Source organism: Magnolia sinica, chromosome 18 (assembly GCF_029962835.1).
Source record: "Magnolia sinica isolate HGM2019 chromosome 18, MsV1, whole genome shotgun sequence".
In the NCBI taxonomy this organism is placed as follows: domain Eukaryota; kingdom Viridiplantae; phylum Streptophyta; class Magnoliopsida; order Magnoliales; family Magnoliaceae; genus Magnolia; species Magnolia sinica.
The window spans coordinates 27387940-27460028 of NC_080590.1; the positions used below are offsets into that span (position 1 = coordinate 27387940).

General features: G+C 40.3%; 3 protein-coding genes across 3 annotated transcripts; 2 read left to right on the top strand and 1 right to left on the bottom strand.

Annotated features, from left to right (window-relative positions):
- The first annotated feature begins 1715 nt into the window (after positions 1 to 1715).
- Positions 1716 to 3447, top strand: LOC131232319 (uncharacterized). The gene is made up of 5 exons (XM_058228555.1): positions 1716 to 1931; positions 2058 to 2188; positions 2305 to 2355; positions 2448 to 2752; positions 3414 to 3447. Exons 1-5 carry the CDS (start codon positions 1778 to 1780, stop codon positions 3445 to 3447), a joined length of 675 nt encoding a protein of 224 aa, XP_058084538.1. The 5' UTR covers positions 1716 to 1777.
- Positions 3448 to 12370: 8923 nt separating this feature from the next.
- On the top strand, positions 12371 to 14880 carry LOC131232871 (non-specific lipid transfer protein GPI-anchored 30-like). Its single transcript, XM_058229377.1, has 2 exons — positions 12371 to 13436; positions 14631 to 14880. The coding sequence occupies exons 1-2, from the start codon at positions 13121 to 13123 to the stop codon at positions 14777 to 14779; spliced, it is 465 nt and encodes a 154-aa protein (XP_058085360.1). The 5' UTR covers positions 12371 to 13120; the 3' UTR covers positions 14780 to 14880.
- Positions 14881 to 15533: 653 nt separating this feature from the next.
- Positions 15534 to 28370, bottom strand: LOC131233475 (protein FATTY ACID EXPORT 4, chloroplastic). The gene is made up of 4 exons (XM_058230186.1): positions 28071 to 28370; positions 27904 to 27968; positions 16302 to 16389; positions 15534 to 15892 (listed from the first exon to the last, which is right to left on the bottom strand). Exons 1-4 carry the CDS (start codon positions 28285 to 28287, stop codon positions 15783 to 15785), a joined length of 480 nt encoding a protein of 159 aa, XP_058086169.1. The 5' UTR covers positions 28288 to 28370; the 3' UTR covers positions 15534 to 15782.
- Positions 28371 to 72089: the final 43719 nt, after the last annotated feature.

Genomic DNA, 72089 nt, shown 5'->3' on the forward strand with positions numbered 1-72089 from the left:
GCGAGAGGGATTTTCATGCGGCGAAATCCGATTTCCCGAGAGCAATTTTCGTTCGGTACGAAATCCGATTTCCTGGCGTGAGAAGGATTTTCACTCGAAGGAAGAAATTAAAAAAACCCTAAAGAGGGGAGATGGTGAGTTACTGGCTTTGTCGATCGAGAAGCTCCTGTTCTAGCTCCGGTTCCGACTTCCGATTAACCAGGTACTCTGAAATTTATTTTCCCCGATATTCCCGATATTTATCAGAGAAAAGAGGGGTAGGTAGCTACAGTTTTCTCGTGGGGTTGGTGGCTACAGTCGAGATTTCGAAAATATCGGACGGACGCCGATAATATCTTCCGATATTTCGTCGATAATGAAGTATGAAATGGCTTTCGCCGATAATATCGCCCATCTAAAAAAAAATCGCCGATTTTTCGCCAACAACTGGGAGGAATATATGGAACAAGATGCATATGAAGATATAAATGTAGTTAATGTAGATGAAGTTAGTCCCACTCCCCCTACTTAGACATGTTGGTCTAGACCACAAGTACAACCATCGAAAAGAGCCCGAGGGCATGGGCCCATAGATAGATGGTGTAGACTACACCCCGAGGATGTGGTCGACTAAAGGGGTAGAGGGAAAGGGCAGGCTCAAACAACTTTAGAGAACCGATATAAATAAAAAGATAGAAAAATCACAATTTAATATATTGCTAAGTGGTTTTACCAAACCAGTGTTGCTTTTAACGTCGTTAAATCGAAAAGCTTCAAAGTAATGATTTTGACTATAGGTCAATTTTGACCTGTGCTTAAACCTTCTTCATATTATGAAATGAGGGATACATGCTTAAAAACTAAAGTTGAATATACACAATCCTTCATAGCTGAATATAAGGAATCATGAAAAATATATGGTTGTTCACTAATGGCCAATGGATGGACCGGTAGATCCGATCGGTCTCTCATTAACTTTTTTGTAAATTGTCCAGCTAAGACAATATTCTTGAAGTCAGGGGATGCGTCAGGCCATTCACACACAGGAGAATATTTGTTTAACTTACTAGATAGTGTAGTTGAAGAAATAGGTGAGGACTACGTTGTACAAGTAATTACAGATAACGCAGCCTCGTATGTAATGGCCGGTCATCTTCTTATGGAGAAGAGACGACATTTATTTTAGACCCCTTGTGCGGCCCATTATATTGATCTTATATTAAAATATATAGGTAAATTATTTATAAATGTGATTGCAAGTGCTAGAAGAATCATGGTCTTTATGTACAAACACGCCCTTCTTCTCAGTCGAATGAGAAAATACATTGGGGATAACTTGTTACATCCAACAGTCACCCGTTTCGCTATAGCTTTTTTAACACTACAAAGGCTACATGCAAAGAAATCGGAACTTAAAAGCTTTGTAGTGTTGGCTGATTTTACAAGTGGGCCTTGGTCAAAGAAGGCTGAAGGGAAACGGGTTCAATAAATAATTCTTTCTCAAAGTTTTTGGACTCAAGTAGTAAAGGTGCTAAAATCATTGGAGCCCTTAGTCACTATGTTGCGATTGGTGGATGGGGATGAGAAGCCCTCAATGGACTACATATATGATGCAATGAAGAGGGCGAAAAATAATATCATGGACCATTTTAATTATAAAGACCGTGATTACAGGGTAATTTTAGATATTATAGATAGAAGATAGGGTAGCCAAATGTCATCCCCATTATATTCGGCTGCTTACATCCTTAACCTAGCCTGTTTATTCACTTCTGCTGATCCAACAGAAGCACTAACTATGCATATGGTTGGATTTATTGATGTCTTGGAAATAATGATTCCAGATAGAAGAGAACAGGACAAGATCTCAACTTTGATGGACTTCTACATAAAAAGTGAAGGGATATTCTCAAGGGATATCGTAATAAAACATCGAACAATGAAATTACCCAGTAAGTACTTCTAAGAATGAATGTTAGTGTACTGTCAACTGTGTACTAAAATCTTATAAAAAGTTTTTGTACAAAGTGTCTCTAAGAAACTAAGACTATAACATATACTTAAACTATTTTTCTCAGCTGACTGGTGGGCTGCCTATGGAGTGGACCCAAACAGGAAAGATCCAGCTCTAAAGAAGCTGGCTATGAAGATTCTTGGACTCACGTGTTTTGCTAGTGGTTGCGAGTGCAATTGGAGCACGTTCGAGGCGGTAAGTTTAGACTATTTAGTAATTATTTTATTTTTTTGTAAACTTCAATTTTTTAGTAGCCTAAGCTAAATTAATTACCCAAATAGTTAATGTCAAATACGCTTTCTTTCTTACAGATTCATACCAAGAAAAAGAATCGCCTTGAGCCAAAAAAGCACAACAACTTAGTTTTTATTCAATACAATTAAAAATTGCGAGAACGATTCCAAAGTAAGAAAAAAAAAAGCCCGGTTTCTTTAACCCTATTTGCTTAAATGAGTTGGATGCAGATAACGAGTGGCTCGTAGAGACGGAGGACCTGGTATTTGCTAGGGAGGAGCTGACATGGGCACAAGTTGAAGATACCGCATATGGATCGACACCTGGTGAAGGTAGAAGTATCACTCGAAAGCGAAGGACGGGAGGGAGCCGAGGGGCGAGTAGTAACCGTCAACCCGTTGATGAAATTGAGGAGATTGAAGAAGGAGAATGTGATAATGATGATCAAGCTGAAAATCATCCACTATTGGATGTTAATGAAGCATTAGTACATTCAGATGATGAAGAAATGGAAGAAGAAGAAGTGTATGTGGAAGAAGGAGATGACTTAAATGATGATGATGGTGGTGGTGGTGGTGGTGGACCTGGTGGTGATGTGCCACAATGGATGTTAGATCAATGTATATGATTAATGATTAATGATTAGATAAATAAAATAATAAATACGTAACTTCTTAATTTTATTTAATGCTTGTCTCATAAGTCTAAGTGTGTTGATGTTGATGTTGTTGATTGTTGATACTTAATAACTTGATATTGATAACTTGATATATTATGTATTGTATCATATACATGTAGTGTTGAATGCTGAATATGGATATTTGATATTTGATATTTGATATTTTTTTATTGTTAAATGTAAAATGTTAATTGTTAAGATTTAAGAAGTTAACTATATTGTAATTTGTAAATGTATCATTATCATATGTATGTAATTGGTTGGTTTTATTTTTTTACTTAAATTAAATGTATTTCATGTCCCAATGACATATAATAATTTATTTTGATTTTTATATTTTTTTTAAATTTTTTCTGATTTTTTTTTATTTTTTGAAAAAAATGAAAAAAAAATAAATGCGACCGCATATGCGATTATGCGATTGCATATGCGCACACGCATATGAAATCGCATAGGATCGCATATGCTATTTGACAACATTGTTCTTCGATCTATTTTGCGTCATAGATCGGAAGCTGGCAGTGGGGCGGTCACAGAATGAGCGGGCGTAGGCTCGGCCGGACCCTAGTGCTGACTCGGCTAAGGGACAGATCGAGGAGCGGTACGCTGAGGGTCGGCGAATTGTTGCGGAGCATTCGCCCGATCACCATCATATTGGGGCGGAACTTGCTGGCAATGCATTTGCTTCAGCATCTGCTTCATATAGTTCAAATCGATCCTGAGCTCTTGGACTTCCTTATCTAACCGACCATTTCCTCGGTTCCGTTGGTTTTGTCTGGTCGAAACAGAGGATGTTGGATGGGGGCAGGGCCTTGTCGGTTGTCGGGTTAGTTCTGAGCCCCTTGGGCCTAGTTCGTACCCGACGGTCCTTTAAGTGCCGGTGGTCCAGTAACGACCTTAGCGGGCTCGTTTTGAACAGCTCTTCTAGTTCTCGCCATTGGAACTTGCTTGAAGCTACTGATAGAGCTTGAAAAATGACTTTTCGTATTGTTTCCCATTAACGGTGCCAATCTATTGATGCGAAAAATGGGTTCACCCTCTGCTGTCCCACCACTTGCAATTTGATGAAGAGTTAGTCTCGGCCAGCTCTAAGGATAAAGTTGCTTGCCATCTGTCGGATAAGGTGGAATTGATCCGCAATCGATATCCTTTCTTAATCCGGTAGCCGACTATGTAACTGACCTAATTTGAGTTGGTTTTATAGTCGGTCGAGTGGCACACTCCAACTGTGGCAAGGCTATGGTTGCGTCTTGGCGTTACCTGCACACATCAATCGTACATAAGCTTATAGAAAGCTTAGAGGGTGGTGTAAGTGTGTGCATAATATGAGCGTGCTCAGAATACAATGCCAGAGTAATGCGGAATTATGCTGATAGGTACATGAATGCAATCAGCCGTACCAAGGCTATGCAGTGCAAGATATGAATGTTATTGGCCATATCGAGACCATGCGATGCGAGATATAACTCAAGCATGTCAATCCTTATCCAAATTCACATATCAACATAGCTACAGTTCTCATTCTGGATAATCACCGGAGTCTAATACACTCTACGCCAGCTTGCCACCCCTATTCGAATACACAACTGGGAGAGTGGAAGAGACCTCACTATCCGCCTGCCAATATTAGGCCCAGCTCGTCGATAGCGGACTATTCCTCAAGCTAGTCAAACTTAACTTAGAAATTGCCCCCTCACTCGGGTGAGTAAGGTCACACCCTTTTCCAACCGACCACGACACAGTGGGAGATGCGGCTTACTGGTATTCAGCCCTCGCGCGCTCATGTATCCACTTAGTCTCAATATTGGAGTCATCCTCTAGTACCATCAGGTTTAGGGATTATCACCCAGGGACATCTATAGCGCCCCGATGCTAGTAACAGTATTTTCGGTATCCAATCCAGACACCCACGATGTGTCTGTGGAGGCTATGGCCCTGATGTCGCTAGGGCATACAATAATTACAATCACACACAAATGCAAGTGCATAAATCACACCACCAGTCATGTAACAATTCTGCACGTACCACACGCTCATGTAGGGCAACTCCGCCTATCAGGGAGCCTATAAACAATCTGACCGAGGGCATATGCTATGATCAGTCACTCCTTATATCAAGCATACATATGTTGTGCATGAGTATGAATCATGGAGCTATACTAAACATGTTATATGGTGATGGACTCTGTTCATAATGAAGATGGGCCTAGACGACCTACACACTACAAGTATAGGCCTATCAATGGGCCCTAGGGAAAGTGATAATGCAGACATTTAACCAACATCATCCTTATAATGTGGACATCAAACCATCATTGCTCCCAAGGCACCGCCTGCCATGAACATCATTACATAAACCATGGTGGAATCACACATTGCAATGGGCCTTATATACATCACGTTGGGCCTCAACCCAAGGGCTCCAAATACATCAAATGGGCCGCGTCACATGGGCCTCATATATATCCATGTGGGCCTCAACATCGGGCCTCATATATCACATCAGGCCTAGTCAAATGGGCCGAAACAGTGGGCCGAATCAACTGAGCCAAGTCGAATGGGCTAAGTTGAATGGGCCAAGTTGAAGTAGGCCAAACCCAACTCATTTATTCTTAAAAATCAATATATATAAAATGAATCATATCAAAAAATCAACTGGATCATATAATAACTAGCAGTGGATATAATGATTTTCCACGGTTAAATTCCAGTGGGCTCCATCATAGGGTTTATTTTCCCCATCCAACCTATTCATAAGGTCACAAAAGACCTGGATTTAGAGGGAAAACAAATATCATATAGGTCCAAACGTTGAAGCCCAAGGGCTTTGATGGTGGACATTCAAACCCATTGTTTTCTGAAATGTGGTCTACCTGATCCTAGATCTATCTTATTTTTAGTCTCAAGCCTTAAAATTATCCTACAAAATGGTTGGACGGTTTGGATGCAACGCATACATCAGCAGCCCCATATAGATGGACAACATAGATAAAGCGCGTACCTCAAGGTGATGGCCACACTGATGGCATGTGTGGTATATATACATCAGAGGGTTCCCACGTGGGGCCCACCATAAGGTTTATTTTTCACCCAGTCTGTTGATAAGGTCACACAGACCCTGATGAAGAGGAAAAACAAATTTCATAATGATGTGAAATCCAAATGGATTTCAATGGCAGACGTTCAATCCCACTGTTTCCTACCGTGTGAGCCACCTGAGTTCCACATGCGGCTGATGTCATGCCTCGAACTAGGAAACCGGGCTCATGAAAATCCCGATCACCAAATCCGGCACCGACAACCTCCGTAGTACCCCATTCTCGGCTCCCGGCACTCATACGCCAGGTTCCGATCTTGGGATGCTACAAGGAGGGTTTCTAATCATCAATTTGATTTGTAATGAGCATAACCAAAAGCATAACCCATGAACAATAACTACAAGAACACCATCATAAAATCTATTATGATAAAATACTTTTGAGTATAATGTGTATGAAAAGGAAATACAAGATGATGATAATAACAGAAACTCTAAAAGCTCGACTGCACGCTCCAACTCTGACGAGGCTACGGCTGCATCTTACCGTCACCTGCACGCATCGATCGTGCATAAGCTTATAGAAAGCTTAGAGGGTGGTATAAGTGTGTGCTCAATATAAGCGTGCTCAGAATGCAAGGTCAGAGTAATGCAGAATCATGGTGATGAGTACATGAATGCAATCAACCGTACCAAGGCTATGCGGTGCAAGATATGAATGCTATTGGACATACTACGACCATGCGATGCGAGATACAACTCAAGCATGCCAATCCTCATCATATATTAGTACAATTCTCATTCTGGATAATCATTAGGGTTTAGTACACTCCAAATGGCACTGCCACTCTCTTAGCCGCACAGTCCAAGTGAGCGTAAGAAACCTCACTATCCGCCTGGCCAATAGTCTGCCAATACCTATCCGGCACGTCGATAGTGGACTCATTCATGAGCTGGTTAAACTCAGCCTAGTATTGTCCCTTACTCCCGAGCGAGTAAGGCCACACCCCTTTCCAACCGACCACGACACAGTGGGAGACGCGGCCTCCTGGTATTCGACCCTCGTGAGCTCATATATCCACTCGGTCTCGACGTTGAAGTCATCCTCTGGTACCATCGGGTTTAGAAATTTTCACCCAGGGACATCTATGGCGTCCCGATGCTTAGTAACAATATTTTCAATATCCAATCCAGCCACTCACGATGTGTCTGTGGAGGTTATAACCCTAATGTCACTAGGGCATACAATAATCACAATCACACAAATGCAAGTGCATGAATCATACTATCAGACATGCAACAATCCTGCATGTACCGAGCGCTCATGTAGGGCAACTCCACCTATCAGGGAGCTCATAAATAATCTGCCCGGAGGCATATGCTATAATCAATCACTCCTCATATCAGGCATACATATGATACGTATGATCATGAATCATGGATCTATACTAAACAAGTTATGTGGTGATGGGCTCTGTTTATAACGGAGATGAGCCTAGACGGCCTACACATTACAAGTATAGGCTTATCAATGGGCTCTAGGGAGAGTGATAATGTGGACATTTAACTAACATTATCTATACAATGTGGACGTCAAACCATCAATGTTCCCAAGGCATAGCCCGCTATAAATGTCAACACATATACCATGGTGGAATCACACTACAATGGGCCTTATGTTCATCCTATTGGGCCTCGACCCATGGGCCTCCAATACATCAAATGGGCCTCATACCATGGGTCTCATATATATCAAAGTGGGCCTCAGTGGGTAGGCCACAAATACATCAAGTCAGGCCTAATCACATGGGCCTTGCATACGCCACAATGGGCCTTATAACATGGGCCTCATATTTATTAAGGTGGCCTTAACAACGGGCCTCATACAAATCAAGGTGGGCCTCAACAATGGGCCATAAATATGGTAAGTGGGCCACACTACATGGGCCACATGTATATCAAATGGGCCACACTCAAATATAAGTGGTGATAAGGATTTCCACCATTAAAATTCCCAAGGGTTTAATGGTGGACGTTCAAACCCACTGTTTTTTATAATGTGGTCCACCTGATCTTAAATCTGTCTTTTATATATATATATATATAATTTATATATATATATATATATATATATATATATATATATATATATATATATATATATATATATATATATATATAAAATTTTATTCCATCATAGGCCTTAAAATAATCTCCAAAATGATTGGACGGTTTGGATGAAACACATGCATCATGGTGGATCCCATAGGGATGGAAAGGATGGATGGCATAGATGAGGTACATACCTCATGGTGGGGCCCACACTAATGGAAGGTGTGGATCACAATACATACATTAGTGGGTCCCGTGTGGGGCCCACCATAATGTTTACTTTCCATCTGACCCATGGATAAGGTCACTCAGACCTGGGGCCCACCGTATTGTTTATATGACATCCAAACTATTGATAAGGTCAGTCAGACCTGGGGCCCACCGTGCTGTTTATATGACATCCAAACTGTTCATAAGGTCACGAGGACCTGGGGCCCACAGTAATGTTTATTTTCCACCCAACCGGTTGATGAGGTCATGAGACCTGGGTTGAGGAGGAAAAACAAATTTCATATTGATCCAAAAATCCTGGCCCCAAAAAGGGTTTCAATGGCAGACGTTCAATCTTCACTGTTCTCTGTGATGTGGGCCACCTAAGCATCACATGTGGCTGATTTTTGGGAGGGGGCCACTGTTAGAAGGGACCCAACAAATGTACGGTGTTGATCATCAACACACATCAGGGTGGGGCCTATGGCTGGGGCTGTGGGTCCCTGCCTCCACCGTCATACGCAGCGTCTGCTGCTGCAACAGTAGTAGCAGCAGCGTCAGCTGCTTTTTTTTGTTTTAACATATTTTTGGGGTTTTTCCTAGTTGGGGCCCACATCAGGGAAATCCGCCCTGCCCATTGGTCTTTTTGGGCTCATTACAAACCCGTCAAGTCCAATATTGGATGGGTTTTGATGTACAGTAACATCAGAGTGTATTTCAACGGTAGAAAACTTTGTTTGCTATGCTATGGCCCACCAGAAACTCGGATTGAGTTCATTTTTCGGCTCAACGCCTAAAATGATCTGAGGAGAAGAATGGATGGCTTGGATTAAGTACATACATCAAGGTGGGGCTTGTAGGAGTGGCCCACTAAAAAAAAAAACTATATATGTATATTTGTTAGCCGTTAGTACACACTCATGTCAGTCACGCACTCCATGCTTGCCACTACCTACGTCCAGCGTCCAGGGACGCTGGACGACGTGGGTAGTCACAGACATCATGGTGGGTCCCACATGGACGTGGCCCACCTATTGGATCTACATGATATTTGTAATTTCTCATCATCCAGGCCCACTGGATGGCATGGATAAGGCAGATGGACGGCGTCGATAAAATACATCCATCATGGTGGGCCCACGATCGGTGTGGATCTAGTGGACCACACCCATAGCAAAGGAGAAAGAGAGAGAGAGACGGTGATGGTGGGACCCCGCCACTATGGGCCCCACATGATACAACTCATATATCAAAAATGGGTCCCACCAACAAGTGGTCCCTAAAAAAAAATAATTTAACGATGGATCACCCACCTCTAGGCCTCCTCCTTGCTCCCTTAGGCTCCAATACTCCTTAGCTTACCTTTTGATGGAGGTTGATGGGGTTTTGATGGTGGTAGATGATAATTGGAAGGTTGAGATGGAAGATGAGAAGGTGGGAAGAGTGGGCCACACTTGGAGTTGGGAGTGAGGAGCTTGGACGTATGGAGTTTGGGTTGCTTGGGAGATTTGAGAAATGAGAGAGAGAGAGAGTGAGGTGATGGGAATGATAAGAGGTGATGGAGTGATGGGTTTGTTTAAAAATTTTGTAAAAGAGGTATGGTTGTGTTTGAATTTTGGAAAAAGATAAATGGGTGGGGAGAGAGAGGGTTAACTTGTGGAAAAAGAGGGATGGGTTGTTGTACTTGAGGTATGGTTGTACTTGACATTGATTGATTAATTGATTGATGGGACATGACATAGAGATTCCCTCGAAATTCGCAACACGCGGCGTTTCTCTGGAACGAACGTTGACCCATATCTCCTGGCCTGGGCATTGGTTCGGTGCGCGAGTCACGGCGTTGGAACTGCGGCGACGGCACGGTCGCTATGATACTAGTTCTGGTTCGAGCCGACTTCGGTATGCAGGACCCGGCTTAGGATCGTGCGCAAACGTCGGATACGGGTCGAGAATTGCCGAAATTCGACCGGAAGGACTGCAAAAGCCCATGGAACGGTACGAACTAGGATACAGGTCTTATAACTAATGTTTGGGGCAGTCCACAACTAGAAGGGGGCCCATCAATGCAAGGTGTTGATGTTCAAAACACATCATAGTGGGGCCCACAGTTGGGACCCACAGTCCCTGGCCACCATCCACAGCGCAGAGGACGCTGCTGCGCCATCCTCTGGATGGCAACAGCAGCGTCTGCTGCTTGGTGTGTGTGTGTATTAAAATTCATGTTTTTCTGTGGTTTTCCTTAGGTGGGGTCTGCATTAATAAAATCCAACCCAACCATTGGTTTCTATGGCCCAAGACAGACCCATCAAGCCCAATATTCAATATGTTTTGGTATACAGAAACATTAGGGTGAATTTCAAAGGTAAAAACACTGTTTTTTGTGCTATGGCCCACCAGATAGTCGTATTGGCTTCATTTTCAGCTGAACGCCTAAACTAATCTAGGGAACGAGATGGATGGCGTGGATCAGACTCATATGTCAAGGTGGGGCCTGCATGAGCGGCTCACCCAAACCTTAATATTATATATATATTGGATGGTCCAACATCCAGCGTCTAAACCTGGACGGACGGCTGGACACAGGACTCCAGCGTCAGGCGTGGGTCCCACGTGGGGCCCACATACATAATATATACTATATATTATATTATATTTATATTATAGTATATTATCTAAATATTATATATAATATATGGTATATAATATAATATTATATATATATATATATACACACACACACACAATCGTTCAATCAGCTGTCTAGACGGACGGCTGATGAAACACCAACATTTGGTGGGTCCCCTGCTGATGTGGCCCACCTAGAGTTTAGGTCCGGCTGATATTTGTATTTTCCCTTCAACTGGCACTGTCCAGACGGGTAGGCTAGCGGACTTGTCACTGGACGGTCCAGTCAAGTGGGCCCGTCATAAGGATGGCATGGATATAGCTTATACTTCATGGTGGGACACACACACACTAGATGGGCCACACACCCCTTCCTCATCATCATCACACCAAGGAAAAGAGAGAGGGAGAGAGAGAGAAAGAGAGAGAGACGGTGATAGAGGGACCCTGCCACTATGGGCCCCTCATGGTTACATCACATACATCAAAATGGGTCCAACTAACAAGTGAGCCCTAAAATAAGAATCAACGGTGGATCACCCACCTATTACACTCCTCCTTAATCCCTTAGCCTCCTTAGCTCCTTGCCTTCAATGTTGATGGAGGTAGATGATGAATAAATGGTTGAGATGTGAGATGAGAGGGTGGGCCACACTTAGTTTTTGGGAGAGAGCTTGGTTGTTGGATATTTCTCATGGGATTTAGAAAGTTGCTAGAGAATGAGAGAGAGAGAGAGAGAGAGAGAGAGAGAGAGAGAGAGATATAGAAATAATGGATGAAGGGATGGATGGAGTGGTGGTTCTAAGGAAAGGAGATGGAGAAGTAAGGTTTTTGTTTGAAATTTGTAAAAGAGGGATGGGTAGGAGGGAGAGAGAGTTGACTTGTGAAAAAAGGAGGGATGTGTGTTGGTACTTAAAGTAATGAGTGTACTTGATTGATTGATTGATGAGACATGTTGTAGAGATTCCCTCGAAATTCGCAACGTACGGCGTTTTTCTCGAAATGAACGCGGGCCCACATCTTCTAGCACAAGTATTGGATCGGTGCGTGAATCACGGTATTACAATCACGGTGACGGCGTGGTCGCTAGGGTACAAGTTTCGGGTTGAGCCGACTTTAGTATGCAGGACTCGGCTTAAGATCGCGCGCAAACGTCGGATACGGGTCGAGGATTGCCGGAATTCAACCGGAAGGACCACGGAAACCTACGGAACGGTACAGACTAGGATACGGATCTGACACTTTATTAGTCTCGGTCGGGATTTATTCCTCGTAATCCGAGTTAAGTCTCTCCTTCAAGCCTTTTGCTTCTCCGCCTCAGTCAGGCTTATTACCTCGGATTCCCGGGCGGTGTCAGTAGAGTTGGTCCATTCCATAACCGAGTCTCCGGATTTGTCATATTTTTCCCCCAACAGGATGCATTACTTTCATACACATGTCAGCAATCAACATCCCCCATCCAGTGGACCCATTTGGATGGATGACAGTCCAAATACACAACCGTTGGATAATCCTAGATATTGATGGACTTGTGTAAATGTATACCATTTTCCCTTTTTAACTGTTGGTTCACAGCTCTCCCTTTGGATGGTTAGAATAATCCAATCAGGATGCGTTTTGAACCATTTATCCATCCTCGCTAAGCCCTAATAGATGGACGAATCATATCATCTGACACCACGTTGCAAAATGTATAGTGGCAACAAGGATCAGTATGGGACCCATCTCAGTTCCCAACTCATGGTACCCGATTCGACCTAAACAATCACATAAATTAATCAAACCACAAACAATGCCCCATCCAACGCATGCAGAATAGAAGAAAAGAGGTAGTGGAAGAGTTTTTAAACTCAAGGTATTCATTTCGTACCAGTGGGCCCGTTGTTCATTGAACTACTTTTGAATGGCTCCAACTACGTGGCCCATCTAGCCGACCATGAGACTACAAGACAGCTCTTGTACAAAACCCATAAAAGAAGGTGAGAGCCAAAGTCAAGTCAATAACACACCAGTTAGATCACCAACCATAGCTTCCCAATCTCAACAATAACATGGAAAAACACACAAACATCAAATAAACAAGCAATCCCATTCTCAAAAGGAATCTATAAATACTGACAATTTGCATTCACCCCAAACAAGAAAAAGAAAAAACAGCACTAGCTCAAACACAAGCTATAGAAGCAAGTGCTGTATTTGAATCTATACTTTCCAAAGTTCATTTGCTGGAATGAAGATGGGCAAGGCCTGGGCCTGGTTTTCATTGTTAGCCATGGTCATCATGGTTTGTGGGTCTCAGGCTCAAGACACATCCTGCCTGACACAGCTTGTTCCTTGCTTGGGCTATCTCAATTCAACGTCAACCACCCCATCGAGCAGCTGTTGCGACCCGCTGAAATCAGTGATCAAATCCAACCCACAATGCCTTTGCAGCATGATTACCAGCAACGCGGGGGGCATGCAGGGCGGTGCCATCAATATGACCCAGGCTCTACTCCTGCCAGCTCGGTGCGGAGAGAATGTAAATGCTGCGTCTTGTAACACAGGTAAGCATATCTTGATTTCTATTTTCTTAGTCGCTGCCTAAGCATGGTTCAAAACCCAGAAACTCAAGTAGAAAGTCCATCTGGTTGAGTTGAGCTGAAGAGAACTCACCTTGATTCCAAAGTAAATACTCAATAATTGCTAATATTTCTGAACAAAAAGTCTAGTTTGGCAGCCTGGAAAATTACACTGATGGAAATGTTAAAAAGTGTAGTTTGGCAACCACATCATGCGGGTAAACAATCGTAAAAGCACAATAATTATGAGAGGTGAAATTCATAAACCAATTTCTAAGCCAAAACTCTGTGGGCCCCTCCATTATATATTTGTTATATCTAAACTGTCCATTCATTTTTTTCCAATCATTTTACGGCATGAACCCAAAAATTAGGCAGATCCAGAGCTCAACTGGACCACACCATAGAAACCGTTTCTATGGTGTGGTCCAGTTGAGCACTGGATCTGCCTAATTTTTGGGCTCATGCCTAAAATGATCTGGCGAGTTGAATGGATGGCCTGGATAAACACAGATCATGGTGGAGCCCACACATTTTTGCCACATAAACATGGTACTGGCATCCCGCCACCATCCCCGTCGACGTCATATCATAGGAAAATAACAAAGTAATAATTATTACTTATCTACCCCAAATTCCTTGTAATTACTACAAATCAAACAGGCCCTTAAGTGGGGGAAATTCCTATGTTTGGGACTGGAAAAGGGGAGAAACATATGCTAGTATTTTTATTTTTTATTTTTTCTCTGAGAATAAAGAAACATATGCCAGTTGGGATCCACTTCTAGCTAAAAGCCTATTTTTGGATTCCTGGCCAGAGGCTGGCTTGCAAAGTCGAAGGAAATGAATTTCCTCCCAATGGTTTTATTTATTTGTTTATTATTATTATTATTATTATTATTTTACAAATAAATAGACCTGCGCACAGTTTCTCAATTCCATAGAATTACATTCCTAGTACCAAAACATGACTCTGGTTGAATTTGTTTCAGGAAGCAAATTCTTAAGTAACTTGTAAATTCCAGGTTGCCAAACGACCCCTATTAGAAAACCTAGATAACTCAGAAAAACTCAACTCAACTCAAATGGGGCAAGCTTGTCTCAGAAAATTGGGGCTAATGCACAGCTTTTCCAAAATTGGTAAATAAATAAATGATGTGATGTGTATGTCTCCTGCAGGTTCTCCAACTTCCGGTTCTCCCGGATCTCCCACTAACGGTTCTCCCACTACCAGGACTGCTGTGCCAAGTTCCGCAAGCAGGTTTTCGTTTGTGAACATGCTGCTCGCTGCTGGCTTACCATTGATCATACAAATCACATGGGCATGAAACACATTTCTTGTGTTAATTGCCTGATTGTTTTGTGATCCCTATTAGGGACTTGGATTTATTTTATTATTATTTTTAAATGTTTCTTCTTTTCTTTGTTGGATTTGAGCTCTACTATTACTGAATAAAGGTTGATCGTAGGTTTGAATCTTAAGAGAGACTTGCTAGTTGTTTTTTTTTTTTTTTTAATGCCATGGTAGAAGAGAAGGTTCTGAATTTGTTCATCTGATTGAGTAAACTAAGTCATGGCCTAGTATGATGCAGGCACTAGGCCACAAGCTGTCCATGTGTGTTCCATGTCACGGAGGGTCAAAAGAATCTGTATGGTAGACCCCATGGTTGATGGTTGATTGGGTAGTGAGAGAAGGTGGTTCCCACCTGTATCATCGATGGGTTGAACAAAAAAAATGATTTCTCTTATGAAAGCCGCACATACGGATCAGGGCACGAGAGAGTTAATAAAAGCCTGCTTGAGTTCTCAATGCGAGGCCTAGAGGGCAGCCTTACCAACCTTCCACAAGGAGAATTCCCTCATCCCCAGGGGGAAACCCCGAACCTTGCCTCTGGAGGACACCAACCAATTACTTAAATGCGGTTGGGGTAACCAGATGGTCCCCTGCAGGCGTGTATTGACAACACATTCTGGGAGCGAGGGAACCTCTTTCAAAATTAAACGAGTAAGAGATACTCATTGAACATTTCTAAAAGCATTATTCAATACCTCCTCTATCATAACATCTCCTGAAACGACATAAAAAGCAGTAAACACCGCACATAAGACAAAAATCAGAAAGTACTAGTAAATCCACAAACACGAAGGGCATATACAATGCAAAGGTTAAAAATAAAATTTAAAAAAAAAAAAAAAAAAATACACTCAGCTTACAGAACAACAGAAGTTACAGAGGTGCACACAGACACTCTTACATCTCTTTATACCGTTAACATTTATGTGCAAAACGTTGCCGATGTCCTAGCGAGAGACCTCAAAACGTGACCAGGATTAGATCCTGTCTTGCAGATAGGCTGAGATAAACACAGCCAATGCACAAACAGAAAGACCCAGTAAAGGCCCTGCAGGAATTAATTTACGAGTCGCTGCCAAGCGTATACCTGAAAGAGGCAACAAATGAGCAAAAGGTGGGATGTGGATTTTATTAGATCCTTAGAATAGCTAAGGGTGAGTTTGGATGCACCCTCAATTGCAGGTGGGTTCGATATTTTGGTGGAACAGATAAACGTATGTATCACTTAATGTTTGCGACAGCTGGTAAAACCAGAGCCATAGCATGTGGGATGGAGTTTCTTCAACTTCCCTGCCTCAAATGAATACCAGTTGCATTTCAGGCCCAACCTGAGATACAAGGGCTACAAATTTGGGCAGAAAAGCATCACATACACTGCGTTTCTAGAATCGCCAAATGCACTTCCAAGATATCTAATGTGGAATCAACTTGCATTCTCATGAATATGTTTATGGCATTAGAAATGGTGAGTGTCCAGATGAACAATAAAAGCATACCAAATACAGAAGAAAAGATGAAGGCGGATCCAAATCCAAGGGCATCACCAAGATCTTTTGTCTCAGGCACTTGCATAAGAAAATAAGCCTACACAAGCACACAAAATTTCCATTAAAACAGTGAATTTATAGCCAAGCAACCTTTGGCCAAAAGGGAGGTAGAAAATACTTCCTATCTTACGAAAGAACCAGCCGGGAGTTAGCACAAATACTACTTCCGAGCAAGAGAAAGGGAGACACATTTCAACTTCAATGCTTTCCGACAACCAAATATCACAACATAAACAGGTTGCAAAATCCAAACATTTGTAGAACAAATTGGAATGAATATCGTTGGATGTAAATATTGATTTAAAAGTTTTCATTTAGGTTTGAGTTTCTCAATCATGGTTTTGGTTCCTTAACCAGAACTTGCTCATCAAAGGATGTAAAAATAAATACTGAGTGCCTTTTTGGAATATCCACGAAATACGGATGAAAGCATGTGTACCCCGTGCAAAGTTGGATGGGTTCAGGGTATAATGGTGGCCGTAACGGTCACCACCGTTACCGTTACAATACAGGCCGTAACGGCTGTTATGGTCTCTCTTTTTCATTAAATAAATAAATAAAAACGAAAAACATGTATTGGCCCCATAATGGACCGTTACAGGGCCGTTAAGGGCTTTATAGGGGGTGTAACGGGCCATTATGGGGGGTGTAATGATGGTTATGGCCATTATGAACCCATAACGTGTAAAGGCCACCGCCGATACCTTTACATAACAGCCTTTATGGCACACCATGGATGGGATGCTTATAGGTCCAATCAGCTATCGATCCATTCTCATTGTGAGGCACATTTAGAAGCTATTGGCTCTTCTGCTTGTGCAGATACTGGGATTTGACTGCCCGAGAGCTCTTGGGACTTAGAGAGCATGTTGTATTTTTTTTCCTTGTTGCCTGTTAGAAATCTTGTAATCAAAAGGGATACCCAGCAGGTTTTCTAGTGAGCGTAATGCAAACCCTGAAAGGGGAAGCAAATAGATCAAAGAAAAGAAGAAAGAGATTATGGAAAAAGACTAAACAATTCCCTAGCCGAATGTTAAAGACCATGACTGCAAGACTATGAGCAAGCTCGATAGTCCTATAGTCTTGAACCAGATATCACTTCCTCCCTTCAACAGCTACCCTAGAGAAAATATGCGAATTTCATTTAAAAAAAAAGAAGAATGACATCCCACTTGTCTTATTCCATAGGCCATAGGCCTTATTTATAATTAGTCCTTACAATCTGCAATAAAAACTATGGAATCTAAAGTATTTGTAATTAGTCCTTACAATATGCAATAAAATCTATGGAATCTAAAGTATTTATAATCAGTCCTTACAATCTGCAATAAAAGCTATGGAATCTAAAGTATTTATAATCAGTCCTTACAATCTGCAATAAAAGCTAAGGAATCTAAAGATCTTCCTAACTTGAAATATTGAGAAAATAGGAAACCACCTAAATAAGAAAGCTTTATAATTAAGAAAGTGCCTAAATAAGAAAATTCTAAAATTATTACTAGCCTAATATAAAGATTTAAAAGAAAAAGAAAAATTCCTAATATAGAGATATGAAAGAAAAATAAAGTAGTGATAGGCCAAAAAGGGAAATTGGGCATTTTCTTGTGCACACGGGTGGAGCGTGCACGCATGAGATGTGGGCCTTTTCTTCAAATCTTGATCAATCAACTTGTGTGGCCATTTGATTGCATTGAATCCACCCGGCTTCGGAAAAAAACTTGTCCTCGAGTTTAAATAGGTTGTCATAATTTCCTATGAAAATCCTTGTTTGTAGCGTATCTTCTTTGGCTTATGGTGGAGACCTACATGTCTAACAAGAAAATCCTCGTTTATAGCGTGTCTTCTTTGGCTTCGTTGGCAGTTGATTGTGGAGACCTACACATCTGACAGGTAATTTCCTATGAAAATCCTTGTTTTTAGCATGTCTTCTTTGAATTATGGTGGAGACCTACGTCTAACAAGAAAATCCTTGTTTATAGCGTGTCTTCTTTGGCTTCATTGGCAGTTGATTATGGAGACCTACACATCTAACAGGTAGCCTGTGCATAATATGGTGTTGAAACACACACCATCTTTTCTTTTGCTTCCTGTTGGTCCTCCATGTTTTAAACATCAATTGTGGCCCCTTCTTCACAGTTAGCTTTCAATCTGTGAGCCTCGATTGAAATTGAGATGGCAATATGGTGATCGTGAAAGTATCCATCTCTTCGACCATCAGATCGTGCATATTTGTTAAACCCATAGTCTGTTCAATTGGATCATCCATCGGCTGATCTTTTGGTTTTACTTGAATTCCCTTTGATCTTACTATTGATCCATCAACCAATCCAAAGGATGACTCCTTCTAGGTTGCCACACTATCTATAACCACGTCATTCCTTGGAATGCTAGATAAAACATATTGAAGCCCATAAAGCTTTACCTGTACAATCAAGGGCTCAAAGCAAGTTCTCACAAACTCATTGACTTCCTTCTATTCATTTGCAATATCTTCCTTGAATGTCCTAATCTCCTTCTTGACTTCTTGCAAATTCTCTTCCCATGTCTCCTGAACATTTTTGGCTATCATCGATATTTATGTGCAATATTATGCTTTTGAGTAGCTAACATGTGGTTGTCGTTGCTCCTAACATCTGAAGGGCCACTAAAAGGAATCTCTAGAAAACTCATATGAAGATGGGTGAGACTCGAGACGATAGAGATGATGATTGGGATAGTCAGAATGAGCCAGATAAGAATAACATGATAGATATGAATGGTAGGAAAGTCTAGATGGGGATAATTGTATAAGGCATATGAACATGATGAGGACATCGTGCACACGCACGCCCGCACACCACCACCCTACGCATGTACGTACGCAGAAGGAGGACCCCACCATCGATTTGGCTCGATGACGATGTCCAGGGAGGGCCTCCTATCTAGAAGATAAGTTTTGATTCAGAAAAGTGGCCCGATAGTCAAGAAAAGCCCACCATGGGATCTCATGATCGTGGCCCACTTGTCGGATTGGTTTTATATTTTAGGTTTTGCTTATTGTTATTATTTAGAACATCATGAACGCTTTAGATTTCCTTGTTTAGTTTTTATTTTAGTTTACTTCATCGCCAAATAATAGGTGTCGCACATGGTGCGAGTTTTTGGGTATAGGGTTCTCCCTATAAATAGACACCCCTTGTAGTTCTTTTCATTCATTGAAGTTAATAAAAAAATTCCTGCTTTATTTTTTTGCTCTCTTCGTAAGTTGTGAAAGAATTCAAAAGTGGGTGCGAAGCCCTCCCTTTTCGAAGGGCTAACTACCGTGGTGCGAAGCCACATCGATCCCAATTCACCCCCATCTTCCATCATCTTTTTTTTCCATCTTCCCCCACCATCCGTACTTCGAATTTGTCCTTTTGTTGCATCAGATTTCTTCATTGAAGCATGTTTCCAGATTTCGGCCCGCAGGCGAGTTGAAACTTCGGCGGAGCACCACGCACAAACCGTACATCAGATCGAGCTGAGATTTGGAGGTTTTGGAGTCCATCCCTGGCCAATCAAGGCCAAGGTGGCCTTTTTCTGAATAGTGGGCCCCACACACGTGCGGTCGGGATCACACGCATGTCCGTCTGGGCCATTGTTGCTGTCCACACGCAGGATCATCTTTTGGCTCAGATTTTTATCCTCTTTTATCCTCTCATAGCCGTTTTTTTCATGAATCCTAACCCTATATTACATGATCCCTAATTGATTTGCCCCTTTTTATCACCTTAGGGTTCCTTGAATTGAAATTAGGGAATCCCTTGGATTAGGGACTGATTTTTATGCATGAGTAGTTGATTTTACTTCCCTTTGACATTGTTTGGCTTATAATTTTATTGGTCCAGTCCTAACCTATGTCGGCTTGGACCCACATAGATTCCCCTTTAATTGAATGTTTGGATTTTCATGTGGGATGTGGAATTTATGTGATTGTTTCTGAATTGGTGTGATCTAAGCCTGCAATCTTGCAAATCATATTTAAATTCACGTCCTGCATCAAATTTGGTATCAGAGTCAAGTTTCTTATAGGGGAATTCACCACATATTTAGGGTTTAGTTTGTTTGAGTCCTTCATGCATTCAGTTCATCATATATAGCTGAATTTTAGTAATAGTGTGTAGTCTCCTTCATATAGAGTCTCGTAGGGTCATTTAGTTTTTAGACGCATATAGTTGTCATAGCAGGTCCTTAGGTTGAGTAAGTCAGTGTATGCCCACACGTACGGGTCGCGGTTTCGATTTGCACCCCACACTAAACATAGAGCAACTATAAGAAACAGTGGCCAAGTTAGCCCAGCAAGTTGAGTCCTTGAATAAGCATTTGGAACAACACATAAATAAACGCCTCGAAGAAATAGAGGCCTCCTTCAGGGCAAACCCCACCACTGGGGAGGATGCCCAATCTCAGGCAGCTGGTCAGGAGGTTAGACCAAGGAATGGAGGCGGCCAAGGAGCTGGTCATGGGCGCGTACGTGTGCACCCACCCCGTGAGGGATATCATGATCAATATGATCCAGATGCACAACTCCTCAAGGGAATTAGGGTAGATGCCCCTACTTTTGATGGCCACTTGGACCCTAAAGCTTTTTTAGATTGGTTGGCGAATATGGACCATTATTTTGAGTGGTATGATATGTCGGATGCTCGATGAGTCCGATTCGCCAAGATGAAGCTTGTGGGTCAAGCAAAGAGGTTTTGGGAGACGGTTGAGCGAAAAAAGAAAGAGCGAGGAAACTTCCAATAGTCCATTGGGGAGAAATGAAAGAAACGTTGAAAGAGAAATACCTCTCTTTTTCTTATCGCATGCAGTTGATTGAGGAGTGGCAGTCTCTTCGAGAGGGTTCCATGAGTATTGCTGACTATATTGAGAAATTCGAAGAGTACTCGACCCGGTGTGAGGTTGATAAGGACCCCGTACTCACCCTTGCTCGTTTTAAAATGGGCCTCCGTCCTGACATTAGGAGAGAATTGCTCGCCAAAGACATAGACACTATCGAACAGTTGTACCAAGTAGTGTTAGATGTCGAGCAATACCTTAAAGCATCTGTGGGAAAGCGGTTTGACTTTCACGAATCTGATACTAAGGTTAACCCCTCTGAGGCTAGACCTAACACGGGATTCTAAAACAAACCTTCCCCTAATGTTCAGCCCAGACCTAAGGATGATAAGGGTAAAGAGATTGTCGGGTCTAGTTCACGTGGAAGTGGGGCCACTAGGTGTTTTAGGTGTCAGGGGTTTAGTCACTTTGCTCACCAGTGCGGCACGAGAGAGGGCACCAAAGTACTCCTTATTGATGGGCAAGTAGAAGTAGTGCCCCCAGAGAGTGATAGTGAAGAGGAGGAATATAAGCCAGTCGGAACCCCTAGTGATGAGGAAGAGGGAGCACAAGACTCTTTGACCCTCGCAATTGTGCGTTACGCCCTGGCTCAAGCTAAGAACACTGATGACTAGCGCCGCAACACGATCTTCTACACTTATGCAAAATGTGGGAAAAAGAGCTGTAAGATAATCGTGAATAGTAGTAGTTGGGCCAACGTGGCATCGACTAGCACTGTGAGTCGTTTGGGCTTGAAGCTGGAAGCCCATCCTCAGCCCTATAGAGTCTCCTGGGTTAATGAAACATCCATTCCAGTCTCGCACCGTTGTCTTGTCCCTATTCAGTTCGGATCTTATAAAGACACAATTTGGTGTGATGTTGTTCCTATGGATGTGGGTCATGTCATTCTGGGTAGGCCGTGGCTCTATGACAGGGATGTTACCATATTTGATCGTTCAAATGTGTGTACATTCTGGTTTGAAGGCAAGAAGGTCAAGCTAAATCTTCTACCACCCAAGAATACAACTGGAAAAGAGTTCACCACACAGAGTAGTGTGAGCGGGCCAAAAGAAGTGAAGGAGTCAAAGTCCAAGTCCAAACCGCTCCATATTTTGAATGCCAAAGACTTTGAGCGAGAGACGGAGGCGGACTCGATGTTATAAGCCCTTGTGGCTAGGGAGAGTATACCAGATACTAGCGTAGAGTTACCCACTGAGGCCATTCAGGTAGTATATGAGTTTCGTGATGTTTTTCCTGATGATTTACCGAATGAGCTTCCCACTATGAGGGATATACAGCATGCCATTAATTTAATCCCTAGGGCAACTCTACCAAACCTCCCACATTACAGAATGAACCCGAAGGAGTACGCTGAGTTGAAGAGGCAGATTGATGAACTCCTAGAGAAAGGTTTTATTCGAGAGAGTATGAGTCCGTGTGCCGTGCCCGCCCTTCTTACACCTAAGAAGGATGGCACATGGAGGATGTGTGTTGATAGTAGAGCCATCAACAAAATCACAATCAAGTATCGATTTCCCATACCGTGTCTTGGTGACATGCTAGATATGATGGCTAACGCTACTATCTTCTCAAAAATCGACCTCAAAAGTGGGTATCACCAAATCCGTATAGGCCCTGGTGATGAGTGGAAGACGGCCTTCAGGACGAAAGATGGGCTATATGAGTGGCTAGTTATGCCTTTTGGGTTAACTAATGCCCCAAGTACTTTCATGCGTGTGATGACCCAAGTGTTGAGACCCTTCATGGGGAAGTTCCTGATCGTATACTTTGATGATATCTTGATTTATAGCATGACTAAGGAGCAACACCTCAACCATTTGAGGCAGGTTTGTGAGATCCTTAGGGCCTAGAAGTTGTACGCCAACCTAAAGAAGTGCGCGTTCTTGTCTAGTAGTGTGATCTTCTTAAGTTTTATTGTGTCAGCTGAGAGCGTATTGGCGGATCCCGAGAAGGTCAAAGCCATCGTTAATTGGCCTGAACCCCGCAATATTCATGAGGTGCGTAGCTTTCATGGCTTAGCTACTTTTTATAGGCAGTTCATTCGAGGCTTCCGTTCCATTGTGGCTCCCATCACGGACTGCATAAAAAAGGGAGAGTTTCAATGGACAAAGGTCGCCTCGAAGACCTTCAAGGAGATAAAGGTCAAGATAACCGAAGCTCCAGTTACGCGACTTCCAGATTTTTCAAAAGCTTTTAAAGTCGCATGTGACGCGTCAGGAGTCGGCATAGGGGGAGTACTTAGCCAGGAAGGGCACCCTGTCGCCTTTTTTAATGAGAAACTGAATGAGGCAAAGCAAAGATATTCCACCTATGACAAGGAATTCTACACGGTAGTACAATCACTACGCCATTGGCGACATTACCTGTTACCGCAAGAATTCGTCCTGTTCTCAGATCATGAGGCCTTAAGATACTTGAACTCTCAAAAGAAATTAAGCCCCAGGCACGCTAAGTGGGTTCAATTCCTTCAAGAGTACACTTTTGTGCTTAAGCACAAGGCCGGTGTAGAGAATAAGCCTGCCGACGCGTTGAGTCGTCGAGTCGCATTACTCAACTCCATGAACGTTGAAGTTATGGGCCTTGAGCGCATCAAAGAAGAGTATTCTGAGTGTCCAGATTTTGGAGTTGTATATATGTCTTTATTAGAGAGTCCGTCAGGAGCTAACAGTGAGTATTTGATTTTGGACGGATATTTGTTTAGGAGTGACCGCTTGTGCATACCACGCACCTCCCTTCACGATTTTCTTGTCTGGGAGTTACATTCAGGAAGGGTTGCAGGTCATTTCGATCGTGACAAGACCATTGCCCTAGTGGAGGATAGATTTCATTGGCCAAGCCTCAAGCGGGACGTGGCCAAAATTATAGGGCAATGCCGTACTTGTCAACTGGCAAAGCAAAGGAAACAGAATACATGATTATATACACCTTTGCCAGTCCCATTCATCCCTTGGCAGGACATCAGTATGGACTTCATGCTTGAACTTCCCAAGACTATTTGAAAGCATGACTCCATATTCGTTTTCGTGGACCATTTCTTTAAAATGACCCACTTCATTCCTTGTTCTAAGACTTCCGACGCCTCTCATGTTGCCAAGCTATTCTTTAGTGAGGTTGTCAAACTGCATGGGTTACCAAAAACCATAGTGTCTGACCGTGACGTGAGATTCATGAGTTACTTTTGAAAGACACTATGGCACATGATGAATACTAAGCTCCAGTTTTCTTCTGCCTACCACCCTCAGACCGATGGCCAGACTGAGGTGGTAAATAGGAGCTTAGGGAGTTTACTTCGATGTTTAGTGGGGGAGCATACCAGGACATGGGACGCCGTAGTACCCATAACCGAGTTTGCATAAATAGTTCTGTCAATAGGTCCACAGGTCTAAGTCCTTTTGAAGTCGTTACTGGTTATAAGCCTATGAAACCTATTGATCTTATCCACATGCCATTGTCCCATAGGCCATCAGAGTCTGCAGAGTCTTTTGCGCATCACATACATTCATTACATCAAGAAATCAAGCGAAAGATCACTACTAGTAATGAGCATTACAAATTTTCTGCAGACCTACATAGACGTTTCAAAGAGTTCAATATTGGGGACTCTGTGATGGTCCGTATCAGGCCCGAGCGGAACCCTCCAGGGGCCGTTCGTAAGTTACACGCGCGTAGCGCTGGGCCCTTCAAAATTATAAAGCGAAACGGTCTCAATGCGTATGAGGTAGATCTTCCACCTTCCATGGGAATTAGTTCCACATTCAACGTGGAGAATCTAGTTGCTTTTCAGGGACCCACTGATACTTTGTCCAGCCCTTCGCCCACCCATCCTGATGTCCCAACCTTACCCTTTGATCCATGGCCTCTTCCCGACCTTTCATCCCAGCCTCTGCCTCCCATACCTAGCCTTCACACACCCAGAGAGGAAATAGAGGATATCTTGGACTATGAGATAATTTCCACGTCGGATGGTGGGTTTCAGAAATACCTAGTTAAATGGAAGTCACGCCCAACTTCGAACAGCGCATGGCTCACTGAGGAGGAGCTTCAGAGACTTGATCCAGATATCCTAGAGCGGTTCAGGAGTTTTATTTCGCCAATGGCGAAATCTTCACAGCCGGGGAGAGTTGATGAGGACATCGTGCACACGCACGCCCGCACACCACCACCCCTACACACGTACGTACGCAGAAGAAGGACCCCACCATCGATCTGGCTCGATGACGACGTCCAGGGAGGGCCTCCTAGTTAGAAGACAAGTTTTGGTTCAGAAAAGTGGTCCGATAGTCAAGAAAAGCCCACCATGGGATCTCATGATCGTGGCCCACTTGTCGGATTGGTTTTATATTTTAGGTTTTGCTTATTATTATTATTTAGAACATCATGAATGCTTTAGATTTCCTTATTTGGTTTTTATTTTAGTTTACTTCATCGCCAAGTAATAGATGTCGCACATGGTGCGAGTTTTTGGGTATAGGGTTCTCCCTATAAATAGACACCCCTTGTAGTTCTTTTCATTTATTGAAGTTAATAAAAAAATTCCTGCTTTATTTTTTTGCTCTCTTCGTGAGTTGTGAAAGAATTCAAAAGTGGGTGCGAAGCCCTCCCTTTTCGAAGGGCTAACTACCGTGGTGCGAAGCCACATCGATCCCAATTCACCCCCATCTTCCATCATCTTTTTTTTCATCTTCCCCCACCATCCGTACTTCGAATTTGTCCTTTTGTTGCATCAGATTTCTTCATTGAAGCAGGTTTCCAGATTTCGGCCCGCAGGCGAGCTGAAACTTCGGCGGAGCACCACGCACAAACCGTACATCGGATCGAGCTGAGATTTGGAGGTTTTGGAGTCCATCCCTGGCCAACCAGGGCTAAGGTGGCCTTTTTCTGAACAGTGGGGCCCCACACACGTGCGGTCGGGATCACACGCATATCCGTCTGGGCCATTGTTGCTGTCCACACGCGGGATCATCTTTTGGCTTAGGTTTTTATCCTCTTTTATCCTCTCATAGCCGTTTTTTTCATGAATCCTAACCTTACATGATCCCTAATTGATTTGCCCCTTTTTATCACCTTAGGGTTCCTTGAATTGAAATTAGGAAATCCCTTGGATTAGGGACTGATTTTTATGCATGAGTAGTTGATTTTTCTTCCTTTTGACATTGTTTGGCTTATAATTTTATTGGTCCAGTCCTAGCCTGTGTCGGCTTGGACCCACATAGATTCCCCTTTAATTGAATGTTTGGATTTTCATGTGGGATGTGGAATTTGTGTGATTGTTTCTGAATTGGTGTGATCTAAGCCTGCAATCTTGCATATCATATTTAAATTCACGTCCTGCGTCAGAACATCTTTCTATCCATGACATCTCAAACAAAAGCATGGGCTAAACTATAGGCTTGGATTTCAGATCTAAGGTTACGAGGGCTATGGGGCTTGGATTTCAGATCTAAGGTTACGAGGGCTATGGGGCTTCTTCTTCTTCTTCTTCTTCTTCTTCTTCTTCTTCTTCTTCGAAGGGTTTAAGAGAAAAAGAAGGAAAAGGTATGGTTTAGGGTTTTGTGATTTTGGGATGGGAAATGGTAAAGAAAAGAAAATGGAAGATGAAGGTTGAGGAAGGGGAAAGATGAAAGGGTAGGATTGAGATCAAAAAAATACATTCTTTAAGTTTCCCAAGAGCAGAACTTATTCTGATACCAATTAATGCAAACCTTGGAAGGGGAAGCAAATTGATCAAAGAAAAGAAGAAAGAGATTGTAGGAAAAGATCCAACAATCCTCTAGTAAATGCTAGAGACCGTGAATGCAAGACCATGAGCAAGCTCAATAGTCCTCTAGTCTTGAACTAGAGATCACTTCCCCCCTCCAACAACTATCGTAGAGAAAATATGAGAATTTCATAAAAAGATAATGTCATCCAACTTGTCTTATTCCATAGGCCATAGGCCATAGGCCTCATGTATAATCAGTCCTTACAATCTACAATAAAAGCTATGGAATCTAAAGACAAAATTCCTAACTCGTCAATATATGATAAAATAGGAAACTACCTAAATAAGAAAGCTTTGTAATTTTTTATTTTTTATTTTTTATTTTTTTTAAATATGAAAGGAAAAAGAAAATTTCCTAATCTGGAGATTTGAAAGAAAAAGAAAGTAGTGATGGGCTAAAAAGGAAAAGTGGGCTTTTTCTAGTGCACACGTGTGGAGCATGCATGCATGATATGTGGACCTTTTCTTCAAATCTTGATCAATCAGCTTGTGTGCCCATTTGGTTGCATTAGGGTGTCAGGTGATAAGCTAGGCCCATGGAAGTTTAACTCATGTGTCCTTGGAGCTAAATGCTCTTCGGTCCTCAAAGGGTCCAATGAGGTAGTTGGCGAATTAGCTAGATATGAAGTGATAAGAAGGTCAATCGCTGTTGCTCCCTCTTTGGGTCTTTTGTAATGTTTTATTGCTGGCTTTATAGCAATTGCGATTTCTTTCATGAAATCCTAACACCTTTAAACTACATTTCGCATTTCCGTTCTACATCTTTCTTTTACAAAGTTCATAATTCAAAAATAAAAAATTAAAAAAAAAGGATGAACTGGAAATTCCAATCAAGAAGCAACTACATAGAGCAAGAATTACTGTTTGCAGAAATCAAATAAACAATCCGAAACATGAAATGAAGCTAATTAGGAAGCAGGTTTCTCTACTCACCGTTGCCATCAGAATAGCTCCCGACACACCTCCAAGAAGCGAACCCTTGCTTTTCGATCTTGTATCTGCAGACATTTAGAGAAAGGAAAAAAAAAAAAAAAGATAGTTGAAAAAAGCGATGAGATTGAAATCTCTACTCTTAGGGTTTAGAGAGAGAGAGAGAGTACATGCGAAGAGACCGCCTCCCAAGAGGAGAGTTCCGTAGACTGCGGAGGCAGCAGGAGCGAGGTCTGCGATCTGAGCGGTGAAGCGAGGGATGTGGGGTTTCACAACTCTTATTTTCTTCGTTGTGGTTGCTGTTGTGGAGACGGTGTGGGTGCGAATACCCAAGGTTTTGTTATGGTAGATAAGAAGAGCTGATGGTGTGGATAGAAACAAAGACATCGTCCGTTGCAGAGAGAGGGAGAAAGGCAGAACAGCTATCTGCTTCACTCCTGTACTCTAGAGTGTGAGAAACCAGAAGATCTTTCTAGTAGAAAATGGGTAGTGCGGACCCGACGAGTCCTTGGAACCGACCCCATTATAAATCAGCCTGACGTCGGGTCCGAATCTGGACCATCCAGGGCTAGTCATTCAACTTAACCTAACCTGGACCCGTTATAGTAGGCAACCCGGTCTAACTATAGGCCGGGCTGGCCTGTAAGGCTTTCGAGCTTGGCCCATTTCGGTCGATCCAGACCCTTCAGTAGGTTAAGCATCCACTTTAAGGTATAGGATTTGAAAATAACAATGATTGATTAAACGGGTCTGTTCATAATTAGGGCTTCTTTGTTCTAGATATCCCTTTTCCAGCCATGGATGAGATGGGTAAGATTCTCTGATAAAAAGTGAATATTTGGAACCATAATAATCCCTAAATACTCCCAACAAATAGACGGATCAAAAGTGCTGTTTAGGCCTTTTATTATATAGATTATCTTGATTATCCATTTTTTAGCCCATTGATGGGTTAGGTTACAATAGTACCATTTGTTTGATTTTTACAGTGCAGACCATGAAATGCGTTCTGATCATAGTGGACGGCCTAGATTGATCTTTTAGACTGCCCAAGTGTCCTAGTGCAGCTACGAGTGCTGTAACTTAGTACTGTCAGAGTGGTGGGCCATTTCTCTAACCTAGGAAACTTAAAATTAAAATTTAAAATTAAAGAGAGAGAGAGAGAGAGAGAGAGAGAGTGTGTGTGTGTAAGGGGGCTGTTTGTATTTTTATTTTCCAATAGGTGTAAATAAGTAATTATGATTAACTTTACCTGTTTGAAATCAGCGAGGAATTACATCTCGAAAATGAGTCCAAAAAACCTTATTAATTACTCCCATCGTGATGTATGTAACTTATCCACACCATCTAACCATTTTAACAGTAAATTTTAGACTATGAATCGAAAAATGAGACAAATCCCAAGGTCAAATGGACCACACCTTAAGAAACAACGATAGTAACGACTTCAACAATTGAAAGCTATTTTCTCCCTGGGGATATGTCATCCAACCTGTTCATAAGGTCGCAGAGCCATGTACAAAGGGAAAACAAAAACATATCAGCTCAAGCCTAGAGCATTGTTAATGGGCCAAGAATTCCAGCCTAAGTCTGACCTATGACCCACTATCCCAATCGGACCCAACACATTTAATTGTAATCGGGTAGGGCCCAACCTATCCAACCTGACCCAGCACAGCCACACTCGGTTTTAGGAATGGAATAGAGGGCTAAAGGGCTTATGCGGAGTTGACCCGACTCATACTCGCCTTTCTAATAATGGTTTGAGCTGTCATTGAAACCCAGTTCCGATGGTTTAAGCGGGTCCAGTTTGCAATTTGCCTCTGTCCCCTTCTATTCCACAACGTTATGATCCAAGCCGCTAATCTTGAAAGCCCCATGGTATATGGCCCACATGAAAAAGATCTCATTGATGAAATTTGTCATTTTCCCTAACAAAGGGCAGTTAGAAACTGCAGTTGTGGACTTTTTAACTTTTACATTGTCAGGATGATGAGATGATATCTTTTCCATACAGTCCATTGCCTTGTAGATGAATATTCTAGATCATCACGTGGCCTGTTAGCTCCCAAATCCCAACGCGGACGGACCATACCTCGATGAGACAATCCTGACCTTCCAATTTGTGGCCCATAAAAAAAAAAAGATTAAAAATTCAATGCTAGCATCTTCCAATTCTGAGATTTTTTGGTACATGGCTCATTCCTGGTGGGGAACTTCAGACCAATGGTACAGATCTCCAGCCACAGACCCCACTTGTCAGAGTTAAAAATGCACGTACTGTACAGAGCCTCAGGGCTCCTGATTTCCAATCTCGTGATTGTTCAAGGTGGAACCAAACGCATGACGTTCTCTGCAAACGGGCAACATATCGGCTTATCATCAAACGGCCCTCACAGTGTAGGAGCCTCATCTCAAGGCGCATGCTGTCGATAATCAGGTGGGCCACACGTGTTCAAATCAAATGGTCAATTGAGAGAATTGATCAAAGGTCTAAATTCAACATATTGTATGGCTCATTTATTCATCAGATAGGCTTGATTTTTAAAACTTGAATTTACCAAGTTTGAAACAAAAATGTCTAATGTTTTAGTAGATCTATCAATGAGCCGCTTGGATAGGTTAGAATACCAATTTATTAGAATACTTAATAATCAGGTTGGATTCGTGGTGTATGATGTGTCATAGATGTATTCTTAGTATGACTAGATCAAAAGATGCCCAAACGAAAATGGAAGTAGCCCGTTATAATTAGACCCACTCCTACAAAGGGCATGATGGAATTGGGTACAGGTGTGTCTCGCTCAAATCAAGTTGTTCAAAGTGTTGACGGTAAATTAGCCATAATTTTTCATTCGAGAATCTTCATGAAACGAGCAACATATCCATCTTTATGTAATGATGCTTTTGAGGCTAACCAGCCTGCTATGCTAGCAAAATTCATCCGTTTTATCAGAAAACGCAACCCTCTAATTCAATACAAATTTAAGAGGAAAAAAAAAAAACCACTGTTTTTTTAAAAAAAAATTATTTTTATCCCATCTCATTATTTTTGTAATTTTAAGATTTTAACTTTTTTTAGAAATTGCTTAAAATAATTTTAGAAATGCTCCACTAAGGTTTATATCTGAAAATTTCTATTTTGACGAAGTAAGATTTAGAAGAGTTTTGCTATTTTGGATAACTTTTAAACAAATTAAGGTTTAGATTCTTTCTTTCTTTTTCTATATAAGTGATATAATTGGAAAATATTAAGATCATCTCTCAATACAATTTTATTTATTTTGTCTTGTAGACTCAATAATAGTAGATTCAAGGTTTCGATTGATTAGAAAAGATGGGTGATCTTCTTCTCCTTTATTACATGCTCTTCCCTACGTCAATAATTTATGTCCTATCACTCCACAAGTCCCTAAACTAACATGATTGATGTTATTTAAATGTATACCTGAACTGACCCAACCCGAGTTTGAGTTGGGCTGGGTCGTCAAGGTCCTCCGCCCAGGTTGGGGTTGAAAACTATAAACCGATATGAATCTGGTTCGAGTTCGATTAAGGAAATTTGGGTCAGTTTAGGTCAAGTTGGGAATAATCTCACATATTTGGGCCAGGTTTTGTCGGGTTGGCAGCAGGTTTACCCTCTACCAGACCCAACCTGCCCAAGTTATCAAGAATGATGCGGAAAGACGAACGATCAAATGCAATGACTGTGTGAGAAAGTTCAGGTACAACCTTTTATTTTCCACGACAAAGTGTCACGTTTGGAGAATATCAGATCTGTCCTAAATGCAGGCTGCACAACTCGTCCATGAGGAAAAAAAAAAAAGACACTACATGTGGCTCTCTAGATGAGTGAATCTTCATGGTTTTCGGGCTAAGGCATGTTCTGGGCCTGCGTGTGGCTGTGTGGGCTAAGGCATGTTCTGGGCCCGCGTGTGGCTGTGTGTGGCCCCATGCCCGTGTGCCCCTCATATGGCCTGGTGTGGCCGCATGTGGCCTCATGTGGTCACGCATGGCCACACATGACCTCGTGTGGCCACGCATGGCCGCGTGTGCCCTTGTTTGCCCCTCCCATGCCTTGATTTAAGCCCAAGCCTGACTCAACCACAATCCAATCCGCCTCTAGGCTCCATCATTTAGTGCCCGACCCTTACATGCAGTTTTTACAATGTTAAGTTATTAACAATACGTACATGAGTGTGGGCTTAGCAAGCCACTTGTGTGTGCGCATGAATGTGCAAGTAACCTGCATTATAAGTTTCTCGATCCATTCGGCCTTCACCCAAGTTGGAACCATTGCTAAGCAAGCCTCTAGTTTGAGGCTTGAAGCAACCCAATGGGCTTAAAAGTCTAGGCTTGAATAAGGCCCATTGTTAGCAAAATGGTACATGTTATAAAATGCTACCAAAAATGTCCATGTTTAATTCGTTCTTGGTTATTAAGAAGAAATTCAAATTTCAATCCAGAAAATAAAAATGCTAAAATATTCAATGATTGAAAATTTTGGGTTTAATTCTCGTATATTAATTACATAGATAAGTATATGTATTGCTTTCAATTTAGCTAGTTAAGGCCACTTGTGTGATAAGGGGTCTGAATCAGAATTGTGTGTGCATGTATGATTGCGCGGGCATGCTTGAGTCTTCTCGACTCAAAGATATTAACTGAATTGGCCGGTACCCATGTATCGAGATAGACATATTAGAGAATGAATCTGGACGTAGAGTCCTCTTAACGACCGATTGATTGATTTAATGCATGATGTACTATGGTGATTTGAGCAAGTGAATGATTCAACCCTCACAAATAAGTTCTTTTTGCCTTGTACTAGTGATTACGGAATCGGGCAGTTTAAGGACTTTCTACTTCACCGGTGCTTTAGCGTGGTAGCTCAATCAGAGTAGAAGATTTGCACATAATAGAATAAAGGCTAGCATAAATATGATCAATGTTTATTAATATATCGGCTCTATTATAACCGTTGTGCTTTACACTCTTATTAAAAGCAGGAAGTAAGATAAATACCTAATGTGCCTATCAAAACAGATGATTAAGGAAGATGGTCAACAAGGTATGACTGGGCTATGAAGAATTCAATCAGAACTCAGATAGATATGAGGATCTGACAACTTAAAGTTGCAAATATTGAATCTACTCCTAAGACAAATGTACTACAGCGAGGGCCATTAAGGTGATAGTGAACTAGGTTAGAAAAGGTAAAATAGACATGAATATAAAGTATACATGTAAATAGATAGGTTTGGCATGGGGGCTTGAGCTCTTATTTGGGTGCTCCTTTTATAGTTTTTTCGAAGCAGTGAGAGTCTCTCGTTGGGCTCTTAGGTCCTTTAAGATTATTTATGTGGTCTTTTCAAATACGCAACATTTTTCTTAACAAATTGGGACTTGCTTTGGAAAAAAAGTGTTCCAAACTCGTTGGCTTTTCGGATCTTCTTTCCATAGTTGATCCTTCACAGAGATGTTCGTGGCCCACTAAAGAACTGCCCTGGTGCCCCAAAGTTCCTTTGATGAAGACAATTAGACAAGGTCCAGCAAACTCAAGGGTTGATCTTTATCGAACGTGGTCATTCAACGTCTCCTAATGACCCACCTTGTCAACTTCAAGGTGTTGGTCAATCCGGATGAAATCACCTCCTTCATTTAATCATCTTGAATGGTGATGGCTTGGAGTATTAGAGAGATTTAATCTCCGATACTGATATATCATTTGGATATATAAGATCTCTCATTCTCTTTATTATAATCATCATGTAGAGTGAGACCTGACGTAGGTTCAGTTGTTCCTATGTGTTTTGGGTTTAGGACCATATTCATGTTGGTTTGCATGCTGATTTTACCTTTCAGTCTTCGAGATCTTCGAGATCGTTGTTATTGGTTCTCTGAACATCTCTGGAAAAATCTCTCAATTTTTAAGGACTGCAAGAGACAGCCTCTCAAATGAGAATACATCTACATGTGAGATAAGATATAATCATCCAGCGGGTCCTTTATAGTTGTGCCAGGCAAGTCCCACATTTAATGGGCATACTAATCATGACCATACAAAGTTTCATTCCCTTAAAAGGCCTAATAAGGGTTCGTACCGTCGCAATAATGACAAAATGTGTGACACCCAAGGAATATCAAACGTAAATCTTCTTTGGGTACGATTACGATTCTCGCCGTGCCAAATACATAGTTTCTCCACGTCACATCTTTCTATTGATCCACGTTAGGGTGCTGAAAACGGATGTAAACAGTGTATTATTATAAATAAGGTTAAATTGGACAACTTTAATCAAAACCCAACGTACAAAAGTGAAAATGGTTAAGATAACCTGCACCGAAAGCACCTTGAAAGACGATATTCAATTAGTCTAATTTTTCTTAGTCCAGCAAACTTGATCATATTTCATTGATTTGGTCATAACTTAAATAAGTTTAATAAGTAATTAACTTAATTAATATATTTGATAGCAAAAAATATATCACACATGTCAAGGCAAGCATCACACCACACACCTGCTACTGTGCAAAGTGCACAAGTGAAAAGTTGCATCCATGGTTCTAACGAAAAGTTTATTTCTGCAAACTTTTAAGGAGGGGCTTAAGGTCAACTGGAAGAACTAGAAAGAAGAAAGAGAATATTGAATAAGAAGAAAAAAATTCATACCACAAAAAATACCAACAAGTTGAAGAGAATTTTTAAAAAGAAACTTTTTTTAGAACTTTTTCTTTTCATTTTATATAATAATAATATTATTATTATTAGGGATGTGTATCATAGAATCAAAAGAAAATTACAATCTAATGAGAACCTTTAACAAATTAAAAGTAATTCTAATTTAACTTAGATAAAATAAACTCACGCAAAGTCCTATTCTAACTACGAAAATTAGCTTAAACAAAAGAGTTCTAATTCTAGTTAAATCAATCCAAGTAAAGTCCTATTCTAATTAAAACAATTAACTTAAACAAAGGAATCCTAATTTTAATTGGAAACAACCACCAACCCTACCCCTCTGGTGATGTGGTAGAGTCAATGATGACTCTAACAAGAACAACAACCTATATATACTTATAAAGTAAGTAGAAACTCATCACTATCCAATGTGAAACAAAGAGAAAGCTCCTAAAGAGCAAATTAAAACAACCGCACTATTTTAAAAGGCTAAAGTCAATAAAGAATGAAAATTTGAAATAACTCAACCATATTAAATAAGAACTAAAAAAAAAAAAAAAAAAACCCAATTCGACTCAACTGAGCCAATGTTCAAGTTGAAATAAGCTTTTGAGTTTTAGAAATCTCATCTCAACTAATCAAGGGTCTTATGAATTACTGGTGAAATGGAATTTGTAAAGCCAACTTCAAGTAGTTTGAAGCCAATTTATGACATTTGTAATCCATTTTACAGTTTTATACTTTGGTAGACATTAGTAAAAATGACGGTTCCTTTTATATCTTTAATGAAAGACCAGTTTAGGGTTTGAGAGGGTCAATCCTCTTCAATTTGTAAAAATATCACTTTCATACAACTCTGGTTGTGAGGATCACATGATTTCTGTAAATCCAATTCTAGTAGAAAGGTCTCCTGACTAGGAAGATGGGGCACCCAGAAAAAAGAACGATCCAACACATGTACAACACATGAATTTGAAACATACATAATGATTGTATATATTTGATTATTGGGGCATACCATTATCTAAGCTGGAAGTTACTTGATGCGCGATCAAGTTATATTTGGATGTTCACTTCCTCAGGTTCAGCTCTCCTTATGCATGGGTTGCATGGAAAATAAACATCATGGTTGGCCCTAGGAATGTTTCAAGTGTGGGCATCATTTTCCCCAGTGTTTCCTGTAGTGTGGTCCACTTTAGATTTTCATGTGCCTCATATTTGAGCTCATGCTTTATGATCTGGTAAAACATATGGAAGGTATGGTTATAACACATACATTACAGTGGGCCTTACAGGGCTTAGGGTTGCACCTTCGTCCGAAAAAAGCTTCTGGGGAGATGAATAAGGGTGGAAAACGATTTTCGTACAAACGGTTGTAGAGGATGCGGCCACTCCGTTTAGTCCCAATTTGGTCCACTCTCAGATATGGATCGCCTACTGAGGCTGCTAGTAGCCACCCGCTGCTGTACTGTGTTCTGTGAGTCCTACCATAGTGTATTTGTTTTTTCCATGCTGTCGATTCATCTTGTCAGCTTATTTTAGGGCATGAGACAAAAAATGAGCCAAATTAAAATCTCAAGTAGACCACACCATAGGAAGTAGTTAGTGATTGAATTCCCACCATTAAAATTTATTGGGGACCCAAAAGTTTTAGATTAAGCTAATATTTGTGTTTTTCCTTCTTCCAGGTCTTTGTGACCTAATCAACTAGTTGGGTGGGAAATAAACATTATAGTAGACCTTGGAAAGTTTTCAATGGTGAGTGTTCAATAACCACTGTATTCCTCTGGTGGGGTCCACCTGAGATTTGGATTAACCTCATTTTTTGGGCTCATGCCCTAAAATAATGATCTGAAAAGAATGGACCCCAAGGATAAAACACACACATCATTGTGGGGCCCACTAACCAGCATTTAGTATGACCTGGCTAGTGGCAACTTGAGCACGCCATCCAAGTAGGCCCGTAAATGGTTGAGTTTAGGCACGTTTAGCCAAGTCTGGGTACCCCATTGGTCCGCTAACCCATTTACAACCCTTCATCAAAGTGGGAGGGGATTAGGTGAGACCCCAGCCTCACCCAAGACAATGCAACCCTCACCGTTGGTTGCCATGGGGCCCACCTTGATGTATGTATTCTATATCCACACCATCCATCCATTTTACTAGATCATTTTATGTCGTGATCAAATGAAGAGGATCTAAATCTCTCTATTTTTCTTCTTCCTAAACATGAAGAAGATCCAAATCTCAGGCGGACCATACTCTAAGAAACACTAGTGATTGTACACTACCATTAAAAACTTCTTAGGACACACCTTAATGTTTCTATAGTGTTTATTTACCATCTAATTTGTTACTAAGGTCACATAAGCCTAAATGAAGGGAAAAAACAAATATCAATTTGATCCAAAATTTTATGGCCCATTAATAGTCAATCACCACTGTTTTCCATGGTATGGTCCACCTGAGATTTGAATCTTCTTCATTTTTAGGATCATTGCATAAAATGATTCGAGAAAACGGATGAACAGTGTGGATACAGAATATATACATCAAGGTGGGCCCCACGGTAACCCACGCTGAGGGCCTCGCTTCTTGGGTGAGGCCGGGGTCTTACCTAATCCGTTCCCATCCGAAGTGCTTCCTTCGCACCCCAAGCCAAAACTATTTATTTTTTTGTAGGAATCTGGTTTGCTGGATATTCCCTTCCTGTCGATTGAGGACATTGATTTTGGAGAGCGGTTTGGGTGGATCCAGCTCGGTGGATCCCTAACTGTGGGGCCCACCGAGATGTATGTTCCTTAAATCCACACCGTCCACCCATTTTAATAACTCATTCTATGATATGATGCCAAAAATGAAGCAGATCCAAATCTTAGGTGGACATAACACAGGAAACAATTGTGATTGAATCCCTACCGTGAAAAGCTTCGTGGGGCCACCGCAATGTTTATTTGCCATCCAACCGGTTGATAAGGTAACAAAGACATAGATGAAGAGACCATACAAATATCATCTTGATCCAAAACTTTTGTGGCCCGCAAGAAGTTTTTTAATGATCGATTACCACTGTTTCATGTATTATGGTCCATCTGAGATTTGAATCTACTTCACTTTTGGGATCATGGCCTAAAAAGAGTTTTCAAAACGGATGGACGGTATGGATATAAGACACATATATCACGGTGGGACCCACGGTCAAGGATCCCACCCACCTCGGTGTATCCGGGGATCCACTGAAGCCGCGCCCTTGATTTGACCGTTGATTTGTACGTGGGGTCCACCTTCGCCATGCCTAACGTCTCTTTCGTCCTTATCCTCGCTCCAATGTTTTCATTTTCTAACGAATCTATTTTATTAACCAAAATTATATACGGTGCCTAGGACGTATTCCTTTTCGTTAACATGAGGTGCTTGGACGCAATACTAACCGTTCATCCTCCAGATTGGTTATTGAATGAGCCATGGACAAGGAAAAAAGACAAAGGTTACTGATCTCTCAATTTCAATTAGAAATATCACACCATAGAAAAGACAAAGATAGTGATATATCAATTTCAATTTGAAAAGTTCTTTGATTAGACATACCTAATAATAAAAGTATATCTTTGATAGTGGGCAATTTATGGTGGGCCCCACGAGACAAAGATTCGCAATCTGTCCATCAATGAGATCATCTATTTATTGGGTGGGGTCGAGGGCAGGTGGGCCAGCCCAAGGTTCAGATCCAGTGCATTCTGGGCTATCCTACCAGCCCATACTCAGCCCACCAGTGTTTAATAAGACAATGTTAGACCAGATCCAATCCAGCCCATTTGCAGGATAATGCATTGGAGTGGACCACAGCATTGATTAGCCACAACCACAGCCGTCGGTGGCCTACTTAGCCAAAAAAGGAAAACAGGGGGAAAGAAGAAAAAGAAAAACGCTAGGTACCTACATGGTTACTTTTATAAATGTGGGAGAAAGAGTTAAACTTGTATGCAATCCACACCATTCATCACGTACCAAATCCCTTGTTGGGCCTTGATCCAAAAATAAGGAAAATTTATCACTTCAGTGGGCCCTAAAATCTGTAAAGTTACTTGGTATGGCCCACCTAAGTTTTAAAACACAGATTTTTTGTTAATTCTTTATCATGATGAGGCACATCAGATGAATGGGTTGTATGACACCACTTTAGGTCACACACAAAACTAATGGAAGAATCATCCTCATTATTTCCTGTGTTGTGGCTTATCATCAAAAAAAAATTTATATTTAATGGTTAAAATGGGACAGCGTACTTGTGGATGTAATGAAAGTTCTACCCAAATGGTTTTCTATTTGCAAACGTAACCCTAGGTACCAATGATAGATTACTCTAGGGCAGATGAAAACAAAATCATGATAGACAGGCAAAGTCACGTTCAACGGAAGATGACATAATAGATTTTAAGGTATAGTATAGTAATACCATTTAAAGAGGGCAAGATCGTCTAATATCACTTTTCCAAAAGAAAGAATATCTATTTTTTGCACCATGGGCCTCACTTCATTAATGACAGGACCCACTAATTAAATTATTGGAATACTGCACATGCAGCCAGGTGGAGGATGTCGATCGTTGCATATGCAGCCAGGTGGAAAGCTCACCTGTACGTCAGTTCTAACCGTAGCATAGTCAGTGAAAACTTTTTCGGAACTTATCGCACGGGATGTGGCCCAAAATCTAAACAACCCATGTGATGAAGCATCCCATGAAATATTCTCTGCCCTACTTCTAGTCTTATCCAAAACTTTAGTGGGCCATGGCAAAAGAGAGACAAATCAAGGGAGGAAATTGTTTCCTTTTTCCATGACCCACCAAAGTTTTGGATCAAGTTAAAAGATTGGCCTTGGAGTTTTTGTGGGGCGCTGCATCATATGGACCATTCAGATTTTGGGCCTACATCACATGTGATAAGTTTAGAAAAAGTTCGGGTGATAACTGGTGGGCAGGTGATCATTCCCCCGCATAGACAGTAAGATATAGACAGTAAGCCATTTGCAATGGACACTATTGCATGGGCAGTGGATTAAGTGCAACCATTAGCTTTGCACACCTTGATGTATGCATTCTATATCCACACCCTCCATCCATCTTGTCGGATCATTTTAGGGCATGAGCCCAAAAATGAACCATATCCAAATCTCAAGTGGACCATGGTGTAGGAAACAGTGTTGATTGAACATCTCACCATTAAAAACTTCCTAAGGCCCACCGTAATATTTATTTGGCATTCAATTGATAAGGTCACGTGAGCCTAAATGAAAGGGGAAAAAACAAATATCAGCTTAATCAAAAACTTTTGTAGCTCATTATAAGTTGTTAATGGTCAATCACCACTATTTTCTAGGTATAGTCCAAGATAAATTTAAATTTGCTTCATTTTTAGCTCATGACCTAAGGCAAAATGATTGGATGGTATACATATAGAATACATACATCAAGGTGGACCCAACATAAAAGGCCACACCATCTTGGATGAGTCTGGGCCACACCTCATACACCCGCGCTCGCAATTGTATGTAACTTTCCTGCATAGCTAAGCTCCACATAGCTTACAATGATGTATTTGTTATATCCATTCTATCCATTTGTTTCACCATCTCATTTGAGAGCACAATCCTACACATGAAGCACATGCAAAGTTCAAGAGTACCACACATGGGAAATAGTGGAAAACTAAATATCCACCATTAAAACTTTCTTTGAAGTTACGGAAGTTTTGGATTAGTATATATTTGTGTTTACTCTCTAACTATGGCAATTCACCTCTTTGAAACTCATGGTTACTTGGGATTAGGTGGTATGGAAATTGCATTTGGTCCGGAGCAAATTTCATCCAATGTTTAAGAAGGAAGTGAAGGATAATCCAAATATCATATCATCTGGCTGCAGATACACTAGGATTTCTAATGGATTTAGAAATCCACTATATCATAGGCCCCACATTGATGCATTTGTGTTTTCCATGCAGTTCCACCCATATATACCCTTTATGCATGGTAATCAAGTTGCATATGTATAAATGATAAACATCAATTGTGAAATATGGTCAATTGATTACAATTTCATGGTTTACCAAATGCAAGTTTCAATTAGTATAATATTATCTTTTTCGAATGAAGAATTTGATCTTAAATTTGGATTAGTAGGTCAAAATATTATGATCAAACATATAATTATTGTGTAATAATGATGTTAATTCCAACATTATGATGATTTAGGAATATTTGACAATCGGTGTCTTTGTTGCCACTGCTCCTTATGGTGTGGTTAGCTCAAACCTTAGATTTGTTGCCATTGCTCCCAATGGTGTATGTAAGGGGTAACATGAAAGCAAATTTGAATTCCAAATAATAAAATGAAATCAAACGTAAAATAGAGAACACACAAGTTTTATTTGAAAAAACTCTCACACAAAAAAAAAAAAAAAAACATAGCACAAAGCGATAAAAAATTCACTATGAAAATAATGTTATGAGATGTTAATGGACTCACTGGTCCAAACAATCCCAAAAACTTCCTTGAAAACCTAACAATGTCCTTAACTTTTTTATAGTTGTAAGTAGAAAAAGTATCTTAATTGGTGGTATCCAAGTGGGCCCGTAGTAAATTCAGACTGGGATTATTCAATGAACCATCCTTAAACGTCTATCAATTCAACATATAGATAATCAAATCTGTAAAATGTTTTAGTTTAGGGTCCATTGAATCATGGATAATAATTTGAAGGTTTAATTTAAATTACTTGCATGCCATGTGTACAAAATTTCTATGCCTGTGTATCAACCATCGGTCTCTGTCATAGTGTAAAAGTTTCCTGTCCATACGTTTTGTCAGTAGTAATCAGGATCATCGATCTGTCCTGCTAGGCCATGTATAGGATATCGACCTAATGTCAGGGAAATTGGACAATCATGGCCGTTGTATCAATATCTTTTTAGAGGAAAAGACATACCGCGGGCTATGTTTTATACCAATTCCAAAAAAGGGCTGTCTTTAAACTCTTTTACAAAATACGATCATTTTTTTAAAATGTAGTTTAAAAAATGCTATGCTTGACCTTGACTAATTGGAGCAGTTATCTCATAAAATGATAATCTAACCATTGTTTTTAAATTAACTTAATCAAAATATCTAGACAGGTGAATAGGAACTCCACTAGTACAGTGGATTATGCTGTGGGCCACACGATGATGTATGTATTGATCCACCTCGTTCGTCTTTGGTGAACCATTATTTCAGGGCATGAACACAAAAATGAGGAAGATCTAAATCTCAGGTGGACCCACATAAGAAAAAACAGTGGCACTAGAATGCCTACCCTTGAATTTTACATGGTTACACGATGATTATAGAAAATCTAATCCAATCATGAGGTGGCCTACTAACATTTATACATAGATTTAAAAAATCAGGCCCATCAGTGATTCAGGTGGGTCACACGAATGGAATCCATTTGAAGGGTCAGTCTTGTCATTTATACTTTTCAACCATCTGTTTCACTGGAATTACGTGGAGTTCATATGGGTATGAAGATGGCTCATTTCATTTTTTAATGGCCTGAGATTACCGTTGCTATTATTGCATGGCCATTCAAAAAAATTGAAGAAAGTGGAGCGTCTTGATCCCTATGTGAAATCTATTTGGACCACCACATGTGTCACTCCATATTAGGCCAGAGGCCCAAATTTCTATCCCAACTGTGATTTAGTGGACCAGATGATTGAAAAGTATACAGGACATTGCTTACTGACAAAATGGTTTATTTCCATTCGTGTGGCCCACCTGAATCACGGTTGGACCTGAATTTTTAATGACGGTCATAAATTTTAGTAGGCTACCACATGGTTGGATTAGATTTTGTATGATAATTTCAGTGAGCCATGTAAAATTCAAGGGTGGACATCCCAATCCAACTGTTTTCTAATTTGTATGACTTCGCTGAATCAAGGACCACCATAATATCTCTGCCGTACAGATAATTTGGGACAGTAGTGGTTGGGATGATTTTCACATAGACATTGAGGTATGGCCCACTCTAGATCAACTTAATTCTTTCCATTCCACTTTAAAAGATATTTAAATGTTACTTCAGTTGTAAATAGGAGGAGCGGATTAGGTGCGCCCAACCTCACCCAACACTGCACGGCCCTGACTGTGGGGCCCATCTTGATGTATGTAATGTATATCCATATCATCCATTTATTTTTTCAGATCATTTTAAGGTATGAGTCCAAAATTGAAGCAGATCCAAATGTCAGATGGACCACACCACAAGAAACAGTGTCAATTAACCGTTAAAAACTTCTCTTACGCCACAAGTTTTTGTTGAAGATGATATTTGTTTTTATTCCCCTGTCAACAGGTTGGATGGCAAATAAAAATTACAGTGGGAATTAAGGTGGCCCTAGGAAGTTTTTAACGGTGTCTGTTCAATCACCATTGTTTCCTATGGTGTGGTCCACCCAAGATTTGTATCTGCTTTATATTTGGACCCGGACGTCGTCCAAATACAATACATATATCGAGGTGGGCCCCACAATTCAATATGGGCTACTCACAGGTTGGGTACTACCCCTTCCGTCCCTGGCTAGGAACGGACAGGGCCCTTGTGGGGCCACCATGATGTATGGATGTCATCCATACTGTGAAAACACGCACACCGTCGATACATTCTTACGGCCCATACCACACCACAGGAAGCAGCGGTGATGATGATACTCACCATTTAAACTTTCCTAGGGCCCACCGTGATGTTTATTTGCCATCCAACCCGTTCATAAGGTCACATAGACCTGGATCAACGGAAAACGTAAATATCAGCTTGATCCAAAACTTCTGCGCCTCCAAAATGTTTTCAACGGTGAGTATTTAATCCCTGGCTACCAAAAGGTTTTTAACGGTAAGTATTTAATCCCGCTGTGTGATTCACTTTGATAAGCTTGTACTCTAAAATGATATGAAAAAATGGATGGACGGTGTTGATAAAACCCATACATCACGGTGGCTCCTCAGAGCCCCTGTCCGTTCCTAGCTGGGACGGCCAGCAGTACCCAATCCAGGTTCAGGTTACACCTGTTGGAGTTGCCTGGACTGTGAGACAGAAGCCCAGAACATACGCTGCCGTACATCTGTTCTTCTGGAATAATATTAGCAATGGTCTACCATATCGCTTTTCTTTTTGGTTGTGACCATCCATGTGGCGATCCGCTCAATCAACGTTCCTGATCTTGAACAATTATATATTGATATGACGGGCCATGACTCATCTACGCAGTAGCACTAGATCAACTGTCATATCTACCTAGATGGTGCGTAAAAAATGAGATATCACAATCACTGGGTGCTGAGTTCATCCAAGTGGGGCCCATGGTTATACTGTCGATTCCAAGCACCTGATCTGATGAGTTCAAAAAAAAAAAAATTTCCAAGATTAAACGATCCTAGCCATCCAGTATTTGCATCTTTTGTTGAATGTTGGCATTATCAGTCCTCTGATTGAAAGGCTGTGATCAACCCATCAGAGAATTTCTAGGCCCAGCCAGATGTGGCTTACTGGATTTGGATAACCGAACCATGGGCCCCACTTATATAAAACATGAGGACACGGCATGTGAACGGTGCCCCCTCCCAAAAAAAAATAAAATAATAAAGGCTGGCCTACTTGATGAGTGGATGCCCTTAACTTCCAACCAATTGACTTTATGAAATGTTGAGGGCCCGAATAGTAGGTGATCCATTGAGCATGTAATTAAGCTTATTAGAGAACCATGAAGAGATTTTTATTTTTATTTATTAATTTATCTTGTTATTTAAAACAAAATAATTAGGGCCAAGAGGTAGTTCAGTGCAATTAGGGTTTTCATTATATGCCAGTGGGCCTCATCGATCAATGATCCAAACCGTATATATAATAGCTTGGTGGTGGATAAATCATTGACTTTTTTCTGAGTCGAAAGTGAACTGATGTTTTCTAGGATTCTTTTGTACTGGTGATCACTTATTGAAGGGCTTGGATTCTTTCAATACAAGGATTTCTCAACAGGATCACTCAGTCCTGGCAGGAGCTGTGGGACCCACCGTAATGTTTGTGTTTTATCTACACTGTTCATTCGTTTTTTTTTTTTTTCTCGATCATTTTAGTGATGAGTTCAAAAAAGAGTATGATCCAAAGGTCATGTGGATGCCTACGGGTTGATGACAGATAAACATCACGTTGAGCCCTAGGAAGGTTTCAACGGTGTCATTGTTACCACTGCTTCCTGTGGTGTGGCTCATTTGAGACTTGAATCTGCATCAAAATGATCTGCTAGGATGAATGAACGGTGTAGATAAAACACATACATACATCACAGTGTCCCCACAGAGCCCCTGCCGAGACTGAATCAGACCTGGCAAGGAAGGCCGGTCTCCCCACTCTTCTCAGCAGACGGTCCATCTGTCTCGGGTCCACAATATCAACCATTTAAATCACTGAACTATGGACCCCACCTAACCCATTTATATAAAATGGAAGCCTCAACCGTATTGAAACTTTTGGCCCCTATCCAGCCAACATGCCACTTGTGCAAGACATCCCTACCATCAAAATGGTGGGCCCCACCAAAATTAGGGGATAAAAATTAGGCCAGTCGGCCTAGTCACCTCATCAGATGGGCCATGTGGTTGGAATCGGTGTATAAGAAGGTTTGACTCAACATAGAGATGGGGTCCACCTAGTGAATGGCTCAGCTCAACCTTTATGGATAAGTGATGTTCACCTGATATTAGAGAAAAATAATGTCGTTTTATTGTACGAAACTACACGCTTTGCACCAGTTGGCATGTTAGGGACCTGAATAGTCCACAACACCTGGAGCTAGACAGAATCCGACCCAATTCGACGGATCCGACCCGATCCAATCCGAATCGAAGGCCGGGATCGGGTCGGATCGACTAGGCCCACTCAAATCCCATCGTACAATGAGTCAAGTTCGGATCAGTGGCCAATCCGGACCAATTCAATCCGAGATCCAATCTGATTCGATCCGATCCGCACAATGTTCATTCAACATTGTTTTCTGTAATGTTGTCTAATTGAGATTGGGATATACCTCATTTTTGGTTTAATACCATAAAATGATCTAGAAAAATAGATGGACGACATGGATGAAATAAATACATCATGGTGGGGTCCACAGAGCACCGACCACCAGCCATTGGCTGGTGACAGGGGGAGTAGCCAATCCATCCTCTCAAGCCTCAGCTCATAGCTCGAAGTGCATCAAGTACAAAGCTCCGCTAGACTACCCAAGAAAAGAAAGAAAATGGAAATGGTTCTATGCCATCGAGCTCATGGGAACTTCCCATGAGGTCGAGTTGTGTAGGCCCCACTGTGATGCGTGTCTAACATTAACACTGTGCATTTGATGGGTCCCCTTTAAATTATGGGATATCCTAAAAATCAGCCGTATACAGAACTCCCATACCATCTAAAATCAGGTGACGACATTCCTAAAATATATAAAAGCACTTAGTGGGGCCCACCTAAAAATTGGATGCATTTGAAACTTGGTATGACCCATCATCCAAGTGGGATACACATAATGGATGGTCTAGATTTGTGAACCACACCTCGATGCCCAAAAAATGATTATGAATGTTTTAATGAGAGGGTAACCCGTAACCCCTCTCAAATTTTGTATATGAAGCGACTGGCAGGTGTACCACGTTGGTGTATTGACATCAGCAAGTTTTGTGGGTCCCATCATGAGGTATGTGTTATATTTAAACCGACCATCCATTTGGCGGGTTTGTCTTAAGGCTTTAGCCTAAAAATAAGATAGATCTAAAAATCAAGTGGACTACACTACAAAAAATAAATAAATAAATAAATAGATGATGATAATAATAATAATAATAAATAAAATAAAATAGAAGATTTGATCTGAACCATACCCAACTCGATTGTAGCGCCCCGAGTTTTTAGGACCCGAGTACGAGACCCGTTTTCTAAAAACCCGAGTGTTAACCTCAAAGGATGGTCAAATTCAAGTATATATATATTTTTCAATCATCAGAGTAGCGAATGAGCGTAGAATGGCCAAATTATACGAAATGAAAAATTTCATTTACAATTGGAATATACAAGAAACTGCCCATAATGACTTATACAAACCAATGTCATCATTCTTATAATTACAAAATGAAATAATATTACATGTGAAATAAATTAAATTACAATAATCTTGGGATGTGAAATCCTGTAGCAACCCTGCGAACAGCATCGTCTTGCTCTACACCTGCATCAACTGTTACGGTTTGATAGCGTCAATGGATATCGCAGTGAGGAATACCCTTTAAGATTACACACTCATCATTTATAATCCAATATAGCTCGCAAGTCATGAAAATGGATATATTGAACAAGACAATTCGTAATCATGATCATACACTCAAAAATCAAGTCAGTCAACAGAATCTCATCATAAGCAAACATAATCGCAATCACAATATAAGGATATATGTTCATGTAATCAAATAATCAACCATACGACTTTCTATTACACCCGAAAATCACATTGTACGTGAACACCGCAAGATGGCTAAGAAATCGCTAAGCGAACACCCGCTCCACCCGGAAATCATGGTACAAGTGAAATCCATAAGGTGAATAGAAAATCAACCTTTAAACCTCTACTTCACTCGAGAATCATATCGTACGTGAACACCGTAAGATGGCTAGGAAATCGCTAAGCGAACACTCGCTTCACCTGAAAATCATGGTACAACTGAACACCGCAAGATGAAGAAAGAACAACATACCGATGTCTACTTCACCCGAAAATCATATCGTACGTGAACACCGCAAAATGGATAGGAAATCGCTAAGTGAACACCCGCTCCACCCGAAAATCATTGTACGATTGAACACCGCAAGATGAAGAGACAAACAACACACAAACTCTAGACCACCCGAAGATCATATCGTACGTGAACACCGCAAGATGGCTAGAAAATCGCTAAGCGAACACCTGCTCCACCCGAAAATTATGGTACGATTGAACACCGCAAGATGACTACAAAACCAACATATAAACTCTAGACTACCCGAAAATCGTATCGTATGTGAACAATGCAAGATGGTTAGGAAATCGCCAAGCGAACACCTGCTTCACCCGGAAATCACAATACGACCGAACACCGTAAAATGGCTAGGAAACAATAAGATATGTGAATATAACCATCAAGCCACAAAAGGGCACCAACGACCCATCAAAGCCACAAAGGGCAAAATAGACGATCCAAGCCAAATAGGGCAAACATGAACCGCAAGATGGAGTCCACACAAGTCTCATTCTATCCATTAAATGATCACAAGTAGCAACGTCTAATCAACTAGCAGGTTATACAAATGGAAATAACATGTGAGCATCAAATCATTTATACTTACTAAATTTAAAGAGACATGTCCATTATATGAATTAATTCCACAACAGATTAACATATTCATGTAATAAGGTAAGTAATGCAATAAGAGAAATCAAGGTACCATCCATATCTAGATTGATGAATTTAAGTGGGAAGCTCAAAGGGTGAGTCATCACCTTACGTGTCGAGTCGCTCATTAATGTCGCTAGGAAACACAGGTGTTATTAGAACCAAATCCTACCATACATTGTAAAATCGTATGGTTAGATACAAGTTTTATACATTATTTAGGGTTAAGGTCTTAACTTAAGATTGAGATTACCTAGGTTTTAGGGTTTCATTCTTAAATTTAGTTATAGGATAAATTTTAAGATTTAATCTCTAATGAATGTAATCACAATATTAATAACGTACTAATAGTAATCAAATAATGGCTAGTGATGTATAGTTGATCGTAACGCTAATAACACAAAAAATTTTAAAACGATTATTAATATTAATAGTATACTTAATATTAGTTAATGAGGCACTAATAGCTATTGAAATGAAATAATAGTATGCTCTAATCTCCGATCATAATACTTATGGTTGACAAAATAAGTTCTAGTATTCAATAATGATAATTTGCATGTAATAATTAGCATTAATGTTGGTAATCTACTAATGGCTATTCGCATATGGAATTTACAATCCTAATGATGATGGTGATGGTAACAGTGGTATTTATGATCGAATAATTTAAATATGGAAGGGGAAGGTGGACTCACCTAGGTAAAATTGGTTCGAGTCGAGTTGACTCGACTCAACACAACTAGCAACCACTCTCCTTCTCTTTTCCTCCTTTCTTTCTTTCTTCTTTCCCTTTTCTTCTTCTTTTCTCCTCACCCAAAAGCCCATATCCAGCAGAGTTGATAGACTCGGCCAGCCAATCGATCAACGATCTAACTCGGTCCCCAACTGAGTTGATTCAACTAGTCAAGGCCCATAGCCCCTCTCCTTGCCTTCTCCCTTCTTCCCTGTTGGGATGTCCAACAATGAGTCTGGACAGACCCATCCCAACTCGACTAGGCTGGACTCGGTTCCAGCTGAGTCAACTCAGCAACCAACCAGCCCGATTCAAACTTCCTTCTTCCTCTTTTCCTTCTCCCTTTCTTTTCATGTCCTCTCACTCAGAAAGGCCCAGCCACATCTGGCTTCGACTTAAGCATGGCCCAAACTCAGCGGAGTTGGCCTGACTCGGCCCAAACTCGACTCGAACTGCACCTTAACTCAATCGAGTCAACTGGTGCAATGGCCTGGTGCGACAGCCCTCACACTCAATGTGAGTGTAGCTCGCCCGCCACATCTCTTTTTATCTCTCCATCTTCTTGAAGCTTGTGGAGCCCTGGGCTCAGTCCAGACTTTGCAATCACGCTGAGTCGCGCTCCCAACTTGACGTGCTAGTTCAACAGCGGGTCCGAGCGAAGCAGCACCCACCATGAGCAGCGGCACCTGCTCCCGAGCTCTCCCTCATTCTTCTTCCTCTTCTCTCTTTGTTGCTGCTGGAAGCATCCAGCAACACTCGAAACAGTCTCAAACATGCCCCATTTCTGGCATGAATCGGACCCAACTCGGTTCGGCTTCAACGAGGGAGATGATCCGCTGTTAATGGCGAATGACAAACGGGGGTTTCTCCCTCCAATCCGCCGACGTGGGACGTTTCATACGGACCCTAGGAAGCCTATGGATAAGCTTCTTCGAAGCTTTAGGAGAGATTGGACGGTGGGTTCGCATGGAGAAGAAAACGGCCCGGTTTTGCTTGGGGCTGCAGAAATGGAGGGAGACCTGATGCCGACTGATGATCTGATTTAAATGGATCCCTAAGCTCACTCAGAGACGTCGGATGGGATTGGAAGGCTAGGATTGAATCCTACCGTTCTGTTTTCTCAAAACTATGGGAAGGAACCGAAACCAAATTTGGTTTTATTTGGGAAAGCCCTAAGCAAATGGGACGGCCGAGATCTCTCTAAGATGGAGGGTTGAGATGGTGCAGGAGCATCTCACGCGGATCGTTGAGTTGGCTGGGAGAGCAGTTTCCTATTTTGGAAATGGTATGTTTGTAGGACTGGATTGCAGCTAGGATCGTGTGTCTGCACGTGCATGAAATTAGTTTTGACAATTGGTTTTTGGTCAGGGCTGAAGGACGCATGCGATGGACGGTTCAGATCGCCCTTGGCGATGATCATGGTGGCCCATCGAACGTCCCAAATGGACGGCGTCCGTCTGTTGTGAAAAACAAAGGGAGAGGGAGAAATCGCTCTCTTTTAAGGAATGGCGGGTCAACAGCGTTTGACCGAGCCCCTTGGCTCGATGCACGGTGGGTGTACACCCTCTGGTGCGCATGCAACATATGTGTGGGATCCATCATGATGCTTGGATGAAATCCACACTGTCCATTAGGTTCTAGAGGTCCACTTATGGCCTTAGACCAAAGATGGGGCAGACCCAAGATCCAGGTGGGCCATACTCTCAAATTTCACGCCCTAATGGTGGATTCCCGTCGATCTGTTGGTCAGATCAGTCTGAAATTGGGCATCGATGGTAGAAAGGTCCTAATGGGCCATTCAGAAGGCTTTCATCATACTTTACTAACCAATACTAATATTAACATAGATTCCTTTACTTTTGTATATTATTTATAATTAAAATATTTAAAATCTCATACATGTATATAAATATAATCTTAATATTAACATACTACTAATTACATATTGTTGTTCACACATTCATTAATATACATAATTCATAATATACAATATCGTATTATACGTATAAATGAATTGAAGATTGTACAATATCTTATTTAATAAAAATTAAATTTGTATTTGATAATATTGTTAAATAATATACAATTCCATTAAAGTATCTAATGATTTTTGTATACATACTTATAAAAGATATTCAATGCTACATTATTATTTATAATTTGATTTTATGTTGTGAAATTATTATTCCTTATGTTTATTTAATATAATATTATTTTCATAATATTTATATACATTAAATACGTACATATCATTTTAGCATGAAATTTTAAATCTTTACAAAGTACATACACTTCATAGCGTATATATTTAGGTTGCATTATTTATATATTTGTATTAAATTAATCTACATGGTAACACTCGATTAATGTAAAGTATGGGGTGTTACACTGATCCAACTTGGTTTCCCTGACCGAGTCAGACTTGGTTCGGGTCAGTCCAGCAGTGTAACAAATCGGATCGAGTCAAAGGACCCAGACATGGTCCCGAATCAGATTGAGTTCGGGTCAGTGCATTAAAAGTTTCGAAATGAGTCAAGTTGGATCCAATCCAGTCCGACTCGACTCGATACTCACCTCTAACAACACTTGCTTTATCCAGCATGGAAAACACACAATTTTGTGGGCCCATCATTTGTATATGTAAAATCCACTCCGTCCATTAGGTCCTTTCGTGGGTTCTATGACTAGAAGAGAAAATCAGCAAGAGCCACATCTCAAGTGAGCTATACCATTAGTAACAATGGAGATGTCATAGTTTGTACAAAAGTGTATATAAAATAACCAAAAGGTATCATGATCCATGGATCTAACCATTCATATATGAATTAAATAAGCTCATTTACTATTTAAAGTAATCATCATGTCGATAATAGTTGAAATTTTAAGAGGCATTTTTTTCACATAATTTTAAAGAAAACATTGTTAATCAATGTGTGTATGTCTGTATGTCTATGTGTGTGTGTGTATGTGTGTGTGTGTGTGTGTGTAAAAGTTAGTAAGAATAATCTCATGTTACTAGTATTATATGTCCATGATATTTTACTAATAAACAACGATAAAGGGATTATGCGTCAGTCAAGGGATTTTTATCACAAAACTTTAGAATAAAATATCTTGATGCCACATCATTTGTCATTATTACAATAATATATTGTAACTGGTATTTTGGGATTGTCTCAGAAAGCCTATGTTGAAAAAATACTTAGCAAACATGGTATGCAAAATTATACACCAAGGCTCATGTCATCAAAGACAACAAGTTTAGTATTTTATAATGTCTCGAGAATGATCTTAAAAGGAAATAAATGCAAAATATCTCATATGCCTCTACAATGAGAAGCATTTATGTATGCACAGGTCTGTAATTAACCTAATGTAACTTTTGTGGTAGAAATGCTTGAGAAATACATGTCGAATTTCAAGAATTGTTCATTGGAGAGCGACAAGAAAATCAATGCAGTATTTATAAAGAATGGAAGATAGATGTTGTAAGCCCCGTATCCTAAACCGTACCGTTCCATAGACTTCTGCAGTCTTCCCGGTCGAATTCCGGCAACCTTCGACCCTTAACCGGTATTTGCGCGCGACCCTGATTCACACGCCGTCAACCCGAGTTGACTCACCCCAAGACCTTTGCCATAGCGACTGCACCGTCACCGCGGTTCCGATGCAGCAACTCGCGCGTCGAGGCGATACCCTAGTCAGGAGATGTGGGCCAGCGTTCGGTGCGAGAAAAATGTCGCGCGTTGCAAAATCCGAGAGAATCTCTACAACATGTCACCTCAATCCATCAATCAATCCCATCAAGGGTCAAGTACATGTCAAGTACACATCACCTTTCACCCATTCCCAAGCAACCACAAAAGTCAAAAAGTTCTTACAAAGCCCATACCTTTCTTACACCATTAGCCACAAAAGTCAAGAAGTCCCTTACACCCATCACTCACCACATCCATCACTCCATCACCATCACTCTCTCTCTCTCCCTTTACAAGTCTCTCTCTCTCATTTTTAAACTTTCCCAAGCAAGAGAAAATTCATACGTATAAGCCTCTCCAAACTTTTCCAAGCAACAAAGGTGGCCCACTTTCCTACCCTTTCATCTCCTATCTCAACCATCCAAACCTCATCTCCTCCGTTGGAATCGAAGCTAAGAAGCTAAGGAAGCCAAGGGAGCAAGAAGATTAAGCGGTGGGTGCTTTGATAGGGTAGTTTTAATGTTTTAAGATGGGCCAAGTGAGGCCAACCGATCAATGGTTTGGATCTCACTTTGGACCCTAAGATGTGGCCGATGGCCCACTTGGATCATCATAATCATTCCATGATGAGGCCATTCTCCATGGACCCCATCATGATGTTTATTTTCCTTGCATACCTAGGGTCATCTATACCGTCTATTTTAGTGGAGAAGGGATCTCCACCGTTGGATTTTGATTTAATGGGCCCATGTGTAATGGGACCCACTTGATGTATGTTTGGTTGCAAGGGAGGGCCCATAGTGCCAGGGTCCCTCCATCATGCGTGTCCCACTCTCTATCTCTCTCTCTCTCCCCCTCTCTATTTCATTTTTTTAATGTGATCATAACAGGGTTGTATGGCCCACTTAGATGGACCCCACCCTAAAACATGTATTTTATCCAAACCATCTTCAAGTGGAGCCCACCTTATATGTGTAGTACCCATACCATCCATCATTTGGTGGCCCACCTAAGCAGGGCCCACCTCAATGCATGTGTAACGCAAGCAGTGCAGCGTCCCTGGACGCTGGACAAACAAGGGAAAAACGCAAATATCAGCTTATTTCCAAGCTTAGGGGTGGCCCACTCATGTAGGCCCCACCTTGATGAATGTCATAAATCCAAGCCGTCCAACCTTTTTCCCAGACCATTTTAGGCGTTGAGCCGAAAAATGGAGCTAATCTGAGGTACTGGCGGACCATAGCATAGCAAACAATGTGTCTACCATTAAAATCTACCCTAAAGTTTTGATGTGCCAAAAATATATTGAATATTGGACTCGTTGGGTCTGTCTTGAGTAGTAAAGACCAATGGCTGGGGGTGAATTTACATGATGCGGGCCGCACACCCGAAAAACCGTAACAAAACGCGTTTTTTTTTTTTAAAATATATAAATAAATAAACACCAGCAGTAGCAGGCGCTGCCTGCGCACAGGGACGGGCGGGCGGACAGCACCCACGGCTCTAGCCGTGGGCCCCACCTTGATGTTTATTTGTCATCCAACCCGTTCACGAGGTGGGCCACTCCCAGCAGTGGACCCCCTCCAAATTTCGGCCGCATCCAACGCTCAGGTGGTCCACATCACAAGAAGCAGCGGTGATTAAATGTCTACCCTTAAAATCCTTTTCTGGGCCATAGGATTTTTTTTTAATATGAAATTTGTCTTTACTCTTCGTCCAGGTCTCTGTGACCGTATGGACAGATTGGATGGCATACAAACATTGTGGTGGGCCCCACTTGGGACCCACAATGATTGATGTGTTTTATTCCCACCACCCAGGGACGGTGGAACCCACTATGGGGCATGTGTTTTGGACAGGCCGTCCACCCATTCCACAGGGACAGGGGGTCCCACTGCTGTTGACATCAGCAGGGTCTGTGGGACCCACCATGATGCATGGGTTGCACCCAATCCGTCCAACCACCTTAGAAGCCCATTTTATGGCATGGGCTTAGAGAATGAGCCAGACGCATAGTCCAAGTGGACCCCACCTTGGCATGTTATGAGGCCATTAGATGTATTTGTAGCCCACGGTTGAGGCCCACTTTGATATATATGTAAGGCCCATGGGTTGAGGCCCATTTGATGTATTATGGGCCCATGGGTTAAGGCCCATTAAGATGTATTGGGGGCCTATGGGTTGAGGCCCATTTGATGTACATATGGGGCCCAATTGGTGTGGCCCATTTGATGCACATAAGACCCATGAGATTAGGCCCATTTGATGCATTCTAAGGCCCATGGGTTATGGCCCATTGCAATGTACATAAGGCCCATTGGTGCGGCCCATTGATGTGGCCCACTTGATGAATATAAGGCCCATGTGATTTGGCCCATTTGATGTATTTAAGGCCAATGGGATGTACCTAAGGTCCATTGCAATGTGTGATCCCAACATGGTTTATGTAATGATGTTTATGACAGTCGTGCCTTGGGAGCAATGCTGGTTTGACGTCCACATTGCAAGTTTAAATGTTGGTTAAACGTCCACATTATGACTCTCCCTCGAGCCCATTGATTGGCATGTACTCGTTGTGTGTAGGCCGTCTAAGCCATTTGCGTTGTAAGGATAATGCATTACTTCATAACATGATTAGTATAGTTCCATGATTCATGATCATACGCATCATATGTATGCTTGATATGAGAAGTGACTGGTCATAGCATATGCCTTCGGGCAGATTGTTTAGGGACTCCTGAATATGTGGTGTTGCCCTACATGAGCGCACGATACGCGCAGGATTACTGCATGACTGGATAGTGTGATTCATGCATTCGCATTATGTGACATGGTTACCGTACGCCCTAGCGACATTAGGGTCGTAGCCTCCACAGGCGTATCGTGGTTGGCAGGATTGGATACCAGAAATCTTGTTCTACATGGGGTGCTATAGATATCCCTGGATGAAAGTCTCTAAACCCTTATGGTACCAAGAGGTTGCTCTAACGTCTAGACCGAGTGGGTGCATGAGCGCAGAGTGCCGATTACCAGACGGTTGCGCTTTTCACTATGTCATGGTCGGTTGGAAGGGGGTGCGGCCTTACCTGCCCAAGAGTAGAGGGCAATGCTAGGCTGAGTCTGACCAGCTCGAGGAATGGGTCCGTTATTGACGAGTCGAGCCTGATATTGGCAGGCGGATAGTGAGGTCTTTTCCACTCACCTTATTGCGCGTGATGGGCCATATCACCGGAGTGTACTAGACCCCGGTGATATTTCAGATTTTGAGCTGTATTGATATGTGGACTTAGATGAGGATTTGTATGCTTGAGATGCATTTCGCATTACATGATTTTGGTATGGCCCACATCATTCATGCTTTGCACCGCATGGCCTTGGTACGGCTAATGGTATTCTTGGCTTTCATCAGCATGTTCCGCATTACTCTGATACTGCATAACTGTATTACCACCTTAAGCACACACTTTCACCACCCTCTAAGCTTTCTATAAGCTTATACACGACCGTTACGTGCAGATGATATTGGATCGCAGCAGCGCTGAGGCTTGAGCACGTGGCTGATTGTTTTGGAATTTTGTTCATCATCATTGTATTTTCCTTTATGCTCATTGTACTCGTAAAGTTTTTAATCATAGTGGAAATGTGATGGAGTTTTTGGTTGTTGTTTGTGGGTTATGCATTTGGTTATACTTATTACGAATTAAACTGATGTTGAAAAATCCTCCTCGTAGCATCCCAGGATCGGAACCTAGCGAATGGGCGCTGGGAGCCAAGAATGGGGTTCTATGGAGGCTGTCGGCGCCGGATTCGGCGATTGAAAATTTTGTGAGCCTGATTTTCGAATTTGTGGCGTGACAGATGCTCACATATAAATGAACTGATCGGCTAAAACCAATTGAATATACAATTTTAGACTTTTCTGGGTGCCCTGACAGTAGGAAGTCTATATCAAGATATATTTTTATAATGGTTGGCAGAGCTGTTTGTGAAAAAGTGTAAAATAGACTCTTACGACTTCATTCACTATGAAAGTAGAATTTATTGCTTATTATGGAGCCACATGTCAAGCAATCTGATCACAAAGCTTTATCTCATTACTTTAGGTTATAGATTCAGTTTCTAAGGCTTCTAAGAATCTATTGTGATAACATCACATCAAAATTCTTTTTTAATAACTAAAAATTTTATTTCAATGGAAACTAATGTTTGAATTATCTCTGATATTATCGAAATATCTTCGACATTATCTTTATCTCTAGCTCAGCGATACCACTAACACTGGTAGCGATACCGATAATGCTGGTAGTATCAGAAATTATAAGTATTAGTAATGTATCACTAAGTATCACCAACGTATCAATATTGTTAATGTAATCGTCAATATTTTCAACCATGTAAATTCTAAGTATCGCTTGTATTGCCAATGCATCAAAATCGCCAATGTATCGCCAATATTTTCTACTATGTAAATTCTAGGTAATGCTTGTATCATAAGTGTATTGAAAATATTTCAATAATATCGACAACATATTGATATCATCAAATTTTTGTTTAATAGAAAAAATTTTATTTCAAAATTTTTTTACGGGCACATGGTTGTATGTAGTGTTAAATTTGTCATTGATAATATTGATAATATCTCGATATTATTATTATCGCAACATGTGAGATATTGAGACAACAATCTTTCATTTCCTTTCCAATTGTTGATGATTTCTTTGTGAAATATCATGTGTTGTTGATATTTTGCAATATGATGAATGTTTGGGTGCAAGGTTGGATGGTTAAATTGGCCGAAGAGGATGGTTGGACTGATTTCTTATACCAGCACATGCCTTTAAGGCCCCATTAAATGGAAACTTGTTATGTGTACATTCTTTTTGTAATTTTTTTAATTTCTAAATATGTAAATATGTACATTTTAACATCTCCTGAAGTTTCGTTGAAATTTCTACCATTTTTCCTATGTTTCCCTGCATTTCCAGTTATAAGCGATATTACCGGCGATATCGATATTGTTTCAATATCCCTGGCCAGCGAAACTTGTAGCGATACCGATACTTCGAACACTGGTCGAAACACATAAACATAAAGTTTCTAATTTCAAATGAAAGAGTTTATGATAATTTAATATCCATATAGCACACTAGCATAAAGCTAATAATTGCGGATATACTAACTAAGAGCTTAGCTCTTACAACATTAAAAAAATTAGTAAATAATATGGGATTGCTTAGCATTAAAGATGTGTTTAATTAGTTGCAGAATATTAATACTCCAATTATATGCACTTTTTAATTTATCCAACACGGCTGATCGTTCAATTTTATAGCATGATGGTTTATGTTTCTTAAGGTATAGCTTTTTATGTGCAAGATTAAAACATGTGAATATAATACTTTCAAGTTTTCAAAGCGTAAGACATCTCTCGGTAAAAATGATAAAACAACTCAAAAATATGCATGAAATGTCATACTAGCCATACAATTTTCATATTATGCACCTATGCCATGAAAATTCATGTCATTAGGAGTGTTGATTTCCGAATCATGACCGGTCTCAATACGATAAAGGCAATGTTGACCGTCACGGTCCCATACCAGTGATATTAATAGATCAAATCATTCAGAATGTTGCTCATGTTCCATAATAGTGAGGGTTAGATTTTGACCATGCAATGCTTATGCTAAACATAAATAATCCACTACGTATACATGTTAATGGCATGGTTAGTCTAAGTAAGAGAATATTAGAAATAATGGGTCATACATGACATTGGCAATCGATCGTGGATATAGACGGTTTGGATCACATGATGAGTTTTAAGTGGCATACACAAATATGTGGAGTGTACAACCTCCCTACGTCTCATAAAATATTGAATGTAACCCCTTATATATAATCATAATAGTGAGGGTTTCCTCTCCCATGAAAGGAGTGAAGTTGATGAAGTTGGTGGCAAGCATTGTCAATGGGCATTACTTGCCACCGACAATCACACATATGAAATTGATGCTCAATTTCTAAATTTACTCACTTCTAAAGGTATTTTCCAATTGGATTAAAGTGAACAATAGGAGGAAGCTCTAATTCCACATCTTCTCCAACAACTTCCTAATAGTGGCGTTAACGACAGATGACCAAGTATGCATGTCAAACTCCTCTTTCTTCATGTATTAATGCATGATGGTCCAAGATTGAAACATATTAGGTTTGCATGTGTGAACATGTCACATATAATTTAAGCATGCATCAAATGAGTTCCATATGCTGACAGGCTGATTAGGTAATAAATTGGACTGCACTATTAGAAGCTAGTCTTACTTTTCTATTCGTTAATTATTGCTCACCTAATCCTTTTGGTGTGTCCAATTTCAGGTCATTATGAAAAAGTCAATAAGATGGTGACATGTGACATTGCATGAGGAATAGGAAGTGGATGAAAAGATCTTAAAGATACTTGGAGCGCTTTTTGTGGGATTATAGCTGGTGCAAATCCAGTTTTACACAAGAAGGGATGGTGGACTAAATGTTGTGGTTGAGTTGCAAGCGAAGAGAGAAATGTGATCGAGCCGTTCAAGATACACAGGAGATCGAGAGGAATAAAATCTTGGCTGACAGAAGAGGAAATATTGTGAAAAGAAACATAACCAAAGAAGGATCTAGATAAGAGAAATGATATAGAAATAGTACTTTTTTACTACCGTAACCATTGCAGTAATAGAATAAGGAACTGGAAGAATAAGCTATAGCAGAACTCTATAAATAGCAGAGGAAATCAATAGAGCAAGATCATCTCAAACCAATCCAACACAACAACTAAACAAATCTATCGATTTATCTTTTATCTTACCTTATCTTAGGAGTAGTGATAATCCAATAGCAGTAATTCTTAACCTATAATCTTTAGTTATAATCCAAATTTTTAGTTGTAATCTTTAGTTGTAATCCAAATTTATGCACTAGAAGGCACAAAGTAACCCATCTTGAAAGGAAGAACCCCACCCTCTGACAGATCATCATCAAATTCTGTGAGTGGCTGAGTAAGCGACCGATGTTCTTAGAATCTAGTCATATATGTTCATATTGGATGTATTTAATTATTTTGGTGCTTGGGGTCGAACTTGTTCAGTTTGGATTAAGTCGCTATATCGATTATAGTAAGCCTATGCACACTATACATTGACTGAAAGCAAATGAAGTGTTAACATTTTTGGCACACCTAATGGGACAAGATAAATACTTGATCATCATCAATATTCTTTTTACATCGACTGTACAAAAAGAATACTCTTGACACCAGTATATTTGCCAGTGCAATAGTTTCTCAGAACCGAAGAGGTGGTCATGATACTTCAACAGCTGATGTTGTAACTAACGAATTCTCTGCTCATGAGGAAGAGTTGCAAGTCAATAGATTCGTAAACAAGGGAATCCACTGCCTAGTTCAACGTTTGTTCCATCAAATCCAGATAGACCATCGACATCTCAGGTTGAACCTATTAAGATTATGTCAGCCGAAATGGTTGAGATTATCTCAGGATATTTCTCGATATGACTTTGTTCAAGCAGAATCAATAAGAAAATAATGCGTGGATCAAATGACCGATTGCATTTATTATATCCGGCAATAGAACAACGTCGCTTTCACCTTTTGTTCAAGGGCGAAGCGATGTGGGGGCAATGTTGTACCCTATTTTTTGCCATTATAAGAAAGCCAATAGGATGGTGACATGTGGCATCACATGAGGAGTAGGAAGTGAATGAAAAGATCTTCAAGATACTTAAAAGTGCTTTTTATGATATTATAGATGGCATAAATCCAGTTTTACCCAACAGGGGATGGTCGACGAAATGTTGTGGTCGAGTTATGAGCGAAGAGAGAAATGTAGTTGAGCTATTCATGATACAAAGGCGATCAAGAGGAATAAAGTCTTAGCTGACAGAAGAGAAACCATCGTAAAAAGGAAACGTAACTAAAAAATGATCTAATTAAACAGGGGAAGGATCTAGAAAGACTTTTCAACTATCTCAAAATAATCCAACACAACAACCAAACAAATCTACCAATTATTTTTTTATCAGCTTATCCTAAGAGTAGTAGTAATTCTTAGTTATAATATGTAATTGTAATCCAAATCTACACTCATGTGCTAGATTTGTCTTTTATCCTATATCACACAGTGCTTTCAAGATATAAATTTTCGCAGTTACTCTAGTAACCGATTGTGAGTTTTTTTTCCTTTTGTTTGATTGCTTTGGTATTTTGAAAGCTTTTTCTTGTGGAAGACATAAAGTAATTTATATATGGAGGAAGGACCCCATTCTCCAATTATCGCTGAATCATTATCAAATTCTGTAAGTGGTTGAGTAAGGGACCAATCTTCTTAAAATCTTATATATATTCATATTGGACGTATCTATTTATTTCAACGCTTGAGGTCGAAGTTGATCAATTGGATTGAGTTGCTATATTGATTATGGCATGGCTGCACATACTATACACCTGACAAAAAGCAAACCGAAGTGTAACACCTTCAACCTAATTTATAGGTAAGAGAATGTACAATGTGAGACACTAATCAAGATGGACGAATTGGATCTTGCATGCATTTACAGTTCTAACACATGGTTAGATATGTAAATGAGCTTCCTTCTATCAAACCTTCCGTTAGAAATTGTCAATTTCTTTTTAGAAATTTGCTACAATTCCAACGTATTATTCGTCATACTCACAACTGTTAAATATGGGCTTAGTTTTAGTGATCTACATTGTTTACATGATAGGCCTCAATGTTAATGGGACACCCAAAAATAAAAATCTCATATTAGAATCTTTCAATATGAGTCACATTAGTATGATTTCTAAGATATGTACCACAACCAAGTCGACCCAGATGAAAGGTAACATATGTATGGCATCCGAGCCGTACTTCATATGTGACACACCGTGCAGATCATCTAGCTAATATAATCAGGCCATTCACTTATTAAATAAGCTTCTCATTAACCAAAACAATGGACAACCTAAACTATAATTCATGATTGTTTTTTTAAAAAAAAATTAGACTAGCTTTGTTTTTGTCATGGTCCCCAAAATATAGATAGATTTAAAGTCCTGTTGCCTAAAACTAAGTTGGCCGACTCATCATGAAACCACAATATTAATAAGACATTTAAGTATAGACAACTTAACATTCTTTTGTGGGACCCATCACCAGATGGATGTGTCACACCCTGAAATCCAGGTACAGAGTGTGCACCCTCAGACCCGAGTTTCAGTTCGTAACTCATATGCAAAGTGTATTAATTTATTTCCTTAATTAGTTTTATCAGATATGATAATTATATTCAGTCTAAGTTTCATCATAATCTCAATTACACATACATAACACTTAGCACCAATCAACTAGACATATATAAATCTTGACAATCCTTAAAATAAAATAAAACTTAAAAATCATTCATTTATTATATCATCGTACTATAATTATGTTTATTCCATATTAACATTGTTTCAATAAAATAAATCTAAATAATTCATTAAAATCTCAAAATCAATACCAAAATGCATTATACGTTAATCAAACTATCCTAACAAATAAATCATATAATCAGAAATTGTCTAATATTGCCACTTCATCTTCAGATAAGTATGGCCACGTTTCACATGGGGTCTTGTTCAAGTACGGTGCATCCTTCTGGTTCTTACGCCACATCATTTACTAATGGCTTCTCTATACGGTTTTTTCATCAATAAAAAGGTAAGCTGGTCAGGCTTAGTGAATTAACCCAGCATGGTTCATAATCATATCAATTAAAATAACATAAAAATGTATACACAATTATATGGATACAAATGGTGTATGAATGCATCAGATGGGATGATCGTCCATCTGCTTGGGTTGGAGGTCGTCAACCCGCATCCACCCATTGGGTAGGCTTCTACCTTTCAGTAGGCATGGGCATAACCCGCATCTGGTAATGTTCTACCAGGATCGACATTTCTTCCAGGGAGGGCTCCTAAGATCGACTATGCATTATGCAATGTAATGAATGATAGATGATATGTAAATGCATATTTTTCATACTTAGCATAGTTGTCTTGATCAGAATATTCACATATAAATTTAGCGTACAATTATCATATCAAAATACTCAAATCAGTAAATCAATCCAACAATCACAAAAAAAATTATTTTAATTTTAATAAATTATGAGACAAGTTGGGTTACTCACCTGAGTCTGGTAGTATAGAATCCACAAGGTAAATGAGTTGATTTGAATTTAGAGATCCTATCAGTTATATCAACAACATTATTATTCTTCTAGTTATTTTATATAGTGGGGCCCACCTTTGATATATATCCTAGGTAGCTAAATTTTAAATAATCAAATAATTAAAATTATATGTTTATTAAATTTAATTATCAAAATTTAGAATTTTCTTTTTAAGATCCTAAAATTGAATGTCAAATAATTAATCGGGGTGGCCCACTAGATGATTGGATCATCTAAATTCTTGAGGTTTTGCCATGTTTTGCCTCTACACATTAGATGAATGGTGTGGATTTAACCACACATACACTAATGGCCCATCTCGACCTTTTACACCAAGTGATACTAACACTTACACAAAAATCTAAGATTCCTTATTAAACATTTATAGATTTGAATAGCGTGGCCTTTCTGATGATCAGATTGATTTGAAAATTATGGCCCTTGTATATTTTGGCCTTAGGGATCATATGATCCATACAAACTTATCTTAGCACAATTAGATTCCATCCATTCATTATATTCATAAAATATTACTAACCAGATCTGAAATTATAAAAACATCACTTTATTAAAATTGACTCTACACTCCTATACAATGATAGTGTGGATAATCCACACCATCCATTGTATAGATCAAGAAGAAATTAATAAAATAATAAAAAATTAAAAAGATCTAATGATTAGAACTTACCTGATCAAGCCTTCTTAAAATCTCTTCTCCCTTATTCTCTAGAGCTTCATATTTTTTTTTGTTAAGTAGAAACCTCTCCATATCCCCTTTTTAAAGAAACTTATGAGCACATTCTCCCTTATCCTAAATTTGAATTTTTTTTTTATGACATTTGATAAAAAAACGTATTATTACTACTTCAACAATCAATCCCTAAACCTCTTTCTCAATTAAGAATGTCTCTACCAACTCAACTATTGACTTGTTTTTATTTTTTATTTAAAAATAAAATCTTTAAATCTTTATTTTATTTTTTTAAATGCACCAAAATTTAGGGTTGTTACAGGATTTATCAGCTTTTCGTCTCTCATGTGCGCACATGTAAATGAGTTGTATCGTACACACTCCCTCACGTGAAGTACACCACATGGCAAGTGCGTTCTACAATGAGTGGGGCATAGTACATAGGCAAACATCAAGTGGGTCCATTTAAGGTAACTCATATCTGAATTTTAAAAGCCTGTGACCCTATGGGAGTTTCAACATCTTAGTATGAACATATCCGTGTGCAAGCCCATTCTCTCTTACCATTTTAAGGTATGAGCTCAAAATGAGGCAGATTCAACACTAAGTAGACTACACCAAAGATGACTCTTGCATTTAATGCTCTTGCTTCTTACATTTATATGCATTTAACTAAAATATTGTAGTCCAAAATTGGTGTTTTAATGGCTAAAATTAAAATGCATTATGTCACTTTTAATACCCTTATTAATATATGTGATATTTGACATAATAATTATAATTAACTCATTATATATATATATATACATATATATATATATATATATATATATATATATATATATATATATATATATATATATATATATATATATATATAGAGGCATGCTCACCTACGCACCTACACATGTGCGCACCTTTGCACACGTGTCATGGGTGTCGAATCCAAACGGTCCATAAGATGTGGAATCCCGTGAAACCTCAGGGGGTGAATTTTCACCCTGATCTAAGATTATGGTGGGTCATAGCAAAGAGAAATTCAAATCAAGGGAAGAAACTGTTTGCATTTTTCATGGCCCAACGAAGTTTTGGTTCAAAGTAAAAATTGGTTCTAGGGGGTTTCATGAGGTTCTGCTTCATGTGGACCGTTCAGATTTCCGAGACTCATCAGATATGATGAGTTTTCAAAAAAGTTCTTATGTAGTCTGTGCGAACTGGTTCACAGGTAAGCGTTCCGCATGAACTGGTTCATAAGTGAGCGTTCTGCATATATATATATATAAAATACACCAAAGAAAAATTTTCATGCTGATCTAAAATTCTAGTGGGCTATAGAAAAGAGAAATGAAAATAAAGGGAGGAAGCTATTTTCATTTTTCATGGCCCACCAAAGTTTTGGATCAAAGTAAAAATTGAGCCTGGGGAGGTACTGCTTCACGTGGATGGATTTTGGAGTCACGTCACGTGTGATTTCTCAAAAAAGTTCACACAAATTTCTTGTGTGAACTGGTGCGCAGCTGAGCATTTGGGGGGGGGGGGGGGGTGTGAAAACTCATTACCACCATTTACCATCAACCAAACAACCCCAAATTGGGTCGCATACAATCCACATCAAAACACCAACATTGTCTTGGTGTGCCCATTATTACACAAATAAGTTAACTCTCCGTTTATTGAAAGTGGAATGTTCCAATAAACTTCCTAACCTTTTTAATAAGTGGCATAGAATAGAAAAATAATAGCCATCTGAGCTGTCCAAACAAGGCCATTGCTGATGGTGCATAGCATAAATGTCACACTGATCAAATGACCTTAACCATCTAATGAGTGGCTATTAAATGGATGGTTAAGAATAAAATGATCAATTTTCATAGATAAAATCATATGGTTTGGATCATCCTATCAGGTATGATAGGATCAATAAATGATGGGGCTTAAAATTTAGGTAGTCACCCTGCATTCATGCCAAACACTCAATTTCCATACATCCATGTCACACATCAGCAATAGCACATGTTTTTTATTTTACTGGGTATGCTCCATAGAAATGCTCCAATGCTCGTAGAGAGCTATAAGTTATAAGTACCCTTAGTTGTATCAGTTCACTTTTGACTGTTCATTTGATCAATCTGGACTGTCCATTAAGTTCAAAATAAATTTCATACTCTATCAGACAAAAATTGTACTAATTGGATTATCCAATATATCTTTGATTTGGCCTCATTTTTTACGGTCATCCATTTTCGAAGCTATGGATTGGATGGTTAGAATTGCCTAACAAAAGTGATTCTTTAGAATAGTAAATAATCCGTAATGGGCTCTGACAAATAGATGGATTAAATTGTTGATTGGACTTATTTTGTATAAGTGATTGTAGCCATCCATGTAAAATAACATTGATCTAATGGTTCTTATTCATCGGATTGACGTGATGTTTGTATGGTAGCTCATCGAATGTGTGCTTAACCTAATGAACAGTTTAGATCAATGGATTGGACAATCTTAGTGTCCCAGTGCAACTAGGAGCACCATAACTTATAGCGCTTGAGAGCACTGGAGCATCTCTCGTATCCGTGCATGGTGAAAACCTTTTCGGAACTCATCACAGTGGGCCCAAAATATGAACCGTCCATGTGACGAAACACCCAATGAAAACCTAAGTCCTGACTTTCACTTTGACCCAAAACTTTTGTGGGCCATGGAATAAGAGAGAGACAAATCAAGGGAGGAAATAGAGAAATTTACGACTGTACGACCCCTTTATGGCCCATTTAGGAGACTAAGCCCACTTCATTTTCCTTTGCAAGAATACGACCCCTTTATGGCCCATTTAGGAGACTAAGCCCACTTTATTTTCCTTTGCGAGAATACGACCCAGCTGTACGGATGGCTTGCCAAAGGTCGAAAATGCCCCTGCTTGTTCCGTCAAGCGGATCGGTGGTGCTCGAAGACGAGCGCTGACACTCCTCCAACTCCGAGTTGTACGAACGGTTCAAAAGATATCAAAGTTACATGAGCCCCACAGTTACGTATTGATTATATCCACAACGTTCATCCATATTTCGAGATCATTTGGGAGCATTATCAAAAAAAAAAAATCATATCCAAAGATCAACTGGACCACACCACAAAGAGCAACGGGAAAATTGATTTTCACCGTTAAAAATTTTGTAGGGCCCATCATAACATTTATTTTCCATCCAATCTATTCATAAGGTCACAAAAGCCTGGATGAAGAGGGAAAAAAAAAATTCATAATGATCCAAAACTTCTGTGACCCCTAAAAGGTTTTCAATGGTAGACGTTCAATCCTCTAGCCTTTTACAGTGTGGTCCACTTGATAGCTAGATCTGTCTCATTTTTTGTCTCAAGCCTTAATACAAGTTTGTCCAATATATGGACAGTTTGGATATAACACATACCTCATCATAGGACCCACAAAAAGCAGTGGGGATTACAAAAGTAAAAAATAAAATAATAATAAATAAATAGGCCAGGAACTTATGGCTACGGTGTTTTCTATAGCTACGGATTATAACCGTAGCCACAGCCGTAGCCCTTGCCGCTTCGATACATCCTTTTATATGTATCGAAGGTCTTTCGATTAATCGAAAAAGGTCCAAAACTGTCCAGCGAGTTTGCGTCAAAAATCCTGCAATTTTTGATACATATCGAATACTATACATATCGAAGAGTATTTGATATGTATCGAAGATGATATGACCAATAGCTACGGATTATAACCGTAGCCATAACTGTAGTCTGTGCTGGTTTATGAATTTTTTTATTATTTTTATTTTTTTACATAGATAAATTTATTAAACCTACAATTTTCTCTAATACATATTTATATAAATATGTATATATAAGCATATAAAAAAAAAATTTCTCTCTTTTTTTCATTTATTTCTTTATTCATTTAACAAGAATATCTCCTAAACCAAAATTAGTTACTTGACGTACCCTATATGATTTTGGGGTAGGAGAAGCTACTTTAGCCAACCAACCTGGTTATTTTTCAAGATTCTGTTAGATCTATGGTCGAAAATCCATTTCATTCAGTTCGCGGTCAATTTCAATCAGTTCGCGGTCAATTTCATTCATTTCATTTACTTCGCGATCAATTCCATGCATTTCACGGTCAATCCCAACGATTCTGTTTTGATTCACGGTCATTTCCATGCATTTCACAGTCAATTCCCTTCACTTCACTGTCATTTGCATGCATTTTGCGGTCAAATCGCTTCAAACCATGATCATTCCCATACATTTCACGGTCATCCCAAATTATTTTGTGTTGATTCACGGTCATTTCGAAGCATTTCGCGGTCAATTCCCTTCACTTCACGGTCAGTTACATGCATTTCGCAGTCAATTCGCTTCAAACCATGATCATTCTCATGCATTTTACGGTCATACCAAACAATTCCGTGTTGATTCACGGTCGTTTCGAGGCATTTCGCGGTCAATTCCCTTCACTTCACGGTCATTTGCATGCATTTCGCGATCAAATCGCTTCAAACAATGATCATTCCCATGCATTTCGCGGTCATCCCAAACAATTCCGTGTTGATTCACGGTCGTTTCGAGGCATTTCGCGGTCAATTCCCTTCACTTCACGGTCATTTGCATGCATTTCGCGATCAAATCGCTTCAAACCATGATCATTCCCATGCATTTCGTGGTCATCCCAAACAATTCCGTGTTGATTCACGGTCGTTTCAAGGCATTTCGCGGTCAATTTCCTTCACTTCACGGTCATTTGCATGCATTTCGCGGTCAAATCGCTTCAAACCATGATCATTCCCATGCATTTCACGGTCATCCCAAACAATTCTGTGTTGATTCACGGTCGTTTCGAGGCATTTCGCAGTCAATTCCCCTCACTTCACGGTCATTTGCATGCATTTCGCGGTCAAATCGCTTCAAACCATGATCATTCTCATGCATTTCACGGTCATCCCAAACAATTCCGTGTTGATTCACGGTCGTTTCGAAGCATTTCGCGGTCAATTCCCCTCACTTCACGGTCATTTGCATGCATTTCACGGTCAAATCGCTTCAAACCATGATCATTCCCATGCATTTCGCGGTCATCCTAAACAATTCCGTGTTGATTCGTGGTCGTTTCGAGGCATTTCGCGGTCAATTCCCTTCACTTCACGGTCATTTGCATGCATTTCGCGATCATCCCAAACAATTTCGCGTTATTCACGGTCGTTTCAAGGCATTTCGCGGTCAATTCTCTTCACTTCACGGTCATTTGCATGCATTTCACGCTCAAATCGCTTCAAACCATGATCATTTCCATGCATTTCACGGTCATCCCAAACAATTCCATGTTGATTCACCGTCGTTTTGAGGCATTTCGCGGTCAATTCCCCTCACTTCACGGTCATTTGCATGCATTTCGCGATCAATTCCCTTTATTTTTAGAGGACTCATCACCTGCAATCGAGATACATATGCACATACAAATTTCTGAAGGCAGAAACTAGGCTATGGCGTACCACTGGTTGTAGGTGGTGACCGTTCCCCCTATTCTCTTAAGATTATAGAATAATTGTACAGATGTTGATATTGGTTTTAACGGTATCACCCTAGCAAATGCTTAGTCTGACCTGAGAGAATATACACTGGGCACTTCTCTTTCGAGTATTTCAATCAATTACTATATCATTTCACGCTCATTTCCATGCAATGTATGGTCAATTCTGACGATTCCACTTCACTTCACGGTCATTTCCATGCATTTCACCGTCAATTCCCTTCACTTCACGGTCATTTCCATGCATTTCACCGTCAATTCCCTCCACTTCACGGACAATTCCATGCATTTCACGGTCAATTCCGACAATTCCATGCATTCGAGTGTCCAACCTTCCCACACTTGAAAGAAATCGAAATTGTCTGTGATCGACTACCTCCTGTCATCCAATGCCTTTGTTGGTCAGATTGGGAACATTTCCTTGGTTGTGCTACCACACCGTTTGTGGTTGCTAAATGTGACCCAAGTTCTTCGATTTGTTGATGATGGCCCACCTTGTCAACTTCACTTCCTGTACTAGGCAACGGTTGGGATCCTTTCCCATTTGATGTATTGAATGATGCACTCTCTCACCCATTGACATCTCTTGTACCCCCATCTATATGCAAACTGGGTTCCTTGCTAGGCAGATGGTAGGGAACCTCCGCCACTTGGAATCCTTCACCAGAAGATGATGGCGGCCCTTTATCTATGAATCCATGGAGTAACATACCCTCCAGTGCATTATCATTTCCTTCTGCCCCTTCATGTAAATCAAGACCCTTGATTGGTGGATGGTGGCTTCCCTCCGCTTCAAATACTTTTTGAGATGATGATAGTGGTTCGTTATCTATCGACCCATGGAATAACACACCCTCTAAATCACTACAATCTCCTTCTCCCCCTTCATGCAAATAGATATCCTCAATTTTAAGATGGTGGCCCACCTCCTTCACTTCAGATCTTCCACCAGATGATGAAACTGGCCCTCTCTCTATTGACTCATCAAATGATATATCCTCGCATTTGTCATCATCTCATACCCCTTGTTCATGCAAATTAATCCTTTCGATCAGTGGATGGTGGTCAACTTCCACTTCAAATCCTTCACCTGATGATTTCTCTATTGACCGATGCAATATCACATCCTCTAGTCTATTATCATATCCTTCTTTGAGCACTTCGATCAATAGAGATTCTTTACCAAATGATGATGGACAATCATTCTCAATTGACCCATACAACAACATACCCTCGATTCCATCACCATCTCCTCCCCCTTCTTCATTTAAATCGAGCTTCTCGATCAGCGAATGGTGGCCCACCTCCTCCACTTGAAACCCTTGCCCAGTCAATAAGATTCCGGTTGCTCGACCATTGAGGTACATTTTCGATATATCGATATTTACTCGATATATACTTACTTCAATATATCAAAATATCAGAGATGTAATCGATAATTGCACTAAAAAAGCAGTTCGACGCTGGACATTTTCTGACAATTTTTGATATATCGAAATCTAGTCGATATATCGATACCCCGATACATCGACATCTACTCGATTATATCGATAATACAATTTAAAAAGCATTTTGTCGCTGGATAGTATGTGACCATTTTCAATCAATCGAATAATAGTCGATATATCGGTCGGTTGTAAGGATGACTTACTACTATTATATCGACTAGATTTCGATATAATCGACAACTTACTCCACCATTAATCGATTAGGTTTCGATTATATCGAAGAGTTTCGATATATCGTGATCTATTCGATATATCGAAGTGTAATTTTTCTATTTTTTTTCTAATGTATTTTTTTTTATTTTATATATATATATATAATTTTTTTTGTTTTTCTTTTTTAGGTTAGCTTATTAGTACACACCCATGTCGGTACACACTTTATGTTATCCAAGTTGTGTTCATAGTGTGCTTCTTTTAGTTTCTTAAGTTGCACGGTCATTTGCATGCATTTCGCGGTCAAATCGCTTCAAACCATGATCATTCCCATGCATTTCACAGTCATCCCAAACAATTCCGTGTTGATTCACGGTCGTTTCGAGGCATTTCGCGGTCAATTCCCTTCACTTCACGGTCATTTGCATGCATTTCGCGCTTAAATCGCTTCAAACCATGATCATTCTCATGCATTTCGCGGTCATCCCAAACAATTTCGTGTTGATTCACGGTCGTTTCGAGGCATTTCACAGTCAATTTCCTTCACTTCACAGTCATTTGCATGCATTTCGCGCTCAAATCGCTTCAAACCATGATCATTCCCATGCATTTCGCGGTCATCCCAAACAATTCCGTGTTGATTCACGGTCGTTTCGAGGCATTTCGCGGTCAATTCCCTTCACTTCACGGTCATTTGCATGCATTTCGCGCTTAAATCGCTTCAAACCATGATCATTCCCATGCACTTCACAGTCGTCCCAAACAATTTCGTGTTGATTCACGGTCGTTTCGAGGCATTTCGAGGTCAATTCCCTTCACTTCACGGTCATTTGCATGCATTTCGCGGTCAAATTGCTTCAAACCATGATCATTCCCATGCATTTCACAGTCGTCCCAAACAATTCCGTGTTGATTCACGGTCGTTTCAAGGCATTCCGCAGTCAATTCCCTTCACTTCACGGTCAGTGGCATGCATTTCTTGGTCAATTCGTTTCAAACCATGATCATTCCCATGCACTTCACGGTCGTCCCAAACAATTCCGTGTTGATTCACGGTGGTTTTGAGGCATTTCGCGGTCAATTCCCTTCACTCCACGGTCATTTGCATGCATTTCGCGGTCAAATTGCTTCAAACCATGATCATTCTCATGCATTTCACGGTCGTCCCAAACAATTCCGTGTTGATTCACGGTCGTTTCGAGGCATTTCGCGGTCAATTCCCTTCACTTCACGATCATTTGCATGCATTTCGCGGTCAAATCGCTTCAAACCATGATCATTCTCATACATTTCATGGTCGTCCCAAACAATTCCGTGTTGATTCACGGTCGTTTCAAGGCATTTCGCGGCCAATTCCCTTCACTTCACGGTCAGGTGCA

Bases quoted from the DNA above. Each gene is read 5' to 3' on its own strand.
- LOC131232319 (XM_058228555.1), top strand. From the start codon at position 1,778: ATGCATATGGTTGGATTTATTGATGTCTTGGAAATAATGATTCCAGAT. The intron at 1,932-2,057 runs GTAAGTACTTCT...TATTTTTCTCAG, and splicing joins TCGAACAATGAAATTACCCA to CTGACTGGTGGGCTGCCTAT. The intron at 2,753-3,413 runs GTATGTGGAAGA...TTTGCGTCATAG, and splicing joins GAAATGGAAGAAGAAGAAGT to ATCGGAAGCTGGCAGTGGGG.
- LOC131232871 (XM_058229377.1), top strand. From the start codon at position 13,121: ATGAAGATGGGCAAGGCCTGGGCCTGGTTTTCATTGTTAGCCATGGTC. The intron at 13,437-14,630 runs GTAAGCATATCT...TGTCTCCTGCAG, and splicing joins TGCTGCGTCTTGTAACACAG to GTTCTCCAACTTCCGGTTCT.
- LOC131233475 (XM_058230186.1), bottom strand. From the start codon at position 28,287: ATGTCTTTGTTTCTATCCACACCATCAGCTCTTCTTATCTACCATAAC. The intron at 27,969-28,070 runs GTACTCTCTCTC...AAATGTCTGCAG, and splicing joins GGGAGGCGGTCTCTTCGCAT to ATACAAGATCGAAAAGCAAG. The intron at 16,390-27,903 runs GTGAGTAGAGAA...GTGCTTGTGTAG, and splicing joins GAGCTATTCTGATGGCAACG to GCTTATTTTCTTATGCAAGT.